The sequence below is a fragment of the Melitaea cinxia genome, chromosome 6 (assembly GCF_905220565.1).
Source record: "Melitaea cinxia chromosome 6, ilMelCinx1.1, whole genome shotgun sequence".
Lineage (NCBI taxonomy): Eukaryota > Metazoa > Arthropoda > Insecta > Lepidoptera > Nymphalidae > Melitaea > Melitaea cinxia.
The window spans coordinates 11,314,926-11,387,014 of record NC_059399.1 but is presented as its reverse complement, the minus strand read 5'-3'; the positions used below and the strand labels follow the sequence as shown (position 1 = coordinate 11,387,014).

At 34.3% G+C, this 72,089-nt stretch overlaps 5 protein-coding genes across 5 annotated transcripts; 1 reads left to right on the top strand and 4 right to left on the bottom strand.

Moving 5' to 3' along the window:
- Positions 1–7,404: 7,404 nt before the first annotated feature.
- On the bottom strand, positions 7,405–7,932 carry LOC123654735. Its single transcript, XM_045590620.1, has one exon. The coding sequence runs from the start codon at positions 7,930–7,932 to the stop codon at positions 7,405–7,407; it is 528 nt and encodes a 175-aa protein (XP_045446576.1).
- Positions 7,933–13,603: 5,671 nt separating this feature from the next.
- Positions 13,604–14,524, bottom strand: LOC123654734. Its single transcript, XM_045590619.1, has one exon. It carries the CDS (start codon positions 14,522–14,524, stop codon positions 13,604–13,606), a length of 921 nt encoding a protein of 306 aa, XP_045446575.1.
- A 15,944-nt stretch (positions 14,525–30,468) lies between these two features.
- LOC123654370 (2-oxoglutarate dehydrogenase, mitochondrial) lies at positions 30,469–57,977 on the bottom strand. The gene is made up of 23 exons (XM_045590281.1): positions 57,557–57,977; positions 56,049–56,157; positions 55,272–55,406; positions 51,909–52,059; positions 51,362–51,429; positions 43,757–43,859; positions 42,777–42,855; positions 42,350–42,526; positions 40,088–40,236; positions 39,701–39,786; positions 38,878–39,057; positions 37,818–37,998; positions 36,611–36,829; positions 35,860–36,053; positions 35,380–35,633; positions 35,140–35,252; positions 34,644–34,831; positions 34,266–34,359; positions 33,950–34,142; positions 33,580–33,717; positions 33,071–33,239; positions 32,014–32,117; positions 30,469–31,641 (listed from the first exon to the last, which is right to left on the bottom strand). Exons 2-23 carry the CDS (start codon positions 56,130–56,132, stop codon positions 31,542–31,544), a joined length of 3,159 nt encoding a protein of 1,052 aa, XP_045446237.1. The 5' UTR covers positions 56,133–56,157; positions 57,557–57,977; the 3' UTR covers positions 30,469–31,541.
- Positions 57,978–59,030: 1,053 nt separating this feature from the next.
- LOC123654371 (calcium uptake protein 1 homolog, mitochondrial-like) lies at positions 59,031–71,725 on the top strand. The gene is made up of 11 exons (XM_045590282.1): positions 59,031–59,473; positions 59,632–59,758; positions 59,891–60,050; positions 61,578–61,615; positions 62,117–62,128; positions 62,723–62,837; positions 68,888–69,048; positions 69,209–69,344; positions 69,451–69,556; positions 69,688–69,905; positions 71,240–71,725. Exons 1-11 carry the CDS (start codon positions 59,250–59,252, stop codon positions 71,392–71,394), a joined length of 1,452 nt encoding a protein of 483 aa, XP_045446238.1. The 5' UTR covers positions 59,031–59,249; the 3' UTR covers positions 71,395–71,725.
- Positions 62,887–64,080, bottom strand: LOC123654162 (carbohydrate sulfotransferase 11). The gene is made up of 3 exons (XM_045590084.1): positions 64,003–64,080; positions 63,672–63,924; positions 62,887–63,589 (listed from the first exon to the last, which is right to left on the bottom strand). Exons 1-3 carry the CDS (start codon positions 64,078–64,080, stop codon positions 62,904–62,906), a joined length of 1,017 nt encoding a protein of 338 aa, XP_045446040.1. The 3' UTR covers positions 62,887–62,903.
- Positions 71,726–72,089: the final 364 nt, after the last annotated feature.

Below are 72,089 nucleotides of genomic sequence, written 5' to 3'. Positions count from 1 at the left end.
AGAACTGTAAAAGTTGCATTGTAACAAATCTTAGTCCTAGGAAAGCGCTTGTTGTTACAAACAACTTACGTTAGGTTATCTAACTTTTCTTCTTCGGCTATACGAAGGCTTTGGTTAAAGGCAATGTATCCCCAACTCCAAGTTACCGTCTTACCGTTCATAAAATCAATGCGAAGTTTTTAACAAGTTTTGTGCTGTTTAAAAAGCCGGAAGTTTTCACGCTTGGTTCGACTGAAGATCTTTACCGAGTAGAAATCTGTATTATTACCTTCGCACACAGTAGATTTGCTTTTCTATTAACGAGGTTCAATAAAGTGTGAATTCTCATACCTATTTGCGCCTTGCTCAAAATCGATAAGAAAAAGAAGAAAAAAAGAAAGAAAAGAAAGAAAAGTCTTTCTCGTTTCTTTTCGTTCGTTCGTTACATTTCAGTAGTTTTTTCCGATAAATGATATTAATATTGTTTTTTATTGAATTACACGTATATATGACTTTTATTTTAAAAGCTAAGCTAGCAAAAAGACAATATGTTAACTATTTATTACAAAAGTAGAGCAGATTGGTGGGTATAAGCATATATCATGTGTGTATCAAATGAACTTTATAACGTACATGTTATGTAAAAGTTATAGTCTTTTACAAAAATGATTGAAAAATTAAATATACTTGTAAATCAAAGATATATATCTCCTAATCAGATCCTACCTATACCTGATTCTAAGCTATTAAGTAAACAAAGAGTATTAACTTATATAAATACTACATCACACTTATTATCACCAAATTTGAATATTTAAGGACTTTAAGGTAATATTTCACTAAAGAATATAAATTAATAAAAAATTAAACTGTGAAGTTTTATACGCTAGTTGAAAAAGTTTCTAATCAAATTTAATTTGCTCCTTTAACTACAGTAAATTTCATTTGCGACTTCATTAAGCAAGGCCATCCCGGAGGGTTTCAGTAATAACCTCAAAGAACATTAAATCAAAATCGAAGCAAATGATAAAGAAAGATCGAGAACGCCTTTTGTGACTTAAGCTTTGTCATCAGTTTTACTTAATCAAGTATAACTACTTCCCTATAGTAAAAGCATTATTGTTATAACAAATAAATATTGCAGTAAAATATATTTTCCTCGTACTCATAACTTCAAAATACGAATCTCTTTACTATGAATTCGATATACAATAATCTATCTGTCACTGGTTGTGTCTGTTCAATTTAAACAGAAATAAAAGGACAACAAAAAATTTCACAGGTAGAGTAAAACAGATGTTTTACAAGTTAAGAAATTAAAAAAAAAAAGTTAAGTGTGTGTAGTAAATCTTTGTACAAAATCGTATTTAATACTGATTGATACTATGATTTTTTTCGTACGCAATTTCGAATCATACATGACCGGTACAATTTTAAAAATTCTTCGGATCGATTCAGGTTACACATTATTCAATATACATGTATAATTAAGTAAAAAATAATTTGTCAAGTATCTGTGAAATACGTGAAATATATATTATATATTTTTTTTTAATAAATTTCGGTCTAAGTCTATTAAAATTGGAAGTCATATGAATACTACTGGCTATATTATCAACGGTGTCAAATACAAAAACTTAGGCAAGCATTCAATGGATTTAATAACATCAGTGAAATTTTTAACAAAGCGAATCGAAGGCAACAGTTACCCAGCAATATGCAGTAAACTAACACTTTATCCTGCGTGCCGGCAGCTGCTCCGCTGCAATTTTAATCCCACTTTAGAGCAAGTAGCTACAAGCTTTGAACGCAACAATGATGGCGAATATAAAACCTCTATTGGTAACACAAAGATACACATTTTACAACATATAAAGTAACTAAATCTCCTAAATAAATGTATATATTTTGACTTTAAATAAAATCCTGCAAATTAAAAGTATTATGTTACTCAAATATCAAGCGAATGACGGCAGAAATAAAAAGAAGATTTAATTAAAATAACTATTAATTTAAAAAATTTAAAACTACCTACGCAAACAATCCAACCAAAATAAAAACTAACTACATTTCATGCACATTTCAACACCTTACATCATTTTTGAAAAGAGCTCTTTTCAAGGAATAAGTAAGAAACTCTTCAAAATAACCTCCACAAGTAAACTCGTTTACACCGGAAAAAAATCGAAATCGATCAATCCATGCGAGAGCTACGATACCGCAGACAGATACACAGACATGCATTCGCGTCAAATTTATAACATCCCTCTTCTTCTGTCGGAGGTTAACAAATGTCAAATGGAGTCAGCTGATCACATACTACACTTTATTCCTCTCTTTTTAATTCAATTAAAGCGATACATAAATAAAATCACGGGGCATGTGTTTAACATCGGATTGTCGTCTTTACTATATATGAATCATAATGAAAGTTGAAAAACGAACCCTGAATGTTTATTTTTTTTAACACATAACTGAATTATCTAAAGCGCATGCTGTAACTACCTTTAAGAATAATTATAAATATATTTCATACGAAATAAAGTAACTCATTGTAATTTTTTTAACATATAATTCTGATGGTGGTACTTATTAAAATATCTAATGTCATTGAGATGCCTCATGGAACCTAGACATACCTCTAAGCTAACGACGTGTTACCCTCGTGCTAACCACGGGTCCTTGATGTATTTACAACCATGAGATACCGTTGGGATGCCTTGTGGAACCGTGGTAGACACGTATACACCACAGATCTACTAAAACCTTCAATATTTATGAATAACCTAGATATTATGACACAGTTATGAGTGTACTACTCATAAAATCTACCCATATTTATTTACAAGAAACGTGCATGAGAGATTTCTTTTAGTAATTATTATTATTATTTTTTTGTAGCTTTCTATTCAACGAAAATGATATTCAACGAAAAAATTATATTAACCTTTATTTTTAGACCCAGATTATAATTTATTTATACCTAAGTGTTGCTTAAAAATAAATAATTAAAGAAATAATCAAGTGTATTTTTCTTGCAAAATATGTCTAAAATGTTTTTCTGTCATATCAGAAGTAGAATTTTTAGAAGTTTGGTTGTATATTATCTATTTATTAATACGTGAAGCAAAAACTTTGTACCCCTTTTTACGAAAATTGCGCGGATAGAGGAGTGTGAAATTTTGCACACTTATAGTTTACTAGCGACCCGCCACGGCTTCGCACGGGTACAATGCTGATACTAAATATACTACAGAAAGTCTTCATTTATAGTGTGAAGCTAGCTTATAGCGTGGTTATTAACATAATAACAACAACATTCAAATATGCGCCGTTAGATTACACTTTGTTACAGAATGCGTTGAAGAAATAAAGGTTCACTGCTCGTTCCCCGTAGGTGATAGCGTGATAATATGTAGCCTATATGTTGACCCGACTTCTTAATAATATTCGTGCCAAATTTGGAGTAAATCCATGCAGTACTTTTTGAGTTTATCCCGGACATACATACAGACAAACAGACAAACAGACAAACAGACAAACAGACAAAAATTCTAAAAATTATATTTTTGGCTTCGATATCGATTGTAGATCACATCCCAAGTATTCTTTTAAAAAAATATTCAGTGAACAGTTCTGACTTTCCTACCATTTTATTATATGTATAGATATAGAGAAGGATTTTTTTTTAATTATATATAAAAATATATAAAATAAATAAAAAAACGTCACACATACTACCATGTATTTGAAACACGCATATTATATACTCTTTTACTATATTTGTTAATTGTGAAAGTCTGTAGTCTGTAGAAATTTTTTAAAAAAAGGTTCTTTATGTTCATTATTTTTTTTTTTTTTTTATATTTAAATCTTTAATTATGGTCGAATGTCGACCTCTAAGAGACCACTAGTATAAATAATTATCCCAGCGTTTACGGAAATTCTGTATCGTAAAATTGGATATTAGTTTATATTACCGAAATTACCTAAAAATGGCTTAAGAATGATATGAATGAGGTTTCTTAACTTCTTTCTTACGCTTCATGGAAGAGTGTTTTTTAGACGACTTTTCCATGAAGCGTAATTAAGAGCGAGCTTTGCCAGCAGTCTGGTAGTTCTAACGCACGAAAGGTGAACCATAAATGTGGTACAAAGAGGTCGTGAATTGTTGTGATTTAATGTTTTATACACTACTTTAGTCCCTCTATGTAAATATTATCAATTTCTACGCAGGCGGAGCCGCGGGCGATTGCTACTAAATATTCATAAATGTGGAAAGAGAGACGTTAACATGACATACACAAGTCATGTTAACGTTTCTCACACTCAAAACTAATCCAAACATATCCGCGACCCCTTGTCACTTCTAAATGTTTTATAAACTTGAAAGCTATTTTTACTCTTAGTAAAAAACTAATATATCAGTAAAATTATAAACTAACTACACATAAATAGAATGCATTTCATTAAATTTAATAATAGAAAATTTATTAAAAATAGTCACCGTATTGTACATATATAAGTTAACCTGTAAGCCATTGTATAAACTCTCTCGCTATAAAGTCCAGAGTACAATAGCAGATAAAGAATATAAAAGCGGTCGTAAGACATTTCAATCCCACTGTTCTATTCGAAATTACCCTTTTTCTACGCAAATTAAATAATTAAAATTTAACTCGCGAGTAACAAAAAGTGAGACATAAAAATCTTTTAGAGAGATCGCCTTTCGATATACACGAGACACACTTGTGGTTATAATTTATTCATCGCTCGGTATCTCGGATGGGAGGCAGGGCGGCGAAGGTGAATTTACTGCAAGGACCGCTTTTAAATTTTAAAGAACAGCTCGAGAACAAAGGACTGTCGGACTTTATCAGACGGTAAAGAGAGTAAAATGTGTCCATTGCACAAGCGCATAGAACATACTTTATAGCTTTCAACGACACCGCAGCCACCTGTACAGTCTCTGTAGTAGCGTTTAAGTCGGTTCAGGTGATATTTATTTGTAGTTTATTTTCATCACACTAATATATTTTGATGTGGTCTATCGATTTTATAAATAACGTTAATCGTTACATAAATGTTAGGCGCGTACATATATACATCATGCTTGTTAATAAAATCAACAGCTCTTGTGTAATGGTGGGTGTAGGAGCAAAAAAGCGGCAGTCGCGGGTTCGATTCTCGTCTGGAATGGATATTTGTATTTGTTCAAATATTTCTTTCCGTCTGTCCCTGTGGGTCTGCCCACAGTGACTACGTTAAGCTCTCGATCCCGTTTTTTATCATAAACACCATCGTTACTCATAGCATATATATCCGCAAACCCGCAGTGGAGCAGCGAGGTGGCTCCGACATTTATAATACATTATTATTCTCAGAATATAAGCAATTATATTATTCTTAGAATAATAACGCTTGAATTTTTACTTTGATTTTTGCGTTTTGCAGTGGAAGTTTTGTATTATTTTAAATTTTAAAAGTTAATAATTTTAAATTTATATACGAGTATGTATAAAAAATTTATTAACGATAAAACTGCCTATTATAATGTATTTACAATACTTGGTGTAGGTACAGTAAAGTATTTTTCATTCTTGTAATCCACAAGATAAGCTGATCTTAGACATTCATCTTAATAGAAAATTTAACATGTTATACATACCTATATGTATCACTAATGAACTAAGTGAACTAATAATAGCAGGAATCGAAAAACCCAAATCAATTAGGAACCTCTAAGAACGGTTGCTGAACCTTTTTATTTCACACGAAGAAATGTACGTTATTTCTCTATCCAATAACACAAAAGATTTCACAACGATAAAAAAAATCTATATTGTTTTTTTATTGCTATATTAAGATGCTTAACACGTACAAAGCGGGAATATAACACAATTCTTTCCATTGGTATCGACAGTAAAGTCGTTTAGCTTCAAACCACCATAGCAACTCTAATTAGAAGAGCTGTAAAAACTTGGAAGGTACGGAATCTTATTGTGAAAGTAGCAAAACACTTGTTAGTAAAACTACTTTTGTTACACTTTTATCTGACTTTTCTTTTTCCGCAGTTTCCTTGTAATGGTTGACAAGACTTTTAAATGCACGGTATTGGTAACCGATCTGTTGTGATGGATTGTATAAACACCTCTAGTTGCTCAGTTAATTATTATAATAGTGAAGCGAGATTAAAACTCAGAACTACAGAAGACTAAATTTTCACATTTTTTTTATACTTCACAAGTACCAAAGTCATTACCAAATTCATCACAACCAATTTCATCTTGACGAATATTTCGAAAATGTTTTTAAACCATTATATATCACGAATACGTCCGAATATTTATTCTCTTCCAAAAACATATTTTGTATTGCTTAGAAGTCAAACCAGTGACCAGAAGGAATAAATAAGACATTTTTGTAACAAGAATCACTTACTAAACATTAAAACACAGAAATAAAGATCAGACCGAGTAGTAGAAAACTAGTGCTCGTTATGTGGTCGTATTTAAATTTGATCAACATATGGAGTTAGATGGTATGGTGGTAGTGGTGGTTATGATGAGATTACTCACTACACTATATCTTATGATTATAATTCAGAAGGGGTGTGTAGTAATTTTCGGTGTAGGTACCTTTATGCAAGCCGGGTCGTCGTACACAAAAAAGAAAGTCCAATTACAGCACTAAGAGACAGTTTAATACACAACACAATAGATTAGAGTACATTGAACGACACACTAACAATTCACACTTATTACACTTAAATATTAAATAATTAGCAAGCGAAGACATAGATCGTAAACGAGACGTAAGCAAGTATATATACAATTTTTATGTCGGTTGATTCGAAAAACAATTGATCGGTAATGAAGTTAATAATAGGCCGAGTCCATTTACATTGTACGATATTTAAATTTATCAATATTATAATTTTTATTTTTATTTTCTACTTTAATGAAATAATTTTTATATATACATTTATATATACAGGTATGAGTGTGTGCGTGTTTGTGTGTGTGTGTGTGTGTGTGAGTGTGTGTGACATATATATTATTTATGTAAATGATGAAGGGTTCTCCACATCACTCCCCCCCGGAGACCGTTACTACGGGCGAAAATAGTCCGGGAAAGTTACTTTGCGCCCAGAGCGCGTTGTCTTTTTACTTTCCTGTGGGATGCTGGTTGCCTCTGGTGGCTCAGGACGAGTCGAATGATGGTACGCAAGGTTGGAATTAGGCATAGGGTAGGCGTTTGGGGTAGGAGATGGGTCAACCATTGTATAAGCCGGCTTAAGGCGGTCTATGGAAACGGTGACTATCTTGCCGTTCATTAATATCTTAAAGGTCTTATCACCTCTTTCCACAACGGTGTAAGGACCTGAGTAAGGGGGTTGTAAGGATGTTCGTACCGAGTCATCCCTTAAAAATATTTGTTCTGAGGATTGTAGGCCTTTGTGAACAAATGAACAAATATTTTACCACTCGTGTGACGAGCGGCTGGAGAAGGTTTCAGCTTGGCTGTGATGTTATGAAGGCGGGTTGCGAAATCCGAAATATCGGTGGAGTCTGGAGGGGTCGTCTGAAAAAATTCTCCTGGTAAACGCAACGGCTCACCATATACTAACTCAGCCGATGAGGATTGTAAATCTTCTTTGTACGAGCTTCTAATACCAAGAAGTATCAAAGGCAATGAGTCAACCCAATTAGGGTCAGCATGACACATAATTGCTGCCTTAAGCTGGCGGTGAAAACGCTCAACCATACCATTACACGCTGGATGATAAGCGGTAGTGCGACGATGTTTAAATCCTATCACTTTTCCCAGGTATTGGAAAAGTGTGGATTCAAATTGACGCCCGCGGTCGGTGACAACATCAGTTGGACATCCAAATCTGGACATCCACGATATTAGCGCCTTTCCAACAGTTTCAGCGGTCATGTCCGCCATTGGTGTTACTTCTGGCCAGCGTGTGAAGCGGTCTACCACTGTCAAGCAGTATCGTTTGCCTTGTGATATTGGAAGAGGGCCAATAATATCAACGTGAATGAAGGCAAATCTGGCTCGAGGTAGACTGAATGTACCAGTGGGCGAAGATATATGGCGACTTACCTTACAGCGCTGACAGGCTAAGCATTGTCGTGCCCATAGTCGACAATCCTTACGTACTCCATACAAAGCGCTCAGCGATCAATATAGCCGTGGCATTGGCACCCGGGTGGCTGAGATTGTGAAGTCTGTCGAAGAGCGGTTTTCGTAAGGCCTTAGTAATAAAAGGTCTGGGTGATGAGGTACTGACATCACAGTACACTTCCAATTCGCTGTTGGGAAGTTTTACTTTAGCCAAGCGAAGTGAAGATTCACCGTTTAATAGGTGTGACAGCTCTTTATCGGAAGCCTGAAACTTAACCAGTGTCTCCATATCGATTGCTATATGCAATTCGTCAACACGAGACAATGTATCGGCGACAATGTTGTCTTTGCCCGATATGTGTCGAATGTCGGTCGTGAATTGCGATATATAATCTAAATGGCGATATTGACGAGGCGAACAGTTATCTTTTCGATCGCGAAAAGCGTGAATAAGTGGTTTGTGGTCTGTAAAAACCACGAAATGTCTTGCTTCTAACATGTACCTAAAGTATCTAATGCTCTCGTATATGGCCAGTAGCTCGCGGTCATATGGCGAATACTTTTGTTGAGAAGGGCTTAAGTTTTTCGAAAAAAACGCAAGGGGTTGCCAGGAGCCGTCTTTAAATTGCTGTAAAACTGCGCCCAGAGCTGAAGAAGATGCGTCTGTTACCAGAGCAAGCTGAGCATTGCAATCAGGATGAGCAAGTAGCGCGGCGTTTGACAAGCTTTCCTTGCATCGTTCGAAAGCCAGTAGTGTTTCGCCAGAAAGATTAATTGGATGAGACGATTTTACAGAACCACTTAGCAGAGCGTTCAGAGGTGCCTGAATTTGAGCGGCGTGAGGTAAAAATCGCCGATAAAAATTTACCATTCCTAGGAATCTACGAAGTTGACGCACTGTTGTAGGTATAGGAAACTCTTTAATTGCCTGAACTTTAGTATTTAAAGGTTTAGCACCTGCGGCAGAAATGTTGTATCCGAGAAATGTAACCTCGTTGGCTCCGAAAATACACTTCGAAGTGTTAACGAGGATACCATATTCCTTCATCCTGGTAAAAAGTTGATGAAGGTGAGTCTCGTGTTCTGCCTCGTCTCTACTAAATACTAAAAAGTCATCTATGTAGCAGTAACAAAAGTCTAGACCTCTCGTCATCTCATCCACGAATCTTTGAAATGTCTGACCGGCATTTCTCAGACCAAAAGTCATAAATGGAAACTCGTAAAGTCCGAACGGTGTTGTGATGGCAGTCTTAGGAATGTCCTCCTTACAAACAGGTATTTGATTATAAGCACGTTCTAGATCAATGGTCGAGAATATTTTACACCCAGAAATAGCGTGAGCGAAATCGTGAATATGCTTAATGGGATACCGGTCGGGTATCGTCCGTGCATTGAGCATTCTGTAGTCGCCACAAGGTCGCCAATCGCTATCCTTCTTGGGAGCGAGGTGTAAAGGCGAGGCCCAAGGGCTTTTAGATGGGCGTGCGGTTCCATTATTCAACATGAGCTCGAATTTTTCTTTGGCTATCTTTAATTTGTCGGGAGCTAATCTGCGTGGAGTACAAAAAATAGGTGGACCAGGTGTAGTTTTGATAAAGTGTACGGTGTTATGCTTTATTTCAATGGGTACACCTGAAGGGCGTGTAATTTCTGGAAACTTGTTTAAAATACTGTGGTACCTGCTGTCACCTGATTTTACTTTAACAGAACATAAATTAAAAGTATAAGCGTGAGCAGCAGGAATAGATAAAGAAGTTACATTGTCAATTAAGCGTTGATTACGACAGTCCACAATTAAATTAAAATGTTTTAAAAAATCTACTTCTTCCAAAAAATCTACTATCTTGTTGGGGCTGAGCTGCAGGCTACCAACGGGGTCGCAGGTGGCGGATGGCGAGTGGCCACCAGATATGGTGGTTAGCTGCGAATATATGAAATTAGCAGTCCCCGACCAAGCAGCGACAGGGGCTATCAGGGTGTAGTGGTGAGTCTGGTGGGACAGGCTTACTTAAAAAATGCTACATATACCCAATGACAACCCTTGTGACGTGGCGAGTAAGTGCCGCCATTAAATAAGCACACCCCCCCTGGATCTGGGCAGCAGCGGAAACAGTACTGGCAGAAAGCCGAGGTGAAAGTCATCAGAAGGGTCTCTGACTAGATATGCAGGGGCGCAAACGCGGCCTGGTTACTGCGATACGGAAGGCAAGGGGAAACTACCGTATTATTTGTCCCAAGATTTTGCCGTCATGGAAAGTACAGAAATGGAAACGGCCCTGAGTCCCCGGCAGGCCTTGAATGGCCACAGGGTGCTAAGAATCCCCGGGTGTGCTTTTAAAATGGGAACATGGAACGTTAGAAGTATATACGAGGATGGAAAGACGTACAACACAATACAAGAAATGGAAAGAATGTCACTGGATATATTAGGCGTTAGTGAGATGAGATGGAAGGGGAAAGGAGAAACGGGTTGGGGAAAACATAAGATTTATTTTTCGGGAAATTACGATACGCACCACTGGAATGGAGTTGGTTTCATTGTAACGAAAGAGATGGCAAAACACGTTATTAATTTTACCCCTTTGACTGATAGGGTGGCTCTACTAAAGTTAAATGGCCATCCATTCAATTTAAACATTATCCAAGTATATGCGCCCACAGTCGAAAGCTCTGATGACGCTATAGAGTCGTTCTACTCTGACATCATGGAATGTCTGAAGCTTACTAAAAATCATGACATCAATATAATTATGGGAGACATGAATGCAAAGGTTGGACAGAGACCTAAAAACGACGTTGTGGGGTCATTTGGACTGGGAAGTGGAAACGAGCGGGGCGACCGCCTGGTTGACTTTTGTCTGGAACACAACTATGTGATCACAAACACTTTCTTTCAATTACCACCGCGCCGCTTGTACACATGGAAGTCACCTATGGATAAACCGGGACATATAGTGCGCAACCAGATTGATTACATTATGGTAAATAAGAGATTTCGTAACAGCTTTACATCTGTGAAAACGTACCCGGGAGCAGACGTGGGTTCAGACCATAATCCAGTGGTGGGGGTCTTAAGAATTAAACTCAAAAAAGTTAAAAAATCAATGCATCAAAAATTGGATATGCGATTACTACAACAAGAAAATATAAAAGATACTTTATCAAGGGAAATAGATAATGTTTTTAGTGACGTATCTATGCATGGGGAAGATATAAATCAAAATTGGGAAGAGATAAAGGGAAAGATAGTAAGTTTGGAAGAGAAATATTTAAAACCCCCCCGGATGGATATTAAAAAGAACTGGATGACAGCCGAAATACTAGACTTATTTGAAGAACGACGGGTGATGAAACAGTTGGACGAAAAAAGATATATAGAGTTAAATAAGGAAATAAATGCAAAGATACAAAAGGCAAAAGAGAGTTGGTTACATGTGAAATGCGAAGAAATTGAATCTTTGGCGGAAAAGCATGACACCTTTAATATGTTTAAGAAAATAAACGAAATTATACAACCTTTAACAAAACGGACCGCTGTAGCGCTGATTAATGATAATGGGGATCTAATACACAAAATTCAAGACAAAATTAATCAATGGGAATTATATATAGAGAGACTTTTCGCGGATAACAGAAGTGACAATATTGTTATAGAGGTGCCGGAGGAATATTTAGAGATATTAGAGTCAGAAGTAAGAAATGCGATAAAAACTTCAAAGATAAACAAAGCTACAGGCCCTGATGCTGTCTACACAGATGTTATAAAGATTATGTCCAACAAATCGTCCCTAGTCCTCAAAAATCTATTCAACATGGTCTACAAAACTGGTGTTTTCCCCAATGATTGGTTGAGATCTACTTTTATCACTATACCCAAAAAACTAAACGCAAAACGGTGTGAAGACCACAGAACAATTAGTTTAATGAGCCACGTTCTTAAGATCTTTTTAAAGGTTATACACGCTCGTATTTACCGGAAATGCGAAGAACATATATCAGAAACGCAATTTGGTTTTAGAAATGGCTTAGGTACCAGAGATGCACAGTACTGTCTAAACGTTTTAGTTCAGAGATGTCTTGACATGAATAAAAAAGTGTACTTATGCTTTATTGATTACGAAAAGGCGTTTGATAGAGTACGACATGAACAGCTAATTGAGATTCTCGAACATACTGGTATCGACAAGCATGACCTTAGAGTGATTGCTAATCTGTACTGGGCTCAAAAAGCAGTGGTTAAGGTGGAAGATCAACTATCCACAGAAACTAAAATCAAGCGTGGCATTCGACAAGGGTGTATTTTATCACCCTTACTATTTAATCTCTATGCCGAAAGAATCATGGCCGAGTCCCTCTATGAAACCGATGAAGGTATAGTGATAAATGGAGAAGTCGTGAACAATGTTCGATATGCTGATGATACGATTCTTATTGCGGAGAATATTGTAGGACTACAAAAGTTGCTGGATCTTGTAAACGTGGCGAGCAACAAATACGGACTAAAAATAAACACGAAAAAGACCAATTTTATGATAGTATCCAAGACCCCAGTGATAAATGAACATCTATTCCTGGAAGATAACCAAATTGAACGCGTAGAAAAATTTAAATACCTAGGTAGCTACATAAATGAACAATGGAGTAGCGAACAGGAAATTCGAGTCCGTATAGAAAAAGCCCGTAGTGCCTTTATGAAGCTGAAAAAGATTTTGTGCTATAAACGCTTTAGCCTAAAACTCCGCATGAGACTCGTGCGCTGTTGTGTATTCAGTGTTCTACTTTATGGGGTTGAAAGTTGGACCTTGACCTCGGCATTATGTTCAAAACTAGAAGCTTTTGAAATGTGGATATACAGACGTATGCTCCGAATATCCTGGACCATGAAAATAACAAATGTTGAGGTTCTGCGCCGAATGAATAAAAGGTTGGAGATAATGAGGATTGTGAAGGAAAGGAAGCTGCAGTATTTTGGTCACATAATGAGAGGACACAGATATCGGATTCTTCAGCTTGTGATTGAAGGAAAAATCGAGGGAAAACGCCGACCAGGCAGAAGGAAAATATCCTGGCTGAAGAACCTCCGTGAATGGTTTAATCTAAGTACTCGCTCTCTCTTCCGTGCTGCAGCTTCGAAGATTAAGATAGCCATGATGGTCGCCAACCTTCGTAGAGAAGAGGCACCGTAAGAAGAAGAAGAAGAAGAAAAAATCTACACCTATGATGGCTTTACACACATCGGCAACAATAAACCGCCATTGAAAATTTCTTCGTAAACCTAGGTTTAAAACTAATTCACAATAACCATAAGTGTCTATTAAAGATCCATTAGCAGCACTCAGTTGTAGATCGGTCCTCTTGCGCCTTTCACGCAGTGCAGATCGTGGGTACACACAAAGGTCACTTCCTGTGTCCACGAGGAAGCGGGTTCTTGTGTTACGATCGGTGACAAATAGACGACCAGTAGAAGAAGGGCAGCCGTTTGTCGTCATTAGCGACCGCCTTTGGAGTTTTCCGGCTTATTAAAATCGCATGGCTGCATGCATCGATGCGCTTTTGAGCCGTACTTCGAATGGTACCAGCATATAGGGTACCGCCGGTAGCTGGAGTTTGACCGTGATCTTTGTCGCGAAGATGATCGGTTTCGCTGCTGTGGTCTGGAACGGTAGTTATCGGCTTTCCTGTTATGATTAGGTCTGCCTTGAGTATGCTTCTCCAATCTCAAGGCTAAGCGTTCCACCATCTGCTTTAGTTCTGCGATCTCGCTATGCTGGCAAGGCTGCGCAGAACTTGATGACGTAGATGCGACATTAAATGGTGTAGTAAGCTCGTGAATACGATCCGCTAAGTCCGCGAGTTGTTCCAGAGAGTGACTTGGCTGGGATACTAGCACAGTTTGGAGGTTGATGGGCAACTGGTTAGTCCAGATCTGCTTAATAAGGTCGTCAGTGGCAGAGGTGCCAGCCAAATCTTGAAGATGGCGGAGAAACTGCGACGGTTTCCTGTCGCCTAGCTTCTCTTGGTTTAACAATTGTTTGACCTTGAGTTCGCGGGAGGCCGAAAGACGTCGAAGAATTTCATTCTTGATCTTGTCGTAACGATTTGTGACTGGCGGATTCATTATGATATCTTTTACTGACTTCGCATGTGCAATATCTAAGTTGTTGATTACAGTGGCAAATTTAATTAAATCATCAGTGACATTGTAGCTTTCATATTGGTTTTCTAGAAGTGCAAACCAAAGTTCAGGATCCTCAGATGCAAATTGAGGAACTTTAAAATTAATTTTATTCGTGTCATGCGATATGTCGTGTCGGCCGCTCTTAAGATGACTCTTTTTTGTTCGACGCATAGTGACATGTTCACTTTTTCTAGATGTGACGGTACCTGCAGAATCGCTATCACTACTCATCTTTGTGTTCTACGGGGTCACCAGTTATGGAGTTAGATGGTATGGTTGTAGTGGTGGTTATGATGAGATTACTCACTACACTATATCTTATGATTATAATTCAGAAGGGGTGTGTAGTAGTTTTCGGTGTAGGTACCTTTATGCAAGCCGGGTCGTCGTACACAAAAAAGAAAGTCCAATTACAGCACTAAGAGACAGTTTAATACACAACACAATAGATTAGAGTACATTGAACGACACACTAACAATTCACACTTATTACACTTAAATATTAAATAATTAGCAAGCGAAGACATAGATCGTAAACGAGACGTAAGCAAGTATATATACAATTTTTATGTCGGTAGATTCGAAAAACAATTGATCGGTAATGAAGTTAATAATAGGCCGAGTCCATTTACATTGTACGATATTTAAATTTATCAATATTATAATTTTTATTTTTATTTTCTACTTTAATGAAATAATTTTTATATATACATTTATATATACAGGTATGAGTGTGTGCGTGTTTGTGTGTGTGTGTGAGTGTGTGTGACCTATATATTATTTATGTAAATGATGAAGGGTTCTCCACAAACACCTTAAAAGTAGTTTTTGAGTTATTCCGAATAATGAGTATTTGACTTTTCATTTCATTACTTGTTGATGTGAATTGAAGTCGTTTTTTTTTTCGTTTACGAGCAAATAATTTTTAAACATACTACGCAGGGTGTTTTAAAAATTTATTTTCATTAAGTAAGCTTCGAGTCTTTTTAGTACGTCTTTTTTTTTTATTATATAGATGTTTTTGATTGTTTATTTATGGCTTGCGAAAGCCAGAAGAGACTTTTAGTTAACTCTTGCAGAGATTCCGAAACATAAGAGTTTGATTAACCAAATACGGTTAAGGTAATATACTATCCATCACAATACTGTCAATATGAGTAGAGTATTTGTTATTCGCAATATAGGTTTCCACAGAACTGTTTTATCTTAATTAAAATCATGATTTTTTGCATTATAAAAATTTTTTTTATAATTTTTTTCTGTTAATTGTTGTATTATACCACAGCCGCATTAAATTAATAACACATTAAATTTAAAAGTATAGAATTGAAATAATTGCGTAAAGTACTGATTAACTTACTTATGAAAATAAAATAAACGACCTTATATTTGACTTTTATACAAAGTATTTTTTGTCAAAACGTTTAAAAGCTTAAACTCAAAGTGAATATTTTATCATTATTTCAGCCTACGGCAACAGATAAAGTTATTTTTCGGTTCTTAACAACCATGACTTTGAAACAAGAGACAATTTTTTTTTAATAATAATGAAATATAGCAACGTTAAAGTGACATTTGATACAATAAACATAACTTTTTGTTAAGCTTAACTTTAAGTTTAGCATACTGTGCTTGATGTTTGCTTTTTTTTAATTCACAACAACGAGACAAACAAAGTTACTATATTTTTATATTGTTAAATTTTGATACCTGGGTGACTAAGCTTAGCTCGGTATTTTTAGTACATCGTGTTTTTTGGAAATCATATTTAAATACACATTAAATGTTTATAAAATATGAATAATATTTTTTTACCGACAATAATAAATAAAATAATTACATTTACTCGCAAACGAAAAAAACCGACTTCAATTACATCGACAAGTAATACAACGTAGGTAGACGAAAAAATAGTCAAGTAAATACGCGTTATCAAAGATTACTTAAAAATTTGTAATCAAGTCTCAATGAAATTTAAATGTGACCACATAATAAATATCAGCTTTCGATTAAATTAAAAATCATCAAAATCGGTACACCCAGTAAAAAGTTATACGGTATAATACAACGTAGGTCGACGAAAAAATTGTCAAGTAAAAACGCATTATTTGATATAACTCAAAAAGTTGTTGTTAGATCTCAAATAAATTTAAATGGAACCAAATGACACACACTACCTTTCATCTCGAGAAGGAATCGTACCTGGAACCGCCGGTTTTCAGTCAATACGCGCTAAACTACAGAACGTCCGTCTATCTCTACTTTAAAGACCTAATACTACAGATGTATTAGCTACATTTACTTTTATAATTTATAAAACATTATAAAACATGCCGAGGCACAAGTTTCTTTTTATAGTATTATAGTACCAAAATAAATTATTTTTATTGTTACGTGGAACAAATATTTAATAATTTTATTGGAAGTTGGTAACAGTAACTCGGTAAAAGTTTACTCCATTATACTCGTAACTGACAAACCTCCAATTTGAGAATTATCTTAAAACGACTGCTGAATTATTCAAACGTTGAATTTTTGACGAAGATCCTCAGTCCATGTTATTTGCAAACGAATTTATGGAAATACGACTCACTCAATACCTCTAATACGAAGTCATGAATTTCAATCGCTTTTAATGTATCTTGTTTAATATACTTACTACAGAAAGGTCCAATACGTCAATACAAAATTTAAATTTTAATATTTTTAACAATTTAACGAAACAAAAAAATGTTTATTTTTTAATGTTTGTTTTAATATTAAAATATACACGGTATATGTACCAAAATAACATTTTTTACAATTTTTGTCTGTTTGTCTGTTTGTTCCAGCTAATCTCTGAAACGGCTGGACCGATTTTGACAAGACTTTCGCCAGCCGATAGCTGATATAGTAAGGAGTAACTTAAGCTACTTTTATTTTAGGATTTTATTTATTTTATAACTATACTAACTGAACAATAACTTTTTTGTTAAATTACACGCGGACAAAGTCGCGGGTACAGCTAGTTAAACACTATAATAATTTATTAATATAATGGTCGATGTCTTTAAATGATTAAAAGCTGACTTTATAAGTATAGACAGAAGAAGAAATAAGTACAGAACCATAACATAGATTTGCAACGCACCAATATTGCCGTAGGCCATTAAATTGTCACGAATTCTAAAATTTCCAAAAGACTCGTAATCTTTAAGAAATTTCCAATAAGTAGCCAAAAGCCCAGAAGGCAATAACAACTTAAACCATCTTTTGATAAGAGTATCCAACGTTGTTATATTAGTTTTATCTCCTCGCTTCGACGACATTGAAAGCAATTCGATTAAGACTCGCTAAGAAAATATTTACCATTTTCATTTGACATTGCATGTATAAAATAATAAATATTTTTACGAATAAATTGTCTAAAAGTTTTTAAAACGGTAACAGTAACTCAATTCCGACCTATTGGTTTCAGGAAAAACCCCTATGAAACCAATACTCGATGAAAATCGACATTCAATGACTAAAAACAATAGGCCTATTCGCCACGATTGGACGCTTCAGATAATGAAATATGAGCAGCAAAAATACATATCCGTGATGTGTCTACAAAAGCAATTTTAATTAAACACGACGAGTCTAAAATGTCTTGTAAAGGTTTTAACCAAATTGTTTTTAATAGTACGAGTGTAGTATAATGAATTAATAAAAATATTAACATAAATAACGTTTTTCTTATTTACATATTGTCACTCTTTAAAAGTCAGTCAAACAATGGCAGTCCTTTGTAAACTTTACAGCAATTAATGAGATAACCCTGTAAATTTGGCTCTTTTGTTACAAAAGTACCTACCTATATGATAAATGTCATACACAGACCTAAATCCGCTTGAAGCATTTGTATTCATATCGTTACGCAATTATGCTAAACCTTCGAAATGTTTTATATTTTATAATTCGTGAAATTAAAATTAACTAAAAATAAAGTCACTGTTTTGCTCAGTACGCTACTACAGTTTTCTGTAAAATTAAAAAATGATATCAACTCTTACATTGAAAGGCTAGAATAAATTACTACTTGGAACGTAATTAAATCAGATACTTTATGAAAGTCGCACTGCCTGACCTGATTAATATACGCATTGCTGAAGTGGGAGGGACAAGAAGCATGAAATTTTTATACACCAGACTCTCCCATTACAAATTGTAGGTATTTCTTATCAGTCACTATTTATTCCATTTTCGTTTCTTATGTATATTTTTATTTATTACAGAGCAATATGTATTTCAAATCTTATGAGTTTATGCGTTAATAAAACCTCAAACTACGCAAAATTTTTGTTACAACATGTCGTTGATCATTCTATGAAACACGGCAGACAAATAATATAGATCTAGAGTTAGATCACGTTACACTATTAAGCACAATTAATGCTAAAACTTCATTATTATATGCCAAACCGTAACGAAGCGGCATAGCGGATTAAGCTCGATCCTTCTCCTAGATGGAGAAAGATGCCTATGTCCAGAAGTGGGATATTACAGACTGAATCAATTAATTATTTTAACATCCATATCTACAACTCTGCTCTGTATATTGAGTACACCGCTTAACGTGACGTGAAATCTTTTGTAAGAAATTTACCATGTGACTTCATTAAGAAATAATTCATCAAAAAAATGTATTTTCTTAGTTCTAAGGAATCGTATACATAAGGTTAGCAAAAAATATATATATATACTTCTTATATTAAAGCTGTTTTAAAAAAAATTAGAATTGCTTAAATCAGAATACGTATGTATTTTGCCTCTTGTAACTCACTCCAGGTAAATGTGTTATTTTTCAAAGTGCTTCTTACTCGAAGGCTATTTTATGATATTTTTATCACCACCATAATTTTTAGATATTACGTCAAGATAAACCCACCAACAGCAAGAACACAATTTTTTTTAAATATCAGTTTATTTCATGTACTTAATTCCATAAACTGTTTCAATAACATGCTGCAACAACTGACAATCTGAAGAGAAGAACTACCAAGAAATATTTTAAGTCACCTATAATTGCGATAAATAACGTGCGCTGTATCAGGTAAATCAAAAGATTAAGTAAAAATAAAGACTGAGGAACTGACGGTTTAATACCTGACGTACATAGAAAAACATATTCTGAAAGATGTCCGTTAAACTGTAAAGGCTACCTCCGCTTACGGAGATAGAGACTACGTAACAGAAAAATAACTTTAACAGCGATTCCAATCTTTGTCGACCGCATCAAATGCCTTCCGATAATCGAAATATACTCCGTCAAGCTGTGACTAAGGATTCTGGTCAGTGTGTCATTTTTTTGAAAGAACCAGCTTATATATCATATATATTGACACTCTATAGGCGTCACACAACTAATAGTAGATCTCTTCTTCTATGTAAAAAAAAAGTTAGATCAACCACCCTGCTCTAATTTGAGTTGACGGTCAAAAAACATCTAAGGTATATGTTGTTTGTTTGTCGTATAAGATATCTGTGAAGTGAAAATTTAAATTACGTGCAAATTTTAGATTAATTTATTGAACAAAATTATGATTTTTTATTTTCAAAATGTACATACATAAGTGTTAAATATATGTATTGAAATAAAATGAAAATATAATAAGTCGCAATGTGCACGTCGCTATGCTATATTTACACCTTCATGACGCTCGTATCGTATTATTTTCAACATAGAGGATTAATAGGTACGCTTCAATGCGTTCACAAAGGCCTGCGTAGTCTTTTTATAAAACTTTTATAACCACTATACGTTATTGTGCAATGATTTAAACTTTGTACTATCTATACATCTATACGTATAAATAAAAATGATATATGTCTGTCTGTGATTTCAAAATAACTGTGTTTTTTTTCAAATACGTATAGTTATTTATGTACACGATAGACACACAACGAACGATTTTAGAATTTTTGTCTGTCTGCTTGTCCGGGCTAATCTCCGAAACGGCTGAACCGATTTTATGAGACTTTCACTGACAGTGACATTCAATTCAGTGTTTATGGAGATTCTACTCTTAAATAGGTGTGTCAGAAGCTCCATCATTTTAGTATTGAGAAAAAAAAAGTATAAAATTTATTTTTTGTCTAATGATTGAATACGTGTTTCGTACGTTTGTAGATATCTTACCCGTACAAGGATGAAATATAAGATAAAAAAATTAGATAAATTCGTTATTTTTAATGACAAATCCTTAAAAATTTGTTTTAAGGTTTTGTCATCAAAAATAAATAAATACATATATCAGTATTTAAGGAAATTCTAGCCTTAAAAGGCATGAATTAGGGAAGATTTTATAGAAGTCCGTTCGATTCTTTTAATATTAGAGATATAAAACTTTGTAAATAAGTAAAAATGTGTTTCAGGCTTATTGAAAAATTTACGGGGGTCGTCTAAGGGGTATAAGAAAAGTTGATACGATAATGTAGGTTGATAATAATTAGTATACAGATTAATGAGAAAGTGCTCCATTTCGGGAGTCAAAGTATAAAACTTTATATTTAGGCTTTTGACGTTAAATTTATTAACACGTATTTCGGTAAATTTGAAATTCAATTTCTAAGCGAACGAAACCGCGGGTAACAGCTAGTGCGATAATAAAAATAGACTATCCTCAGTAGCGGTCTGTCTTTTTTTCAATATATAATGAAATACGCATATGTAGATATCTTTTTAATAAATAATTGTGTTTGCAGGCAAACGAAGAAAAACCGAATTCAATTAAATCGACAAGTAATACAACGTAGGTAAACGAAAAAATAGTCAAGTAAATACACATTATCAAAGATTACTCCAAAAGTTGTAATCAGATCTCGATGAAATTCAAATGTGACCACATGATAAACATCGGCTTTCGATTAAATTAAAAATCATTAAAATCGGTACACCCAGTAAAAAGTTATGCGGATTTTCGAGAGTTTCATCTCTCCTGGATCTCCTGGATCGGGGATTGGGTCGGCAACGCGCTTGCGATGCTTCTGGTGTTGCAGGTGTCTGTAAGCTACGGTAATCGCTTACCATCAGGTGAGCCGTACGCTTGTTTGCCGACCTAGTGACATAAAAAAAAAAACATCAGATCCTGGTTTCCTTATCATGGTACCAAACTAGGGATATCTCCGGGGAAACAGGGATATCTAAGAATTATCAAAATCGGTTCATAAACGACGGAGTTATCCCCCAACATACATAAAAATATATATATTTATACGGTTGAATTGAGTAACCTCCTTCTTTTTTGAAGTCTGTTAAAAATAAGAAACAGGAAAGATCTTAATTATACTCTATGCTACATTAAAATAGTATGAGATAAAATAAAAAATAAAAAGTAACAAATGAATTTTAATTGGTTATAGTAATTTATAGATAATTGTTGTAAAATTGTCATAGTTTTAAATTATTAAAACGATAGCAAGTTCTTTTGAAAAATATAAGTATTCACAATTAAACGAAAAAAATAAGTCGAAATATGTGTCATGATTTCATTGCTCGTTTTTATTTAAGAAAGTTTCCTCAATTGCGATAACAAGCGAAACATAAACAAAACACAAAAATAACGACGACAAAAGATCCACAAAGTGGGGATTTAGTAACATAAGAAAAACTCATCTCAACTCACTCATCGCCAGACAGCAAGGCACACAGAATTTGTCTCACCATTACAAAGTATTAAAGAGCTCGGAAGGTTTTAGAAAACAAAGGACTTAGCCTCGGGAGGAACAACAAAGTACTCTGATACCTCTGTGGATTGTTGTGTTCACGGATGACAGTGTAGTTTAAAGGGAAATCTCTTTGTGAGATAACGCTTCATAGCAGCGAGTCATTAATAATAATCTTTCTAATAATAACTTAAGAAATAGACGCAACCAATACATTTATGAATAATTATAAAACTTTCAAAAACACTGTTACAATTTTTAAATTGAAATAAGTGTTTACTTGAGCTACAACTTTGCGTTTTTTAACCAACATAAAAAAAATGATAAAGTTCTGATTCTGTGAGATTTGAGTACTAGGTATTTTTATCTTCTGTAAAAGGATTGTGTTTGCTTGCAAACGAAAATAACCGACTTCAATTACATTAACAATTAGTACAACGTAAGTAGACGAAAAGACAGTCTAGTAAATACGCATTATTAAAAATAACTCTAAAAGTATCGTCAGATGTTGATTAAATTTAGATAAGACCTCATGACAAGCATCAGCTTTCAATCAAATAAAGAATCATCAAAATTGATACATCCAGTCAAAAGAGGTAACATAAAAAATATAACCGAATCGAGAACATCCTCCTTTTTTGAAGTTGTTTAAAAAGGGGCGCTTAGACTGGAAAAGATGACGTCGAAGAAGAAAGAACAATATTTTTTTCGTGACACTTCTAATTATTATTTTTGTTTTTGAATTAATTGGTCAGCAATCTGGTGAGTCGTTCTATTTTTATTTCTACTTGGAATGTCAAATGCTTTCTGATAAAAATTACAATTTTCAATTATTCATACACAATAAATATATTTTTCTATTTGACACTATTGAATAAATTAACACATTTTTAACTATATTGTTTAACATTTACAGTTTTCGGACGAGTATATTATTTGGTAAATTTTCACTAATTAGTGTGAGCACCACGCTCAATGTAGGTACTTTAGCGTTTTCTTGGTGATTGGAATGCAAGACGCTGTGGCTTATAGTTGTCACAGCAGATTATTGAGCCCTGTGTCGATGTCGTCTTGAGTTCGCGCGACGCTCTGCGATGCGATGTCAGTCGTGATACGAAGTGTCCCTCGCTATGTCTAACCAAGAGTAGTATAAGCGCCTTGTTGTACTGCTTTGCTATTTTTGACTAATGTTACGATATCTTGAATGGTGTCTCTCGGTGATCAATTTTACCGAAACCACAGCCGAGTATTGTTGAGCGTTCCGTAAGTCATTATGATGGTGCTTCTATCAGCAACTTTTACAAGTTGTTAATAAAAATGCGAATTGAATTTAATTATCGACACCAATTTACTGTTATTATAATTAGTTCTAATAAATACAAACTATTTACGTAGGGGAGCGAGGGGCTTGTTGTAACAGGGGTAAGTAGTAACAGGCTCTTTTACTAGGATCTTAAACTTTATCAACGCATTTCTTTGACTCAATTTAACCTATCGTCCGCGCTGCATCATGTTGCCATAGCCAGTATCCCGCCAGTCGGCGCAGTGAGCGAAATTGTGCACGCGCATCATTTTTGCCGGGTAATATGAAATTGTACTGTCGTAAAATTTTGGTTTGCATTCTTAATACTTTCTATATCTTATTTACATACAAATTTATCTATCTTTGATAATGTGTAACAGTTTTTAAGGTTACTAAATTGTTTAAATAGTTATGTTAGGGTTAGTTGTAACAAAAACCCGGGGCTAGTTGTAACAAAATTCCAGGCTTGATGTAACGTGTTACAATATGCCCCAAGTTATGTTCTTCTAGAATGAGGGTGTATAAAAGAAAGTCAGAGCGGGCAACACAAAGCCAAGAAGTGTACGAGTTAGCGGCAGCTGAAGTTTTAGAAAAAAAAATGCAGTATTCGGTAAGCTAGTCAGACTTTCGGATTATGTCACGTCTCTCTTTATAGATACATATTGTCTAGTATGTAGTGAAGCTTATACAGATTCAAATAAAGAAGATTGGGTAGAGTGTATCATTTGTAAGATGTGGGCACATGTAGGATGTGTTACAGGAGACACTATTTCTTTTATTTGTATTAATTGTTGCTCAGATGAAGACTGAATTTAATTATAATGAAACCTACCAAATGTTGATTCTTATATAAGTACAATACTTTGTTAGATAGATGTTAAAAAGAGATAATTACGAAGCATACCTTAGATATAAATAATTTAATTACTTACTGTGATATAAAAGTGCAATGATGATTATAAGTAGTGTTTAAGTACATAAAACAGCTAATTATTTAATTTTTAGGCATTGATTACTTAAAAGTCTATTTGAGTTGATTTTTGATAAGAATTACATAATACCTTCTTTAAAAAGGTGTCAATTTTGTTAAAAATAAACAAAGAATAAATAATTACAGGTATTAGTGTCGTTTTTTTTTTTTTGTCGTTACTACTTGCCCCGGTAGATGTTACAACTTGCCCCAAGCACGAGGTAAGTTGTAACACCGCACTTCTTCTAGAAAATAATTGATTGTAAAATAATGACTAATAGTTATGGTATTATTTTTACTTTATTGGGTAGAGGAAGAGTTACAGCATCCATCCATCTTTATTTAGTAGCAATATAATCAATAGATTTCAAGATATATTAGTTTTGATGAAAAATGTTACAACAAGCCCCTCGCTCCCCTACGGCTATCATTAAAATAACGTAAAATGGGTCCTGACTAAGTGGATGATGTAACGAATCAAACATTCTCTCAATACTTAGTATGAGTAGAAAGAATCTAGTCGCCCTTTGTACCTTATGATACTCTGTTTAAATCTATATTTATTATCTCTCTTTTGGTGTACAATAAAGTGTATTGTATTGTCATCATTACAGCCTATACAGTCCACTGCTGGACATAGGCCTCCACAAGCCCACGCCAAAAATAACGTGAACTCATGTGTTTTGCCCATAGTCACCACGCTGGGCAGGCGGGTTGGTGACCGCAGTACTGGCTTTGTCGCACCGAAGACGCTGCTGCCCGTCTTCGGCCTGTGTATTTCAAAGCCAGCAGTTGGATGGTTATCCCGCCATCGGTCGGCTTCTTAAGTTCCAAGGTGGCAGTGGAACCTTGTTATCCCTTAGTCGCCTCTTACGACACCCACGGGAAGAGAGGGGGTGGCTAAATTCTTTAGTGCCGAAGCCACACAGCAGTATTGTATTGTATTGTAGAAAGAATCTCGTCACAGGTTTTCATACATAATAAATAACGCAAAAGAGAAACATTTAGTAAGTATTGTATATGATCAGTGGGAAGATCTTCGTAGGTGATATGGACATTTAAATATCCTTGCCAGTAAATTCGTAAGTATACAAGTACTGTAAGAGATTTTAAGCTATTCAAGGAATAAAGAGGACAAAACGATCTATAAATATAGCCCACATAATTATCAGAGCTTAGAAATTATTATCAAAGCCCGCACTTTAGAAAAGAATAGCGTACAAAACGTGGCATTAATTCAGACCGGCGTGAATCTTTGAAGTGTCGCCCGTATGATGTGGAAAACGCACTTCGAACTGATACGATCTTTAATCTTCGCACCTTTTCGCGTGGTCCGCCTAGTCTTTTATAAATAGATGTTAAGATCGCTTTGTGCGATGAAATGAGACTAGCGAAAGATAATAATCTTGAAATGGCCTCAAGTGTGCGCTGAGCCGCGGGCCCGTCGAGGCTGTAGATCTATTGCACTTTTCACTATGTGGAACAGTCTGTTTGTGTTTATTTATAAGATCCTAAATAATTTATTTCATTCACGAATCGTTTCTAAATATACTTTTGCCCGCCTCTGGATGTAATTTACTCTCTCAACGAAAAGTACTGGAAGCGCTTATTCTTAAACCTCTACATTTTTACAACGATTGCATTAATATGCTATAAAATGCAAACTTATACAGAATACACGGCAAACTATAAATTAAATATGTTGGAGTCTACGTTTTGAATGTAAAATAATTGTGTTTGCTCGCAAACGAAAAAAAACCGACTTCAATTACATCGACGAGTAATACAACGTAGATCGACGAAAGAATAGTCAAGTAACTACGCGTTATCAAAGATTACATGACAAACATCAGCTTTCGATTAAATTAAAAATTATTAAAATCGGTACACCCAGTATAACGTTATTGCGGATTTTCAAGAGTTTCCCTCGATTTCTCTGAGATCCCATCATCAGGTCCTGATTTCCTTATCATGATACTAAAATAGGGATATCTTCTTTTCAACAAAAAAAGAATTATCAAAATCGGTACACCCAGTAAAAAGTAATTGCGGATTTTCGAGAGTTTCCCTCGATTTCTCTGGGATCCCATCATCAGATCCTGGTTTCCTTATCATGGAACTAAACTAGGGATATCTCCTTTCCAACAAAAAAAGAATTGTCAAAATCGGTACATCCAGTAGAAAGTTATGCGGTATAATACAACGTAGGTCGACGAAAAAAGCGTCAAGTAAAAACGCATTATTTGATATAACTCGAAAAGTAGTCGTTAGATCTCAAATAAATTTAAATGGGACCAATTGACACACACCACCTTTCGATTAAAAAGAAATTTGTCGAAATCGGTCCACACGGTCAAAAGTTCTGATGTAACATACTTAAAAAAAAAATACAGTCGAATTGAGAACCTCCTCCTTTTTTGGAAGTCGGTTAATGATAGCAAAATAAAGTGAAAATCGCTTGACAAATTAGGCTGTTTTTTATTGTCAGAAAGCTATTAACTATAAGAAGCCTATTGAATATGAAGGCTGATAAATTCTTAATTTTTTTTACAATAAATATTACCACGTTTCCATAATAATATAATTGTGTTTGCTCGCAAACGAAAAAAAAACCGACTTCAATTACATCGACGAGTAATACAATGTAGATCGACGAAAAAATAGTCAAGTAACTACGCGTTATCAAAGATTACTCAAAAAGTAGTTATCAGATCTCGATAAAATTTATATGTGACCACATGATAAACATCAGCTTTCGATTAAATTAAAAATTATCAAAATCGGTACACCCAATAAAAAGTTATTGCGGATTTTCAAGAATTTCCATCAATTTCTCTGGGATCCCATCATCAGATCCTGGTTTCCTTATCATGATACCAAACTAGGGATATCTCCTTTCCAACAAAAAAAGAATTATCAAAATCGGTACATCCAATAGAAAGTTATGCGGTATAATACAACGTAGGTCGACGAAAAAAGCGTTAAGTAAAAACACATTATTAGATATAACTCGAATAGTAGTTGTTAGATCTCAAATAAATTTAAATGGGACCAATTGGCACACACCACCTTTCGATTAAAACAAAATTTGTCGAAATCGGTCCACCCGGTCAAAAGTTCTGATGTAACATACAAAAAAAAAAAAAAAAAAAAAAAAAATACAGTCGAATTGAGAACCTCCTCCTTTTTTGGAAGTCGGTTAAAAATAGTATCACAGCCATCGAGATTATAAACAAGCTACTATAGAGCGCTAAGTATCTATAAACTGCAAGCAATAGTTGGAAGGAGTGAGATGTGCAGTTTTGGATTTTCCAAATTTAATTATCTTATTTTGTGCTGTTTTAGTTAAAAGCTTGAGTAAGTCGTATTGAGTAGTCGTTATGTTAAATTAATAACTCTGATTGAAAAATGGTAAAAGATAAAATTTTCAAAATCACGATTCCATGAACCTAAAAATAACCAGACAAAATAGTTTTATTTTTGAAGAATATACAGTCGATTTTAATGTTCAGAAAAATACAATCAAAGCAAATGATTTATCTTTGCTAGGTATATAATTATAACAAAAATAATTAAAAATATTGTTAGAATCATCAAAATAATTTAATTCTAGTAAACGACGTGTAATGCATACCACGCTCTACTACGAAAGATGTTGACCAGATGTTCGGGACCCTCTTTTGCCGACCAACGCTGACACGCAACACGAGAGAATAAAAGTTCTTGTGCAGAAGCTTGGGTCCCTTCTTTTTAAACTCTTATAAATTCAATGCAATAAAGCCTGTGTCTCCTGTGACAAGTGATACGAGTTGAAAATTATCATTTTACATAAGAATAATAACAAGGTTTCGAAAATTTCTTGTTTGTATACTAAGAGCTCAAGCGAGTAAAGGGAGTAAGGTCCTCCTCTTTACTCCCTTGGACTTATATTTGCAAACCTATTTGACGGGATGACTGAAGTAAAACGTCTTTAACTCCATCTATATATACATAGCCTGGCCATAAATACTGTTACAATTAAAAATAAACAAAATAATACATTTGAAACTGGATCTGTCATTTTTATATGATTGTTTATTTTGTTTTTTTATTTTTGCGCCAATACATTGTAAAATATTTTATGATATTAAAATAGAGTGGGATGATAAAGAGAATCGTATCGTTGTGATTGCATTACACAAAGTAGATATGTAGCCAAATACAATATTTAAAACTCTCCATACGCTTGGTATTAGTCAAATGTTTTTGTGCCGGGCTATTGAAAGGTACAATGAAACCTCCTCTGTTCGTGACAGAAAAAGATCTTGCCTTTCACGTGGTGTTCGTACGAAAAAGGTCTGATCAGAGCAATAAGGGAAAGAATTCGAAGATATCCTGTCCGAAAACAAGATTTTATCTCAGGAAATGAAGATAGCACCTAAAACCATGTTGCGTATTTTAAAAGATGATTTAGGACTTGTAGCCTGTAAGAGACTTCAGTGGTGGTTTGGTGGGGTGGTAGCTATGAAGGAGTGACTGAGCCATATTTTTGGGAAAAGGGTATCAAAACATCGGCACAAGGGTATCAAGATACCATTCTTGGGAAGGTAGTGAAGCCCATTAACAATACCATGTTCAATAACCAAGAAGCCGCCGCTGCCTCGGCACCGGGTCATAAAGCTCAATCTTGGTTAGAAAGGCCAAGGTTCCGGACTTCATCAGAGCTGAAGACTTGCCGTCATCTAGTCCCGATCTTAATCCGCTGGATTATGATTTATGGTCAATTTTAGAGAGTATGGCATGCTCTAAATGCCATGACAATTTAGACTGACACAAACAATCTAAAACAATCCATTTGACGCCGCGTTGGCGCAACGGTCACAGCTATGGTCTGAGCCTGTTGCGCTGGCGGTTGCGGGTTCGATCCCCGCACATGACAAACATTTGTATTGGCCATACAGGTGTTTGCCGTGATCTGGGTGTTTGTGCAGTCCTTGTGGGTCTCCCCACCGTGTCTTGGAGAGCACGTTAAGCCGTCGGTCCCCGTTGTTATCATGTACACCTGATAGCGATCGTTACTCATAGTAGGGAATATATCCGCCAACCCGCATTGGAGCAGCATTGTGGATTAAGCTCTGATCCTTCTTCTACATGGGGAAAGAGGCCTATGCCCAGTAGTGGGATATTACAGGCTGAAGCGTAGAAAACAATCCATACGATTGGCAGGGAAGAATTTTCCAATGGAAAGAGTACATACTTCTATTGATAACTAGCCTCGACGATTAAAGGACTGTATTGCAGCCAAGGAAACCACTTTGAAAAAGCTTTATATATTTTTTAGTTTTATTGTATTAAACTAACACACCGTAATAATAAGAAATGTTACGTGCAATAGAAAATGTTTTTTTCTTTGTAACAATATTTAGGGCAGACTATGTATGTATGTATTAAGAATTCAAATTATGGGAGAGAAAAACAAAATGTGTGCTCGCTCCTCTCTCTTGCTCTACAGTAATATACAAAACTTAACTTTCTCTCTTTCTAACTTCACTAACTGATATCTCCCTCTCAACTTCAGTTCGCCTCACCCGATTACTTTTCGTGACGCTCTCATCACGCATTCACCAGCTTACTTAAAGTTATACTTTATAAACACATATATACGTATATTTTTTTCATCAATATAAGTAGATTATTATAATACCTACTTGAATTCAAATAGATAGTTCAATTAAAATACATAGCGTATTTTATATTCTATCATTCGTTTTCCAAAATAAAACACAAATGTGTACACTAAGGAAACAGGCAAGGTATTGTCATATGTCATCGTACTTTGTAAAGAAATTAATACCGGTAAAAAATATCGGTTCCGAAACAACCTTATTTAAGATATCGTTATTCCACAAATAACGTTGTCTGCCGAAACAAACGAAGCCGTTGAAGAACGTTGCCAAATTCCTCTCTTTCGTAAGTATAAGACGTCGGTAAAATAAGTTCGCAACGTGCTGTTTTCATAAATAAATCTGTTAATATACACGTGGTATATTTCTTAACTGTATGGTAAAAAAAAATAATTGAAAACCTCACATTACCAACCATCAATATGTACGTAAGCATAAAATTAAGGTATGCAACTTAGCACCTAGTTGTTCATACCATAATCTGTCTCCCATTCTAAGAGATCAACGCAAAGAGATCCTTTTATTGATTATATGGGTAAGTAAAAAAACAATGTTTACTGAATATATATTTATTGTAAAGTAACTAGATCAAAGTAAAATAGCATAAATTGCTCAGGTGTCCTGCCAAACCTGTACCTGTCATACAACATTCTTGATTCCCTATCATTCTTTCCCCATCAAACCTGAACCAGTTCAAAAATATTAGATCAAAATTATATTAACAATAGTAGTGGATATAATACATGCGAGTTACAGCTTTTGGATCGAATTACAAACAACAATAAACATTAGATATTACTACAGACAGTTTTAAACTGTTCATAGTAGTCTACGTACATGTAACATCGAGATAACAATACGCGTAGCGTAGATTTGGTGTTGTTCCTTACATGTGGCCGCGAGCGGCGGTAACTTCAAAACTAAGACTATGCGATTGTTAACGGTCGCAAAATATATTAAAATCACTAACAAGTTGCATGTGCCGCTTTAACACGTACTACGGAATCACGGCTAGTCGATTTTAATTAAAATTTACTACTAATAATATCTCATTGAATATCTTATGACAAGTGCTGATAGTTTATACTAATCAAGGTGATGAAATACTTTTAAATACTAATTTAAATAGGTTTTATAGTTAAGTTAATACTCGAAAAAGATGAAGAAAAAAAATCGTAAACATAGGGTTGTCTCTCAGCTTCATTTCTAGTCTTGGGACTAATGATAGAAACTGTTAACCCGTTAGCGATAAGAAATAACACATTTTAATAAATAAACTAAACGGATTTATTTACAATTCAAGCTTTACTCAAGCACAATTACTAAGAGGGACATAATGACATATTATTGTAACATTTAAAATAAATAATGTCCACTAACCGTATATTATGCTACATTGAATAAATAAATTAGAATTTATCTAAATATTCTAACTAATCGTAAGGAGAATTGTTTTAGAATACTGACATTTACAGCGAAAATTAATTCAAAATAACCGTAACAGCATTTCTTCAAATGTTAAGCAAGTCTATTAATTACATTTTTGTAGTTTTGGTTGCGTAAAAACTATTTTTACGGACGACAGCGTTACATAAAAAAAAATATTTCGATTTAGATATGATTCGTTTATAATACGCAGAACTCGTCCAGAAGATTTTTTAATTCCTTGTTGTGAGCCGCCTTCGAACCGGTAGCGGGCGAAGCGGCAGTCGCCCTTCCATTGTAACTGTAACAAATAACTTTATAAGTTAAAATCATAAATGACAATTCACATTAAGAGATAAACACATAGCTTGCAGTTTTTAAACATTGCGATTAAAGCTTTTGTGCAAAACGTAACGATAAAAGAGACGACAACCAATTATAATAACGAAGTAACCACAAACGAAAAATGCACATATTGTAATAGGAGGTGATAATAAGATTTCATCGAATCCTATCAGCCGCTTTGTCAAAATTGAATAACAAAAATATATATACTCCCATACCGTTGTATTATATCGACAAATACAAATACGACAATCACGTTGAAGTACAATATCAAAACTAAATAAAAGCATTGGTTTACAGCAGTTACTTAGGTGGATTAGAATCTCACCTAATAGTGCGTGGTACGGTTTCAGTTTGTGGTTCCGATTCAGTCTTAGGGCCCTCAGCGCCCCCGAAAAGTTGACTAAACCAACCGCCCGATTGTGAACGAGACTTAGGCCTGCAACCAATGGCCAGAGGTTATGGACGAGATGTTAGCGATCATTATGTAATTTGAAAATGAAAACAACCAATTCCAATACAACCAATCGATTTAAATATATAAAAGAGATAAATGAGAAACACTAACGCACAACTGCAAGCTATGTAGTAACCTAAACTAAAGAAATGTATCTTGTATAGACATACAAGTGGAGTATTTGACTGATTTTTTTTGTATCTATTTTAGTCATATTTTGTGGTATGTATGATTATTCCCTCTTTCAATGCCTCTAGCTTGTATACACTCCTATACACAATTGTCGAATTATAATTAAAAAAGTGGATAAAATGCACCTTTCATTTTTATTGAAACATTTTTTTATTTCAGTGCATCTAAATTTATTCACGATATATTGTACGATTGAGCTTAAAAAATATACTATAAAATATAAAACCGTGTACTAAACTACGTTATAAAAGCGTTTACAACCCACCACACATTAAATCACATTTATGATTCATAGTAATACCAATTACGATTTGTTTCCAAATATTATCAAGAAATAATAAGTGTAATCACATATTGCTAACGATGTTACGCGTAATCTGTCAGTATATTTTAATAGAGCAGGTAAGCGTCAAGGGGAACGTTTGTACATAAGCAATATACTAAACTTATAAAATTGTACTGATTATACTTACTATTAAAATAACATCCATTTTATAGATTCAAATATACATTAAATTTTTCTCAACTTTTAGTACTGTTGATCATTACTCATGATAAGTTGTATTTATTTATTAAATATTTGAAAAACCAACAGCACAATTAGCAAAACACAGCTTTAATACATAACGACAGTTCACTAATGTCGGTCTTCACATATGTATAAACCAACCCTTCTATATGGAACAGGATACTACTTGCCAAAGCAAGTAGTAGTCTATTGCGAAGCCAATCCAACTGACCTGATCTGCTTCTGGTTCTGCAGCAGCGTGCGGAAGCGAGGCTCGATGTAGCTCCAGGAGCCCATGTTCTTGTGCTCCTCCTGGCTCCACACCAGCTGAGCGTTCGGGTACTTGGCGATCTCCTGCTTGATCAGGTCGTACGGGAATGGAGAGATCTGCTCCAGTCTGCCGACACATAGCACACAGATATATATTTATTACACCATCTTTACTACTGCTACGAACTGAAAAGTCTTATCAGTTATCGATTTATAGTGAATGATTTTTAAAATATTAAGTCTTTCATTCAACCTTAGAAAAATATTTGTATCGGAATACCAGTAAGGAAGTTCATTTAATATAAAAGATCCTGCTATGACTAATAGGTTTTATGTAGTAATAATAAATACCAAACTATCTGATACGTGTACCAAACGTTATATTTACAACGAAACGAAGTGTCATCGTTGTAGATATTTTTGAAACCTTTGTGGCAATCATTATTAACGTACATATAATTACAAACCTGACAATAGCGATGTCCTTCTCGAGTCCGCGGTCGCGTCTTTCCTTGAGCAGGTCGTAGTACACACGGCCAGTACAGAAGGCTACCTTGCGAACGTTATTTGGATTTTCAGCCGCTGGACCTTCTTCTGGGATCAATCTGTATAAAATATGTAACCATCATTACACTCAAACACCACAAAAAATTTATAATTTCTTGCTTAATAATGCTATATCTTTACACATTAAATCTACTGAACCCTTTAAGACGAATCATAACGTTAGATATTTGCTGTACCCCGCGGCTTTAACAATGTTAATTTGAGGAAAAACTCGAAAGTAATGAATCGAAAGCGACAAAAGTAAAGTCGCGGGGCACGGCCAGTTCGTACCTCTTGAAGACGGTCCCCTCGACCATGTCGTCGAAGGAGGACTTGCACTCGGGGTGGCGCAGCAGCGACTTGGGCGTCATGAGGATGAGCGGCTTGCGGAAGGGCAGCGCGATCTGGCGCCGCAGGATGTGGAACAGCGACGCGGGCGTCGAGCAGTTCGCCACCACCCAGTTGCAGTCGTGCAGCTGCCGCACTGCGGACGGCGGGCGTTACGTTGCACCACAGGCCTCGCTTCATACTACTCGGTGCGTAAGTGCGCTGAGTAGTATGCTAGCTTTAATTCATGTTGCATTGCAAAAAATTAATTCCTCTTTACCTTCATAATCGGGACTCTCTGGTGGCATGTAGTCGGGGTCGTCAGCGCTCATTTGCAGGAATCTTTCCAAGCGTGCCGAAGAGTGTTCAGGTCCCTAGAAATGTTTGAAGTAGTACCGTACCATAAGCACAAATACATATCATATCTATTTAATTAAAAACGAATCGCAAAATGTGCTGCTAAGCAAAAAACTTGGGAATAGATGGGGCAATTCGATTGACTTAAATTATTTTTTTTTTTCTGAACGAAATATAGAAATTACACTTTAAGTGGGGAAATTTCAGAAAGCGTAATGAGTATTTTTGAACTTTCGTTCTTGTCGTCAACTTGTACAATAATAAATATATTTAATGGGAATACAATGCAAGTAAAACTCACCATGCCCTCCATTCCGTGTGGTTGTAACAGCACAATACCAGACTGTCGCACCCACTTGGCCTGTCCACTCGAGATGAACTGGTCGATGATGCACTGCGCTACATTGTTGAAGTCACCAAATTGAGCCTCCCAAAGCACGAGTGCATTAGGGTTTGTCACAGAGTAACCCACTTCAAAACCAAGTACACCTGATGAAAAAAAATATTTCTTTATATTAAATGTACTTCTTCAATAATACAAGGAAACCACTTGTATGTACATATATGTTACCCTAGTTATAAAAAAAAAATTAAAAAAAAACATTCCTTCTATATTAATCCAGTCGAATTTCATAAAATAAGAATAATGTAAATCGCCAGAAGTTTTAAATAAGTGGACATACTAACAAAAAAAATATACAAAATTATACATCTCAAAACATAATTGCCATTTTCTTAAGTTACTTCAAAAAATCCATATTAGCTACTTTACAAACAATTATAAAATATATAGTTACCGTATTCCGACAAGGAGCTGTTACAAACAGTATATGGAGCTTGATCGGGGTAGAGATGAGCCAATGGGCAGTATGTAGCCTTGTCAACCTTTTGGTGATGGAGGACATGGTGCCTATTGAAAGAAATATTATTTTATTTTTGTATATACATACACTTCTTTTTACATAACTTTTTCATGGCTGTGACTTACATAATAACGTTGTCATTGATGTCAAGTAATAACACATAGTAATGTTCACCTGTGTGAGAAAGTGCCTCTCTCAACATCCTCTCCCGAAAGGCGGACATGGATACCCTCCTTCAGCAATGATCCGAAAGCCATAGCCTCAGCTAAAGCCCAGTCTACGGTTCGATTCTCGACCATTTCCATACGAGCCTTGAGGATACGTAACAATCCCTTGTGAATCTCGAACTCAGCTGCGTTAGGTGGCGGCGATGAAAAACGCTTGCCGATATGAACGAGAGTCTCTTCGACTACGCCAGTTGGAGACATCTATAAAAGGATTGATATTTATTTTAGATCTATCAATTATAAATTTATTTATTTAGATATGTAGTCGAATGTCTCTTAATTACTACTTATAATAGAAGAAGATAAAAAAGAACGTAATATAAGAAAATATGTAATTAAATTGAAAATTATTTCATATTATTTCCATAAATTATTGATTGAAATTGATAGTTATTATAGCCACTGGAAAGAGTTATTTTAATTTTACCTTGAGTGGGTCCTTGCCTTCAAAGAAGCCAGACCAGGGAGAGTCAAGCCAGTCCTTGTACTTGATGTGAGTTTCTTGCTTGGCTTGGTTGTAAGCATCCTCACAGATCTTTTCGTATTTATCTTTAACGTCTTTCACTTCTTCCGCCGTGACAACGCCTTCAGCGATCAATCGATCGGCATATATTTCGAGAACTGTAAAAAAATAACGACAATTCGTTTATTATTAATCACATTTTATTTGAATATTTAATTGTTAACAGTTAAACCAGTATTAAGTCACACAAAATGGGTTCGAACATTTTTGTATGGAGCCTGGCATATCTAGACACCGCAAGACAATGGAGTGTTCACATACGCGTAATAACTCGATTTTCAATGATAGCCTTTGGACTCTTATGGCGATCATTACTTCTAAATATCTCGGAAACCTGACACTTTAGGATACCATGTTATATGACATTTTTTGTTTGTATAAGTGTCCGCTATCCAATTATATCGTGCTTCTATCTCTATCTTATTATCTATCTTCTATCCACTTTTATCGTGCTCGGAAATTTCTAGCTGCTAGCTGGCTAGATATGCCACAAAGGTTCGTACCCCTTTTGTTATAAATTATACACAGAACATTCATCATTTAAAGAAAAATATTATTAGAATGATGATCATTATTTAAAGAAAAATATTATTAATTTTTAAATTTAATAATATATTTTATCTAAGCATCACGACACGAGAGGAGAACGGCTCACCGGGCTTGGTCTTCCTGATCTTCTGGTACATGAGCGGCTGCGTGAACATGGGCTCGTCGACCTCGTTGTGCCCGTTGCGGCGGTAGCTCACGATGTCGATGACGACGTCCTTGTGGAAGGTGGCGCGCCACTCGGCCGCCACGTTGCACACGTGCATCACCGCCTCCGGGTTGTCGCCGTTCACGTGGAAGATGGGCGCGTTCACCACGCGCGCCACGTCTGCGGACGGGGCCGGTCAGAGCTGGTCTATCTCTACCACTATGTTCTATCTCTATCACTATGTTCTATCTCTACCACTATGTCCTATCTCTACCACTATGTTCTATCTCTATCACTATGTTCTATCTCTACTGTTGTTTCCAAAACAACTCATCTATATACATATAATAAAATGGTAGGAAAGTCAAAACTGTACATTGAATATTTTTTTTAAAAATACTTGGGGTGTGATCTACAATCGATACCGAAGCCAAAAATATACTTTTTAGAATTTTTGTCTGTTTGTCTGTATTTATGTCCGGGATAAACTCAAAAAGTACTGCGTGGATTTACTTCAAATTTGGCACGAATATTATTGAGAAGTCGGGTCAACATATAGGCTACATATTATCACGCTATCACCTACGAGGAACGAGCAGTGAACCTTTATTTCTTCAACACATTCTGTAACAACGTGTAATCTAACGACGCATATTTGAATATTGTTTTTATTATGTTAATAACCACGCTATAAGCTAGCTTCACACTATAAATGAAGACTTTCTGTAGTATATTTAGTATCAGCATTACACCCGTGCGAAGCCGGGGCGGGTCGCTAGTTATTTATATTTAAATACTCACACACTTTCCTAAAATTACCGCGGGTGAAAACGCGGGGCACAGCTAGTCTTAATATATATACAAAGCATTCCCCACAAGTCTATTAGAAAAAGCATGTACGCCAGCTGAACAGTACAAAGATGTTTATACGTTTCAGGGTTCAAATCATTCGAAGCAAATACCAAAGTTAATGCATCGCATTATTATTGGTGATCTATGAGAAACATTTTGAAATACTTATGGGACAGAGAATCTTTAATATCTTCTAATCTTTTGTTACAAAAAAAATAAGTATTGAGTAACAAAATAAAACTGCAATTTCATAATTTAAAAAAAAAAACGATTTTATAACCAGGATGTTCACCACAGCGTTTCGAAGGTAACAAACCTGTGCAGTACGCAGACGACCTCGAGTGTCGCGGGTCGGTGGTGAAGCCGATCTGGTTGTTGACCACGATGTGGATGGTCCCGTGCGTGGTGTACGCGGGCAGGTCCGACAGGTGCATCGTCTCGAAAACCACGCCCTGCCCGGCGAAGGCGGCGTCTCCGTGGAGTAGGATCGACATCACCTGCAATGTTATAAAAAGTATACTAATATTATTTTTCCATAATTTAATTATTGTCAACCTTTTTTTTATATTCGTATTTATACTCTTTGTTTTATTATTGTGTTGTTATCATCTTTGTATACAGATTAGTTGCATTTATGTTTTCGATATCTGAACTCAAAGTCTGATTGTGTAACAATAAACTATTTTTGGGAAAGACACTGTGTGGCCTGAAACACAGCTTTTTAAGATATCACGAGCCACAGAGCTTCTAGATAATGTAAACTACCTACTTTGAACAAAATAAAAACTATTTTTTTTTTATATATTATACAAGTGTATGGCATTTTGTACTCGGCGAGATGCTCAAGTAGTTATACGCACGTTTTAAGACTAGGGAATTTAATATCAATACTTCTAATAAAGATATGTCAGTTGTTTCATTTCAAGTCATAATTTATTTCGTAATTCCTCACCCAGTATTTGGAAATCGAGGCATCAAAAACATGAATCTGCTTTATAACTAATTTACATCTATTGGAAATAAAATTTATGACTACAGTATACTACACGCATAGTTTGATAAGAGTTAAGACAATTCGACTGTCCCGACGTACAGTATCGAAACTGAAAATTTTCTATTTTTTTATTGCATGAAAAAACTACTTTTTATGTATATTTTTTTTAAAGAAAAAAGAGAAAATGCTATAAAATACACATAAAATCACATTTTTCATGAGCTTATACTCAATATCAATACTTAACAAATCATTCAGCGTAAAAAATATACAGTGCCTTTTTTCAATTTCGATATTATATGTAGGAACAGTTGAATTATATTAGTCTAAATAACGAGTCATCGAGAAAATTTGATAAAAAGCATTAAAATACTTTGTTTACCTTCTTGCCCTCATTGTCTCCTCTGTAGAACTGTTCAGCTCGAGTCTTGCCCTGCACAACGGGGTCCACCGCCTCCAAGTGAGACGGGTTAGCGCAAACAGCCAATCTGATGTTCTTGTTCGTTACTCGGTTCAGACGCTCGATGTATGTACCCAAGTGATACTTTACGTCTCCAGAACCCTACAAATATTATATAAACATCACGATCACGATTTATCCTGTAACATTTTACAACTGGTCGTAGGCCTCTTTTTCCATATAGGGGAAGGATTAAAGCTTAATCCACCTCGCTGCTTCATGGCTGGTTGGGGGATATATTCTCTACTATGAGTAACGATTGCTATCAGGTGTATATGACAACAACCAAGACCAAGTGCTTAACGTGCTCTGCAAGGCAAGGTGAGGAGACCCACAAGGACAGACATCCAAACCAGAAACAGATGTTTGTACAAATATCCATCCCGAGCAGGAATCGAACCCGCAAACCGTCGGTGTTTAGACACCTATACTGTAACCGCCTCACTACATCAGAGCGATTGTTATAACAATAGCAGATATACGTATAGACAGCACAATTAATATCGATGCAGATATAATCTGAGTGACAGTAATACAGTAGTTGTTGTCTAAGCGACATCAGTTGAAACCGCAGACTAACAACATTGCAATGAGGAGAAAGATGACTGAATTGTTAAATTGTTGTAAGCCATGGCTTCGTTTCAAATGAGTCTTCTGATAACGCTATTGGTACTACTTTGAAAGTAATTTACTAAAACAAACTAACAAATATAATTATATGTATATATAAATCAAAGAATCTTACATCATCTTCGGCTTCCAGACCAGCAAACTGAGTGAACAGTTGATGAAGAGGCTTACGACAAACGTTGGCCAAAACATTCAAACGACCTGAGACAAAATATTACATTGGATTTAAGACAAACAAATTTTAAACAAAATTAAGTATCAAATAATGATTTTAAAAAGTATACATTTCGTTAACTTACACTTCTATTTTATTCTTCTGAAATTTCAAAAAAAATTTGGTTGTTATATTTTTTCTTCAAGCCAAAAATAACGATACCTAAGTGCTTGATTTAAAAATAAATAAAACTAAATTGCATTATACATAATTATGACATATCAAGGTATTTATAGGCTATATAATTTTATGTTACAACGCATATAATATATTTAGCAATATTAGTACCTCTGTGAGGCATTCCCATGATGATAGACTCGACGCCGAGTCTTGTGGACGTGTCGATGACTTGTTTCATAGCAGGAATCAAGATCTCGCAGCCCTCTAGACCGAAACGCTTCTCCGACGACCATTTCTTAGCTAGGAAGTTCTCGAATCTGTCACATAAAAAACATTGATTTAAGACTTGAAAAATAATTTCTTTATTTGACGGGTTTTTGTGGGTTTTTCATCATAGCTGTTTTTGAGGTATCTCTAATAATGTTTATCATACTATAATCAGTAGAATTCGTTTTTTTTTTGTTCTTTGTTTGAGAACAATCACAAATATTAAGTAAATAATAAAGTCGATTCACTCAAACCATTTCTACTTGATTGATTTGTAATTTTTATATATATTTACAGAATTCGCGATGTATTGCCCAGTTTTAAAAATTGTATGATATTGTTGTCTTCCGTTGTTTTGTTTTTTTTTTTTAGATATAGCTACATATTTTTACTTCTTTTTTATATTTTTTACTATTTTAGCACGGGGTTCTCGACCTGCTATTACAACTTAATTGACGTTTGCGAAATTTACCTTCGTATTCTAACGACATTGTAGCCATTTTTTTACTGTCTAAAAACTGGGATAAAACGAAATTTTCTAAAAATGGGTCCCTATCTAGATTTATTAATCTCCCCCGAAATTCCCTGTATACTAAATTTCATGAAAATCGTTGGAGCCGTTTCCGAGATTGAGATTCTATATATATATATATATATATATATATAAGAATTTCTCGTTTAAAAATATAAGATAAAATAAAATTCGCGGATGAAGGAGTATGAAATTTTGCAAACTTATAGTTTATATAGAGGATTGTAGAATGCTATTTTTTTTTTTTATTATGCATAAAAATTTACTTGCTGTGAAATAATATCTGATGTAAAAATTATTAAATTCACGGACCTATATTGCTGGGTGATAAGTTTTTTGATATGCAATTAAAAATATCCCTATATTATATAATGTGTACAATAACGATTCCAAAATACCTACTTGAATAAAGATTTTTATATATTGATTTCAAATAAATTACGCTACATCTCAGCTGCTTAATAAAAAATTATAATAATATTCAATCTGAAGAGTTCTTATTTACATCTAGAAACTTCAATTATCTATTTTAAATCTTGGTCTCTTAAGGGGTCGACTTAGATACGATAACTCTGAACGATAACTATTATTCACAGTTATCATATCAATCAAAGCAATGTTATTAAAATAAAACATTACCTCAGACATGTGTTACTCTAGATAAGCAATCTTGAACAATTGGATAAAAGCAAAGCATTATAGAATTTGTTTTTATCGCTTTCTTTTATTTTCCAACAAAAATAAATACATAATTTTTTTTTAATCTAATAACTACAACTGATATCATTGTTTCTTATTAACATTTTTTTTATTTTACTATAAAGGTGCCAAACAAGCATAAGGTTTGCCTGATGGTAACCAGATACCTTAGCCTATGGACGCCTGCAACACTAGGAGCATTGCAAGTGTGTAGCCGATCCTATACCTGACCCTCCCCCGAATCTCTGGCTACCTTAATTAAGACAGGACCACAATATAGCAGTACCTTAACTTTCCCATTTTCCCTTTAGCCTTCCCATAGGGTTGCTCCAAAATTCGAGTAAGATATTTCATTCTGGGGGAATTGGGGATAGGGTTGGCAACGCGCTTGCGATGCTTCTAGTTTGCAAACATCTGTAAGCTATGGTGATCGCTTACCATCAGGTGAGCCGTACGCTTGTTTGCCAATCTTAATGTAATTCTTGTTATGTATAATAAATCTCGCCCGTACCATCATTAAACGTGTATTTATACAATTTGTCATATAGTGCTGAAGGGTGTCAATAGATATGACTAGACCAAAAAACGGCAAAAATAAAATCTTAATCATCACAAAATGGGGAAAGTTTGTAAAGATGGTAGGTATAGTAAGAGTTATCGATGATGGATTCGAGGAGAAATTATTAAACTGATTGAAGTAATTAGGATTGAATGTACATAATTTATATGTGTACTGAATCATACTAACACATTGTATCGTACTGAAAGTAGCAGCATGATTTAAATGAAAATTTCTCTTACTGAGAAATACTAAGCTAAAAATATATATAAAAATCTGGTCCACTGCGGGTAGGCGGGTACATACACATTCAGACTCTCATCTTATTATAGAGTTACATGTTTATATGTTCTGTCCATCTAGTGTAACTTACCCAGTAGATCGAGTAAGGCGAGCCAGTATCAACCTCTTCTGGTCAGGACTCATCTTCGTCACGTTGGGGGGTTCCATGCGCTGTCTGATCCAGTTACATTGTTCCAGAGAATTTATGAACATAAACTCAATTCCGATATTATTACAGTACGCCTGTTCGAGACGATTAAGAATTTCCCTAAAATGAAATAAAAATATAATTTATTGACAAGTTATTTATTTTTATTATTAATAACTATAGTCCCAACCTGTTTAATTATTCAAGGTTATGACTGTTACAAAAACAAATTAAAAATGATACTTAAGAAAATAATAATCGTACTCGGTTATTGTAAACAAATCACGAGTTTTTCGATAATAAGACTCAACTATGTTAAGCTGAATAAATTGTAATTAATGTTTTATTGGTGTGACTAAAATATTTTTACCTTAGAGGCAAAGCCTTTTCCTTTTCTCCAATAAAAGTGGTAGAGGGTAATTTGAATACCCTGTCCATATCAGCTTCATCTAAAAACAAAGTGTTTTATAAGAAAGGGATTGTTCGGAAAAAGTTAAAAACTCAAGAATTAATGATTATAAAACCATTACAATAATATAAATAAATTCTATAATAAAATATACAAATTTACATTTAGAAACAGAGAAGACAAGCACAGATAAAAGCGAATTGCAATGATAGTATCATTTCCCTTTACTAGCACTTAAAGTCAATGACAAAAAAATATATAAACACATCTTGTAGTTTAATAACTACACAATTACCCTATAAGGTCCCAGACCAGTAAAAGCATCAAACCATAGTTTACAATTCCGGACTTTAACAAATATTTACATAGAATTATGACAATGATGTTAATTATACAAGATAAATGATATTCAATCTATACATTCTAGTCGTTCAAATTATTTTATACTTCTAAGGTATCTAAGTATGTAAGGTGCGTGTCGAATATAACATTGGCTACAATCCAGCGCCGAAGATATAAATTTATCGTTCAAGGTCACCTCAATCTTTTCTTTCACTCCAAAAATGTAAGATGGATATACGTATAAAATACACATGTATAATAAATATTTACACTCTTATCGTAGACATATAAACATGCATATAATATTGTACACTATAGACGTTACTCATGCGATCATGCACATTATCAACGTTCTGATATTCAAGACACTGTGACCATGCAGTTATGGAAAAGTGAGAGTAACGTGCGAGCCGAGGACTTGTGCTTTACGATACTTGGTCTTTGTAGTTATGGCTCAGTTTTGTATACAACGAACTAAAATATAAAAATGCAAATTAAACGTAAAATACAAAAGAAAATTAATATTTCGTTCTACTACGTCGCCATAACTACCCATCCAGCTATGTCGAGCGGCCAGGGTATGCGGGCTGTCTCCTTACCAAACCTGTAGCTGTTGTGAATGACCTCCCGAGGATTTTTACCAGCCAAATTGTAGTTTGCTATTTCCAACGGGTCGAGTTTCGCTATATGGTGTCCTCGGATCTGTTTTAGTTTTTAACTTGTTAAGTAGGCCAGAATAGAACAGCGTAACTTTGGTTAGGTATTAGAAATAAGAAATAAGAAGCGTTAAGTAATATAAATAGCATCATAAAATAATATATAACCAATATAACACTACATAAATAAAACTATATTTGAGGATTGAACTTCGGTCCTAAGTGTCGACATTCGTTTAAAATAACAAGTAAAAATTTTCTGTCCTTAAAAGTTAAAAATCTTAACTGCTAAGCACATTTTTCGATGTAAAGTGGTACATTGCAAAAAACTTTTACTACCAAAATCTGTAAAGGAAATGACTTTTGAATTGAAATAATAAAATATGAGATATAACATGACAAAATAAACAAAACTAATCTTATAAATAATTTTACTAACAATAAGATGTGTCTAGCTTCGAGCGTCTACAGTATGATTAAAATGAGTTCTGATTAATGAGAAAATAATCGTAATAAGATTAAGGTTACAGAACTAGTATTAATAAATTGTAACAATATATAATACAATATACATTTTTATGTTTTAGTAAATTATGTACTATTTACACTAAATAGTAATTATACGTCAAATAAAACAAGTAAAGGAAATATTACACATGATCGTAAATAATATCATAATTAATAACTCTTAACGATTGACTAATTGTGTAATAACAAGTGTCTGCCCTTATATTATCAGTGTTTATAGTAACAACTATATCTAGGTAACGTAAACATAGCTTCCACGTTTCAACGTCAAATACGTACTCCTAAAAATTAAATTTTCATACATTTATTTTCTTTTCTAGTAAAGGAATATGATCGCTGATGGCATAATATGCACAAAAACTAATATATTTAGCTACTCTGCTAAGTATTTTATATCTAAAAGCATAGACCACACAAGATACAAAACTTTTAGTAAGGACCGAATGTCAAAAAGCTAGTCTCAAATTAGATGTAATTTAATCATTTATTTGTTTAATAGTTGTATATAACATATTTATATGCTCGAAACTTAATTTCGTAAAATATAAGTAATAAGTAAGTATATTAAAAGGTTTTAATAATTCAATTGAGACCTATTTTTTACTAATCGTTATTGGCAATTTTGCACGACGCAAAAATATTTGGTACATTGCCAACATTGACCCGAAGTAAATATCAAAAGGTAGTAAACAAATTTATTTCCGAGTATACATACATACACCAAAATTTCTATGGCCAATTAAAATCCAATCACCAAAATATAATAAATCACCAAAGTAAAAACAAACTTTCAAATCACTACATTCCCAAAAATTAACAAAAATAATATTGAAATAAAGAAACATTCCATTCGCTAATACTTCGGCGGAAAAGATTTGTTTAAGCTAACAGTTACCCATAGCAATTTTATAACTTGTGCAGATAATTCATATTACATAGTTAGAGCAGCAAATTACTACATAGTTTTAATGCATCTACTGATACCACCCATAGATTATATATATATATATATTGCATTGGATATTCAATGAATTAGTGCAAAATAAATAGTTTAGACTCTTTTGGGCCTCATATTTCTTAAGTGAATTAAAATAATATATAAACATATTTAATCAGAAAAGCGAGTTTTAGTTACAATATTGCCAATGTGCTAGATAAAGATAATATATCCATAAATATATATCGCTGTTTTCAATCTATCTGCTGTTTTCGATACTAGCGATAGAATTTTGACAAAATCTATATTTTAGACTTTTGTCAAAAAATTTTCTTTAGTAGGAAAAATCACAGCAAGTTTGTAGAAAACAATAGTTATTAAGCAGCACTTGCCCTTTGTCTTTCATCAGAGCAGAGCGAGATTTGTATTATGAAATTGACAAACATTTAACAGTTGTTTATTTTTTATTACAATATTGATAGACAAAGTTACAATACACTCCTGTTTATTTTAGAAGACACCCGTAATCAGTTTAATAGATGCGGAAATTTGCTCTCGCTCTACCCTAGCGTGTCTGGAAGAAACATTGCCATCGACCGAATTCGTTAGACTAAAATTAAAAACTGTACAAAAGTGACATAAATATTCACATTAGTGACAAAACTCGGTCATTTTATCCAACCTAATTAGCATCTCGAGGAACGAATTTGTCGATCGCTAGGCCACTTCTCTCTCCCGAAATCCGGTGCTAAGCAAATACCCCAAGCGCAATACGAATGACCCATACCGAATCGTACGTGTTGCCTAATGACCGCTTCGCTGGCGAAGGCCCGCAGGCCTCCGTGCCAGTGCCCACTGGACACCGGGTCTCCGGTCGAGATGCCCAGAGGATCGAGACGAGCCACGAGGTGCCCACGAGACTATTGGTCAGATAAACTCTTTTCAAAACTATTCACTAGCCCGACTTCTTTTTTTTTTCTTGTTATAAGTCCGCCAGCGCAGTTTGCAGTGACCCTGCTTTCTGGTCCAGGCATTGTGGGTTCGATTCAAGCCACCGAGTCTGGGTGTAATATATGTATTTATTTTTATCAAAAAAAATGTAGGTATATCAATAAGACCTATAAATATGCATTAAGTTACCTATCTTAGAAACAAACGACAGTCTGTATTATATGTTAAAGATATTTATTTATTTATTCAACGACGCGTTAGTGCAGTGTTCGCTGGATATTAATAACTGTCACAGATTCGATCCCTGCTCGTGGTAAACCTTTTCATAAGCCATACAAAATATTGTCGTTATTTGAGTCTCCACTTTGTTTCCGGATCTCCAACAAAATATATTACTCTGGGCCGAACACTCAAACGTGTTTCTTTACAATCCCAATTTAACACTACCGATTCAATTTTAAGCGAGCATATTGATAATCTTCTAATTACATACATATAATATAATAACAATAAATTAACTGTTAATATTACTAACTTAAAATTTAATATCGTAAGGTTACATGACATTTCATATATTCTTCATAGAAAAAAAAAATCTTATGCCTACTACGCTACCTGACAATCCACAAAAATAATTATGGTTCAAAATCTTTTCAAACACGATTTAACATTTTGATAGTTAAAAGAAGTTTTATTATACTCTAATATGAATTATAATACTTCTTTAACTATCAAATGAGACGATCATTGAGAGACTGTTAGATCAATTTCCTATCTTATCACTCACCTGTACACTAACACGTAAAATAAAAAATTTAAGGTGAACAAAACGTTATTGATACTAACTCTTAGCTTCCATATATAAAATCTACCTTAACATAATTAAAAAAAAAAAAAACATAAAATTGTTATAATATTCTTAAATTTTAATGATAAATAAAAACTTAATGTATCTACTTAATTTACTACACTGTACATAATAAATTTAATACAATAACAATTATTTATATAATCGACTAAGCCCAAAATTACTAGATTAAAAGTACTATAATTTTTTTTTTTTTTTTTTTGGTTGTGTTGTATAAAAGTAGTAACATTGAGACTAGCAATTTATTTTAATATCGGTCAGATTAGTTTATTGATATATGTTTAGAAAGTGTTAATGCGGTTAATTTTATAGATTATAAATAAACCTGCTTATCACTATAATTTTTAAACAGACACAACGTCCACAACACTACTGCAACCAACATGTTAAAAGAGCTGCAAATATTGTCACAACATGCAAAATACAATTTACAGTGAACCTATGGATATTAGTAAGCAAAAAGGCACATAGGTATACATTATTAAGTAATTATTTAAAATGTGAAACACATTTTATAATTTAAAACAATCACTGTTTGCCATACAACTAAATGATAACAAAAAAACATTGCAAAATACTATGCTTAGGTGAGATGTGTGTTTGACTATTCATAGTAAACAGTTGGCGTAACTATAATAAAGATGTTATATTAAAATTAATAATTTTAGATAACCACATTAGAGCTACATTTTATTTATATGTAACAGTAATTATTAAGCTACGATTAAAACATTTAATATAATCCGTTTATTTTTGTGGGCTATGAAGTAATATTACAAAAAAAGGGCCAAAATTATCTTATGCTAAATTAAGTCACGCCAACCTTAAAAGCAACGACATACAAATGTGAATGTTACAGGTATCGGCATAGATATTGAGTGCTAAAGTAGTAATTAGTACAAAGTTACAGCTACCCTGTAGCAGCGTAAAGGAACCAAACGCGAAAGGCGCACGAGTGACGCGAAATGAGACTGACCAATCATTGTACAATACGATTACCGCGTACTTCTGTCACCAAAGAGACCCAAAACTCGATTCCGCGCAAGGGGTTTTCCCATAAAGTACGTTCGCATATAAAGGGGCGCGGCAGCTTAATGACGAGATATGACAATGGGAAGATTTTTGATATACCTTTAAACTATAAAAGAAATCATATTATTGTTCCGTATGCTATTTTTAATCAACAAAGCATTTACAGGGAGAACCTAGCTTTTTAACGTAATATTTGTTAGAAACTTAGAAAATCCGCTAAAAGTGTGACGTGACAAAGGAAGAAGTCCGAAACGGTGAAATTCAACGTGACATATTTAATGAACCCCCAAGTTGATGGTCAGCGCTCAACATCCGTGCCGATAGCAATCGTCAACGGGTCCGTTATCGTACCGAAATTGAAATATTTCCTCATGATGAGCTCGGAGCTAGGAGCGCGCATGCCCAGTTCGGGAAGGTTCGCCGTAGTGATGCCGAGCGGGTCCACGTCGGCCGCCAGGTGCCCGCGAGCCTGCCGCACCCCCATCACCGTTAGGGGTCGTCCATTAATCACTTGATGTTTTTTTTTTTTTGAAAATTTTAATCCCTCTAAACCCCTGGCCCGCTCTTTAATACCCAAAAGTCACGTCTATTTTTTGTGAAAAGTAAATTGAAATTTTCAAAATATTGTCTCTAAATACATATAATATAATCTGATTAATTTGTAAAAAATTAAGCATCGTGTTTTTTTTTTTTTTTGTTTAGAAATCGCGCGTCCATCGAAAATAAATACGCGTGATATTTCGTGATATTTTTCTACCTCCTTCCCCCCACTTTGGAACCTCAAGTGATTAATAGACGATATCTTAATCTAACCCGAAAACCCAAAACCCATGAAACGACAATACACACACTTATCCGCTATCACACAACCCTCGGAAATGGGTTTGCCAAAGTATCTATAGTCTAAGATCCGACTTAGGCAATATATGTGGTTAAATACAACGATCCAGTACGTATGCATGATATATGCATGAAATCGCATCTAGACAACGTTAGTTAATTAATCTATACAAATAAATAAAACTGGAGTGTCTGTTTGTAATATTAAAATAACCTTTTAAAGTTTATTTGCAATTTTTGTGTCTGTCTGTCTATCTGTTTGTTTGTTTGTTCCGGCTAATCTCTGGATCGGCTGGACCGATTTTTAAGGGACTTAAACTGGCAGATAGCTGATGTGATAAGCAGTAAATGAGGCTACTTTTATTTTAGAAATTTATTATATAACTGTGCGAACTGAACAATAATTTTTTTGCTACGACGGACGAAGTCGCGGGCACAGCTAGTTGAGTAAAAAAATTAAGAAGGTAAGTTAATTTGACATAAACCATCCTTTTATTGTAAATTATAACTGTGCTTACGAGCTCATTGGACGGTTACATATTGTCATTAAGCACATGAGGGTTTACATAGTTCTTAAGACGGATCTTGTACTATTGCTATCTCATAAATTACTTTAAATACTAACCCATATTTTTTTAATTTTGTATATTAAAATTGGTAGTGTAAATTTGATATAAAAAAAAATCTCCAATGAAAATTCAGATGAAAGACATCACAAGTTACAAGTAGTAAAAATTGCAAAAAAGGATTGTACAATATTTTAAAAACTGAGGTAGGACACAGCAGGAATTCCCTGTTCAAAATATGGAGCAGCCCGACTGAGGTAGTACCTCGACCTTATGGAATATCACAGCTAAATGATACTGTTTTCAAGCAGTATTGTGTTCCTGTTGGGGAGTGAAGTGACCAGAGCTCCTGGGAGGGGGTGGGGATTGGGTCGGCAACGCGCTTGCGGCGCTTCTGGGGTTGCATGCGTCTATAAGCTACGGTAATCTCATACCACCGGGTGAGCCGTACGCTTGTTTGCCGATCTAATGAAATAAAAATTAAAAAATTATTGTTTACGACATACGAGTATAATACTATGCTCGTCGTCAAGAACAATCCCAAGTTTGTAGCAAACAAATAAAGCTTTATCTGCTATCTGAAAGAGATTCGTAAACAGATTCCGGTTTCTAACAGATAAGTGTGGTAAAGTCATTTAAAAAAAACTACTGGTGTTTTCATCTCTAAAAATAAAATTATCGCATTTGCATTTCCAAGTTACATCATTTTTATATTTAATGACCTCCACACCAATTTCCATATCAATCTGATAGTTACTATTACACTAATATTATTACTATACTAAATCAAATTAACTACTCCCACTAAAACAACATTGTCAAAAATGTGTAAGCAACGAAAAAACATAATATAAGTGTGCTCTCAGTACCAAACTACGTGGAGTTGCGAAAATTTTTTACAAATTAATTAAAGAATTGCAGTACTGTTCTTTGAACTGTTACTATTCTAAACATAATCATTTCTGTTTTTACAGTAGACCCTCAAAGAAAAAGGGTCGGTTCGAAAGAATATCTACAATATCTTCAAAAGTAGGTACTTGACCTGGCTTTATGAAATAAAAACTAAATTAAAGAATATTTACTGCCACATAAAACAATTATAATTTTTTTTCTTTTTTTTTTGATAATTTTAACCCCAGTGAGCATGCATGTGACAAACTTAGTCAATCACGCTACGTGAAATAAAAGAAGCTCTAATAGAGGAATGACAGAATAGTCCGCAGCATCGTATCAAAAACCTAGTAGGAAGTATGACAAATAGCATAACAGTTGTATTGCGAGCTCACGGAGCAAACACAATGAACTAAAAGTGCGTGAAAAAGGCACATCTGTAACCAATCTACATTTACGAAAATACTGGAAAAGGTACGCAGTTTTATTTATTAGATATTTGTTAAAAATGAAATGGTTGAACTAATTTATTTATTTAAGCACCATAAAATATTCTTTCATTTAGTATTTATTTCATAAAGCTTTTAAGATATTGAACATTCTCTAACCGACCTTTTTTATTTGCGTTCCATTTTTTTTTTAATAATTTATAAAGGATACACAACAATCGCAAAGAAATTAAACAAACTTAACTAATATGACGTGAAATAACATAAATAATATGGAAAAATAAATGATACACTTAATGTTATCTCCTATTTTCTTTACAACATACCAACGCTTTTGTTATTGAACTATACTAACTGAATATTACTAATCGATTTAACTAACTCGAGGTTCATTCATGAACTTGTTATAATTATGAGATACACCACATAAAAAATCGCAAACAATAAAAAATAAAATTACAAATAGGCAATTGGAAAATTGTTCACCTGGTAACTCCTGATGATAGCCTGGACAGCGAGGTGATCGTCGATGATTTTTTCATTTATAGGGGAGCCTGTTATAACAGAAAATAAACTATGTCATAGCCTAAATACATCTTTACGCAAATACAAATATATTTACTATAAGTTGCAAATTCCAAATACTCGCTAAATATGTATCATGTATCGCTGTAAAATTACGAAATAAATTTGTTACTGAAATTTATCTTTTTGACTAATTTCCAAAGGAAAGTTAATTAATAGCTGATAATTCGCATCGTCTTATCTATTACTAGCTGACCCCGCAAACGTTGCTTTGCCATATATGTTATTAACCCGCTTAATCCCCCCCCCCCACCCTTATAACTTAGGGATATGAAAAATAGATGTTAGCCGATTCTCAGACCTACCCGATATGCCCAAAAATTTTTATTAAAATCGGTCGAGCCGTTTCGGAGGAGTTCAATGTTTAACACCATGACACGAGAATTTTATATATTAGATTTATTTACATCAACACGTATTATGCGACAACATGCAATGCATAACTTACCGGCAGTGATAGATGGCATACCACCGGACGCTGGGACAAGTGACGTAAGCGGCACTTCATTCTTAGAATAAGGAGCTAGATTCGGTGGAGCCGTGTACGCAACGCCGGGCTGGGCGCCGTTAGTCGCATTGCGGAAGAATGCGTCCCACGACTACAACAATTCAAATTCAAAATTCAAATAGCTATAGAGAAATAATGACAAAACACTTTTATACTTAAAAACTATTTTAAAGCAAAATCTCCAAAGATCTTCCAAGGTAATTTACATTTATAATTATATCTGTAATTGTCTACAGTTCTACATTTTGCACATTAAATATTTTATAAAATGGTATTTGGTTTTTTTCTCCTTTGAGATGAAATTGACTGAAACAATGATTTAATTAAAAATTGCAAATTTAACATTAGCCGATGCCTTCAGCTCGTTGGCTCCCGTTCATATACGTAACAGCCTTAAAAATTAGAATATATCGAAATTTAATTATTTTATTTACCTTTTACAACAAAAACGCGAAAGTTGTGAATATAATGTATCTCGTGACCTCAACTTTATCAATTGAGTACGCATTGAATTAGGACAAATGCAAGGGTAAATTCTATGGATAAAGTGAGGATGTGAATACAACCTTACATAAAAACAATAACTAATACATTTTTGAAGGCTGTATAAGCATATTTTACACCACTCATTATAGCCTAAGATCCCGCTGCATAATCAGTATGTTCATCATATACTTAATCAAATCAAACTCAAATTTAAACATACATTTGCAGGCACTTTTTGACTCGCACCTTTTATCGATGATTCATAAAGGATTGAAATAATTAGTTTGTTTATCAACGTGATGAACGTAACGATTTTGCAGCGGGATCATAGGCTATTATAACGTATTATATTAAGATATATTCAGCAATATAACCCAATGCAGTTTTCTAGTGAGTTACCTGTCATTAACTCTCTGCCATAAGTTCATAACTTGAATATAATCAAAAACAATAAAAAAGTATGTGTCAGCTCCGACGCACGACTGGAGTTTACTCCTTCAGATCGACTGTCTAAATAGGCACAAAAATGCTTACTAGTCTAAGAAAAAGATTAATACCATTATTTCAGCCTAATATAGTCTACTGCTAAGCATAGGCCTCCACAAGTTGGCGCCAAAAATGGCGTAAACTCATGTGTTTTGCCCATAGTCACAACGCTGGGCAGGCGGGTTGGTTACCGCAGGGCTAGCTTTGTCGCACTGAAGACGCTGCTGCCCGTCTTTGCCATCTATCGATCGAGCGATGGAGTTATTAGAAAGGTGTGTATGTGGCTCTTCCTGACAGGCCTGAGAGTCTGTCTGGGTACGGGCCTCGAGGTTGCCCTCTTTACCCGGGCTTTCATCACCGGGGCTTCGCCTCCGGGATCACCTTATTTCGGCCCTATTGGGCCAGGGTTTTATTGCCCTTGGGTTCTTTGCCTTACTATTATTTTTTCTTCTTCCGTCCGTAGGTCAGTCCTCATCTTGGTCTTGGTCTCTTCCTTATTAGAAATAGAATAGTTACTAGAAAACGTCGTCATCTATTGGGTTTCGATAGACGACGAAGTTTTCTTAGTAGTTTGTCTTACCGATAGATGGCGTTACGAGAAACGTAATGAGGTCATTCGTTTAGTACATTTTAGTCCTCATATTTTTTTCATACTGGGGGGCCTTATATGAAAATCGATTCTTAAGGACTAAACTCCAAAATAAATGTTTCTTTATACGGCTTTTATTATTTTATTTGTCACTCTTATATCTATTGATACCTATTACAATTCCTCATGAGAAACAATAAATATTATATAACAGCTTAGTTTTCATGGATAAAATGTATATAAACACATTTTGACTGGAACTGTTTGTCGAGATGAAACCGGTTTTAAAGTAGATTTGTGTAATTCAAGTGTTAAACAGACCGAATTAGAGCTCGCCTTCAAATTGACCTTGCACGCATTACGAATTTCACGTGAAGAACACCTTGACGATTAAAATGATGATTTGCAGAATAGCGACATTTAAATTAAAGCCTTTACGCTACTTGAAACTAAAAGCATTGTAGTTGTTACAAGTCTAAAGTAAAACCGCGATTTCACGATTGAAAATCATTTTTGTATCATGTAATCATATTTGTAAGTCATCAGCAATATTATCATAAGTAGAATCGCACTTGCAATGACATTTTTATTTTAGATAGTACACATATTTATATTACATTTTCAAATATTGTAGTGTATTCGCGTTAAAAAAGTAAGTGACTCATATTTGTCTACCTGCTTAGCAACGGCCCTTTACCAATTAGATCAAAGTAAAATGAAGTGAATTTCTTCACATTAACCAATTCAAGTAAGTCCTTTAGACACGTGTTTAGTCAATTTCATTTAAATTACCTTATCTTTTCATAAAATTAATAAATAATTCAAAGCAGAACTACAAATCGAATAAATACTCTAACCACGTGGTTAGTGAAGAGCACACTGACACGTGGTTAGCGGAAACTCTCGGAATATCGAAACATTGTGACGATAATTATCAAATTGGAATTGGAAATACTGTGTCATAAAAGACTTCTTTTTTTAATGTTAATGATTAATTTTCACCTCAGTGTATGTCTTTACTTTGCTGTCACTGGTGAGTCACTACTTTCTTGACATGGATATACTATAGTTACAAACACCTATTGCAAACAAAATTGGGCAGTTTTGTGTCGCAACTCTTATATTTGTCAATTAATCAAAATGATTATGGAACTAACAATTAAATATTTTTATACTAATTAAAGAGATTGCCAAAAACAAATAACATTAGATTCGTGTTTTCATTTATTCACTCAATGTTAGTTAAGTATATAACCTACACATCAAAATTTATAATGCTACCAAACTTTTATCATTCTACATTTGATTACGAAAAAAAATTTTTTTTGGTTAATCTTATACCTAAAGTAACAAAATAGTTACCATAATTAAATACTTTTTGAGAGCTGAATAACTCTCTTTTAGCCTAACTATAACTAGCTTTTAAAATTATGTTCAGAACAAATAATACAAGAGGTAGGATACGGTAGGGAAGATCCTACTTAAGCTTTGAAACAGCCTGACTTGAGTAGTATTTCAACCTCTCGGAAGATCAAATCATAAGTAATGAACTTAAGTAGTGTTGTATTCCTGAGGTGAGTAAGGTAGCCAGAGCTCTTGGTAGAGAGAATAGGGTTGGCAACCCGCTTTTAATATATCTGGTCTTGAATGCTTCCATGAGCTATGGTATTTAATAAACATCAGCCGAACCATATGCTAGCCAACACCAACCTTGTGGTAATCAAACAATAGAATTTACTCACAGCATGTACAGAATTTGGATCTGTTAGCCAGGCATTGTACATTGTCTCCACATATGCAGAGCTTGATCCATTAAGGAATGGCTCCGCAGCTGTTGAACTCTTTAACCGATTGGCTGTCACTGTTACTGCAGCACTCTATTTTAAAAAAAAAGAAAATTAAAAATATTACAAGTTGACTGGACCATATAAAAAGGGATCTATTGTATGCACTAAACTAGTTCAGTTGCCTTCAATTATCCCACTGCCTTTTTTTAAAATAATTAAATCCAATTTTTAATAGCTGTTAATACTCTCCAGTTAAATATTTATTAGTGATCTATAAATTGATATGCATACACATTTCATAAAAAATACAGTTTTTAAATAACAATTGTTATTATGTTATAAAAATTATAATAATGATGATAAACTATTATTAAATATTTCTGTTGCCTTCAATTATACCACTGCCTTTTTATACACTAATAAACAATACATTAAAAATTACATTGATGGAAAACCACAGCAAACCACATATTAATAAATTTCTGTATAATAATGATTAGCCTTAATTAACATAGCAATAAAATTACTATCATTAAGCTATTTATTTCCAATATTCCTTGCACGTATCTTTACACTTGCTATCACTATCAGCTATAAATTTTCAAAACAAAAACATTTATATGTTGTTTGATATACCTATCACCTAAGCAGATAATAAATTTAAATTATTAAAACATAACATATATATATATATACATATATAATATGTATAAATTCTATATTACTTCTTACCTGTTTGTTGAGAAGCCATGATGCAAATCTTTCAGTATTACCAATTTTATTTGATGCCTTAAGTATTATCCTAGCCCGATGCATCTTTGTATCTTGTTTTTATTATATTCTGTAAATACAAACTATGTTAAAAATCATTTATGTCAAAGCGTGATTAAGATTTTTTTACTACTTATACCTTGACTACAATACTTAGGGCCTGTTTTACTGATTGTAAATAATGCTATTTGATGGATGACAGAACTGAAATTTTTTTTATTTTTTTTTTTTTTTTTTTTTTATTTATGAGATATTTCCCTATGCAAATATGTATGTAAATCCTGTAGTTTATTAATTGAGGAAAACAGGTTCTAATGGCCTTCTGCTGTTAAAGACAATCTACAGCTTATTTATAGGATAAACTTTTTCCACAACTGGCGAAACCGGTAAAATTATTATTTACTAACTTTTATGCGCAGCTTCGCTCACATTTAATTTTTTTTTAAATAAAAAGTATCCTATGTTACTTCTAATACCTCCAAGAATAAGTGTACAATATTTCATGATGATCAATTAAGTAGTTTTCACGTGTAAAAACATAACAAACAAACATACATTCACATTTATAATATTAGTAGGGATAGGGGTTTATTTAATAGTACAACTTGTGAAAATATATAAAAATAATAATTTATTAATGATGTTATTACTTGATCATTTGTATAATAAACTAAACATATTAAGGTTGGAAGGACAAGACTATACAATAGTTTTTGATAAATATTATTGAAATTAGTACAAACAAATGTTATATTTTTATAAGACATACAGTAGTGATATCAGTTTAAATAACCAAGAAAAGTAGGTCACTGACACAATCACAATGTCAAAGTAACTGGCACACTGACAAACTATTATACTTTATTTTGAGCTTGCTACATTGGACTTAATTTAGAAACAGAAAACTATAAAAGATTTTTTAAAAACCTCATCATTGGAATCATTTACATTGTTTAAATATCCAATACCCGTATAGGTATATCCTATATATATAACTAATTAATTACCTTATATATAATATAATTAATAATTACTTTAAAGAAATTATGTTATTCAAATTATTATTACTTTGTAATCAAATTTTACCTGTATTTTTACAATTGTTTAAAAATGTGTTTTTCTAACATTTATTCATTTAATGTTATAAATAAAATATCACAAACATCATAACATTTAATCATACGATACAGAATATAACAACTACGAGGAAAATCCATAAGGGTGATCAAGAAAAATTTCAAGGTTAGGTAAATATTATAATATACCTAAAATGGAAAACTTATTGCAACAAAAAGGAATAGTGTTATTCACGAAATTTGCAAATGTTATCATTTTGATTAAAACCTACCTATTTGTTATTAAATTAAAATTACTATTATCGGTAGTTACAGTACGTGCCCTCATGACTAATCCTCATCTATTCGTTTCATAATCTTATTTAAATTCTACTCCCAATAAAGTGTACATACCTTATGTAAAGCTTTTCTTCTAATAAAATTATGAATGATCGATAACAATATTCCGAAATTCAAGGTTACATAACACTCACCTTTCTATTACGTACAAAATGAAATGTAAGCACCAAGACTTCAGTTGAATTTAATGATAATTTTCAATAATTTAGAAATTTATAGAATAGCAGTTGCTGCTTTACCTTTGACACTATTTCGAATGAGGACTTTCGTTTAAAATGAATTTTGAAAAAACTCAAAAAACTGCATCAATCATCTTTTGCACTTTCGTTTCGAAATTTTTCCTCCCCCACAGATAGTACTAATCTTAAACCGACGACAGCGAGTGAGCGAGAAACCACTATACTATATTATTATGTAGTATACCGTAGTGTTGCGTCACAAGTTACGATATGTTCTACCATAGACAAAGATTGTTGAACGATCAATACTTGCTGTACTGTTTTGTCTTATTAAAGCAAATTATAATATGTTTATTACATATATATTTATTTAGACATATATCTATTACCATTCTTTTAGAAGTAAAACTTCATTACGGACGCTTGACTTGAGGAGTAAGCAGCTGAATGCATCACAAGAACGTTACGAATAGTGTGATCGGGTGAGGCGAACGGAAGTTAAGAGGGAAATGTAAGTTAGTTCACTAACTAGACTAGAAAAAGAGAGGGTTATGTTTCGTATGTATTCAATAGTGTGGTATGAAGCACACTCGTTTTTGAAGTAAAACTTTTTTACGCACTTTTGACTTCGAGAGTAAGTTGATGAATGCGTGACGAGATCGTTACGAAAAATGTGACCAGTGCGAGACGAACCGAACTTAAAAGAGATATTTAAGTAAGATGGAGCTAAAAAATTTTTACTACAGTCATGTGGTCTAAAGCTCACTCGTTTTTTATTTATGAATATCATAATTTTTTTTTATTAATAAACGCTTCGCACTCAACAGCCCCCAGTAGGATTTTCTCCTGTGTTAGGGGTCCGGAAACAAACACAATACACAAGCACAACGCCCAGACCACGACAAACATCTATATGGCCGATACAAATATCTGTCGTGAGCGGAAATCGAACCCGCGACCGCCAGCGCAACAGCTATGGCCACTACGTCAACGCATCGTCAAATCTGATATATTAAAACTTTCGATTACATTTGAATGCGTAAATAATAATGTTACATACATCAACCGAATATATATCTTTGTTTCTTCAATCTTTTTTCGTTGATTCTTTAATTTAATAGAAGAATTTAAGAAATCAGCGATATGATGGCTTTTATTGCTAATGCGCTATTCTTAGTATTTACTATATTAAACTTATCTATTATTTTGTTTCCGAAATATGTTTATTAAGCAGTGGTGACGTAGAATTAATTTGATCTCTGAGTGGTATTCTCAAAGAATATACACAGTACTCTGTTTTGTACATAATCTTAGGATCTATCATTCATATTATCAAAACGGCAATTGCAGCGGTTGTGGTCGATGTTGTTGTAGGCCTTTGTGGAACGCGCCCATTATAAAGATTTTTGGCAAACGTCAAATAGTTTTTAAATGATATTGTCACTTGTGTCAAAAAATAAAAATAATTCAGATTCAGATTCGTTCTAAAAAATATTTTACTAACATCGTAATTAATTATTATTTTATGATGCAGTTTAGCTTATAGGGATAAATATTTAACTACGAAAATGTATTCTCGACTTCTCAAAATACCCAAAGGTATAACTGTAGTAAGAAACGTGCTGAACATTGGTGAAGCTTCAAAGACCATAACACCATTTAGTATTCGTTTACAAAATTATCATAACGATAACAAAAAAGATAACTATGAACGTTTTCGGAGATATTCTAACAAGTGCATGTTATACTCAATAGCAGCTAGTGTTGTAGCATACACATCTTACAGAATTTGGTAAGTTACACTTATAAAAATATGTTACAAAGTTACGATATTTAATTGTTGAAAATACCTTTATTTGAGCGACTAAAGCTCTGTACTGTGAGAATTTGAATCCTTAGACAGTACAGATATTCTCAAAAAACAGTAAGTTTGAATAATTGTCTTTATAGGTTACGATACCAAGTTTTTCCATCAATAACAGCAGCTGAAGAAATTGTCAACACAGAATCAGAGAATGAAGGTGAAACTAGGAAAAAAAGATATAGAAAAGAAAAAATTGGCTTCAGAGATAGGAAGGTAATTTATACAATCCTATTGTACTATATTATTATTATATCTAAATTTTTATTATCTTTTTTTTTTGTTTTTTTAATATTTTTTTTTTCCTTTTTGTTTATTGTTTTTATATTCTTATTAAATTAATAACAGATAATTGAATATGAAAATCGGATGAGAGCTTATTCAACCCCAGATAAAATATTCAGATATTTTGCCACAATTAAATTGACGTATGGAGATAATACTGAAGTTTATATGACTCCCGATGACTTCTTAAGAGCTATTACTCCTGGCATGAAGCAACCTGATGGTACTTTTTCTTTTCTTTTTTTAATTTTATTATTTTGATAATGTAATGCCACAAAAAAATTACATACATAAAATCTTCTTTTATTAATACAAATGTATGTATGAAGTATTTTATTATAAACATGTTTTATTTGGGATGCTGCTGGATAGATAATTGAATATGAAAACAGAATGCGTCAATACTCCACTCCGGATAAGGTATTTCGGTATTTTGCAACTCTGCAAGCGCAACATCACGACCAGCATGAAGTATTTATGACTCCGGATGATTTTCTACGTTCCATGACACCTGGAGTCAAACAACCTGATGGTATTACTTTATGGGTTTTGACTGAAATATTTCAAGTATGATAAGGAAATGAATGTAGTAGTAGTTTATATTTACATGTCAAAATCAAAACAATACTTAATTAGGCTATTAAATAGTACAACTTTTTTGTGTCCTATCAGAAATATGTAAACAAAAATAGTGAATATGGCATAACAAATTATTAATTATACTAAATATAGCAGTACAAGCCTTAGGACTTAACTGTGGACTTTGCTAGCAGGCAACCGCCTCTCACGCGTACCCCACCGCACCCCTAATTTTCTCTCGTGCGGTTATTACCAATAGCATACTTGTTACGATTACAGAATTTATAATAGTAGTAACTATCGAATATGGTATATATATATATTTTATTTTTTTATTTTGTTTGTTTATATTTATCTCTTGCAACTAAACAGTAACCCATTCATTTGTTTATCATTCTTTAATTTATTAATTTTTGAAAAATAAATATATATATATATATATATATATATATATATATATATATATATATATATATATCAGCTATAGAGTAAAAATAATTTTTAAGAAATAATCTATTTTGTGCAAACAGTAGGTATCATTACGATTATATCACAGCGTCATGCACACAGTTAAGTTCCTCGGGTTGTATTCCAGAACCGGTCTGTTTTTGAAAACCGGGATTTTCAGAGTGGGAAATTCCGCTTGTTTCGGTACCGGGATTTCCCAGTTCTGAACCCTAATACTCAGTTTGCATCTTTAGGTTGCTTTAGTATGAATTGTATAATTAAAATAAAATTCCCGAAAGAACAATTGATATCCCGATTATTTTGGACAGACCAAAGAATCAGGTGATCCCAGTTCTTCCCGTACGAGGATATCCCGGTTCTGAACCCTATGGTATATTGATAACTAAATCTGAATCCTGAGTCTTTCACGAGAAATGAGCAAATATGATGGTGTTCTGTTTATCACTATGTCTATATTTTAGATGGCTACTTATTTCATTTATCAAACATCACTTCTATTGGCCTCATTTAAATTAGGTTTATTATAATTAAGAAGAATTTCTTTGGCTAGAAAATCTTTTCATCAAGGATGGTTATAGACTATAAGAGAATGTTATGTTGCAATGTACAAGGATATACATACGACATAAATGCGACATATTTAGGGTGGATTGTTTGCATCACATTACGATCTGCAATATTTATGTTATGATCATTTTCACAGGTTTAGGACTAGATCAGTACAGAAGATATGATCCAAAAGTAAGTAATTTTTTCATTCTATGATTAATTAATCGTCTTTCAAAAGATCTGGGAATCTTAATTAATAATAATGACTTGTTAAAAGTCAGAACGAAATACCACTTTTGATATAATATTCAACACTCAATACACTTATAAAATTCCATTTAATAAGTAATTGTCATTAAATAACCTTATTAAAAATTAATTCGCCTTTGGTATGTTAAAGTTTTAAATAAACTTTAATGAAACAGTTTTTATTAATAAGTGTTAATATTAAATATTGAACTAATAAAATTTTAAAGAAATCAAAAAAATTTTTTTGAGCATAACTAACTCAATAAGATATCGGTTATTTAATAATTTTAAAGCAATATTTAGCACTAAATGTCGTTTTATTTTGTTACATAAATGTTATAAAGTAGCTTTTTGAGTATCTTGGCTAAACTGATTCTGTTAAGTACCAGCCACCTCTCTCTGCAACACCAGCACTGTCTTTACGCCGATTTCTTGTCTTTTCAGAACATCGATGAGGTACTGTCTTTTCACCTCTTCTTCACAAATACTTACCGCTCACTGTTTTGTATATTTTATTAAATGCACAGATTTTTAATTACGCGATCCCCACTATGCTAATAGGTTCCTAGCAGGTTCCAAATATTATTATTTAATTATAATTTAATCTACCTACACTTTGTTACTGTCTATAAATGCTCAAATTTTAGTTTAGTCGCGTTTTTTGTAGTTTCTCTTAGCCTATCGCATATATTTTCAAATATGCCAATAAGTTTTGATATTTGTTGTGCTTCGAAAGTTACAAGTAGCGACATCAGCATGGTTTTGTTTCTGTTCTTATGATAGCAGCCTCTAAGTCATAAGTTCACTTCTACAAAAATGTAGAGCCATTCGTTTGTTGCCTTTATTTTTTTTTTTGTAGTGTCGGTAAAAACAGTTATGATACATAATAATAATTAATAGTTTTGACCCCTTTGAGCTGGGTATTCAATAAATAGTTTTAGCGATTATATTTATAGATTATAAATAAATAGGTAGAAAATTCATAGTATCACGCTTAGTATATTTGTATATCAGTATATTCAGAAATAAAGGTGTTAATTGTTTCAACAGACCATTAGTCAACGACTCAACTTGGATTTAGATGAGGATTCAATATTCTACAAGCTCGGTTCTTCTGGACTTATTACTTTCAGCGACTACATCTTTTTGCTAACGGTATTGTCAAGTAAGTAATTTAAATTTAATTGAATCATAGTAGTAAATGAAAAGCAACATACATAAAATATATAGTTTATTTTCTTACATAACTGCGATAAATATTTGAATCATATCCAAACATTTCGAAATCTATACCATATATTTCTAACAGTTTATCAAGCATATAAGTATTAATCTGTCCAAAATAGTACTTTAACAAAGCAAAAGTATTCTTTCCATCTCGTGACTTGTTCATTACAGTTCGAAGACGCATCCTGCGGTTTCTGACCTTTCTTCCTAATATGTGTCCAAGACCGAGTTGTTGTACGACATACGTCGAGTCTCTCGATAGTGTTTCAACTTTAGCTATAACAGTAAAATTGACAGCACAAGGAGTACAGAATTTATAATACGGTGCCCAGTGCTCGTCAAATGCAGCTGTTGTTCCCGACGTGTATTTAGTTATCAAATAAGCTACGAACTCGTAAAACGTCGGACCGAATGACTTGATTGGTCCCAATACTTTTGTCGCCGCTTCCCTGTGTTCCATCACAATTTTCCTTGCTAATTTTCTGTAATATGGAGGAGTTATATTTTCGAGTTTATCTCTGTACGCTGACAGTAACCGCACGAATGGTTCTCGTACCACCATTAACGATATAACTCCCGGTGTGTTGATCGCATCTCTTAGTTCTTCTTCGCTTGGTCTTGGAAATTTCTTCCGAGCTAATGTTAGAGGTGTATGTCTGGTTCTGGCGAGAAATTTTTTCTCGTAACCAGCTGCGAACATATCACAAAATTAATTTATATTTTATTAATATTTTCACTTTTAAAATACATGTATAACTTAAAGCATTCGTACCTAGAATATTAAAATTGTACAACCACGAAGAGCTGGCTGCTTTAAAAATATTACACCATACGAGGTTATGAGCGTGATCCACGAAGAACTCCTTGCTATTTATGTCTTTAGTTTGAATGGATCGTAACTGACAGACTTCTCGAACCTTATCAACCCGTTTCTCTAATTCGATTATTGTTGCATTATCGGGCTCAAGCCAGTCACTATTCGTTGTTTCTAATTCGTTATCGTCTCCCAAAACCGGGCCCTGCAACTGTATATTATGTTAATATTTTGTATTAAAAAAAAAGAATATATATATATAATAAAATTTATCGACTTGTTTATTTACCAGCCACTTGCTATAATTGTCAGGTTCCGTCGACCAGTCCTTCACCGTATGGTTTTTGCTGTTCTTTAATATAGTCATTCTCATAACCACAACGTAAAGGGTGGCCCAAAAAAGAAAGGTCACAGTTTTTGCACCACATCGCAAACATGGAAAAGCTTTTGTTTTTATCCGCGAACGAAGACGTTTCGAAGGGAATATCATTTCGCCGCGTCATGTGGTATCGAAAAATTTGAATAAGTTTTAAGATAAATAATTAATAAAAACAAGTACTTTTAATAAAATACTAGAACATTTTTCGCGCCACTTTTTACACGATTTGTTATTCATTCAATGTTCTCGAGAGCTGTGACGCAGCATCCACGAACGGAGCATGAGCGAAGTTAATGATTTTGCGATTTTGCCGCCAGACTACACGTTTATTTAAACGGCCGTAGCAATTTGCTGTACTCTTTGGCCGTAACACTTAAATTTATGTTAAAAGTTAAGTTTAAAAGAGATTTATACAAATTGAAGATTTATTTTTCACAAAATTTTCACGTAACCTTTTGGTCAATCTTCCTGAAAAGTAGAATAATTTTCTTAATTGTTAAAAACCATTATGTAGATAGGTAGGTAGTTCTCATTATGGAGGAATAAATCTTGAAGTTTATGGTTCCAAGACTTATTTACTAGCGATATCTCAAGGATATGACTTTAATATAAGCTTAAGTTTTGCGGGCCAGAGAAAATATTGGTAAATATTCAAATAATGTGCTGTGTGGCTACGGCACTAAAGAATTTAGCCACCCCCTCTCTTCCCGTGGGTGTCGTAAGAGGCGACTAAGGGATAACAAGGTTCCACAACCACCTTGGAACTTAAGAAGCCGATCGATGGCGGGATAACCATCCAACTGCTGGCTTTGAAATACACAGGCCGAAGACGGGCAGTAGCGTCTTCGGTGCGACAAAGCCAGTACTGCGGTCACCAACCCGCCTGCCCAGCGTGGTGACTATGGGCAAAACACATGAGTTCACGTTATTTTTGGCGTAAACTTGTGGAGGCCTATGTCCAGCAGTGGACTGTATGGGCTGTAATGATGATGATGATTCAAATAATTGCCGTTAAGGTTTTTTGAGGACAGACAAGTGACATTGCGCACAGGAAAATTATAATAATGGTTTATAATGTTTAAAAATGCTTAATAAGTGACAAGTATAATACACAAATGGCAATAAAATGGTATCACTTAAAACTTTTAACTATTAAATTTACTCTGCTATCGTCGGAGAATAGGAATCGCCTTTATTGTTCGACTTATCAGTCAAGATGACTGGCGATCAAATAAAAGGCCTACTTTTTATTAATCTGCCGTCGATTTTGGACATGTGGCTGGTCTTTTTGTACCAAAATTCACTTTGTTAAGTCGTCAACGAACTGTCCACTTGCTGACAGTTACCATATGAATATGTCTAAGCTCCTTTTAGACGCATTTTAGACGTCGACTCAAGTTAAATGTTCCTGGAGTAGTTCCTTTAATTTTAAAACTCCTAACTTGTCTGGATCACTTTTCATTCAATCGTGACGTTTTCTTTAATTTTGTCACTTTTATGCTAATATTTCTTTATTCCATACTCTTCCCTTGTTTTGAGTTTTGGCCGTTCGGTTTCTATAAAGTGATGATTTTAAGGTTTTTCAATTATATTTCAATCACTGTATTTGATTGGAATATTAGTTCTCTATATTATGTTTCCATTATTGATATTAAACAAAACTATTAAAAATATTTAAAAAACCACAAAGTATCGTTTACGTACGTACTTACCATACAAGTGAGAAATTATCTGACACAAACACGTCTGCGCAGGATGAGATCTTGACTGTTTAATTTTTTGATTGGCTACAAAACGAGCGGCAACGAGCTCATTAAGCTTCACACTAGTTCCGTAGATTTTAATGTCGCTTGTAGTTTAAATCGCCGGTGTTATTACCGCGTTAACAGACAGGAATGTGATACAAAATTCATGTCGCCTCTACTCACATAGAAATATGATTAAAAATAGGGTGGCAAGTATTTAAAAGTAAAACTTCTTTAAGCACACTAATAAGCACACTAGTAAGCAAACGGAGCAAAAGAGAGGTGCAAGTACACGTTTTCTTTCTCCCTTTCTCCCATAGCCATACGCTTCGTATATCTAAGACACAGTGCAGGTCTATTTTGCAGGCCTATTGCTAAATAAGTTTTACATCAGTCGTGTGGTCTAAAGCACACTTTTTTTTTCTTTAAGTTTTAGCAAAGTTTCATTTTGTACATACTTTGCGTATTATTTCGTTAGAAAGCATGAGTTTTGTAAAATCACCCCACAGAAAAGTGAGACTTTTCATCGCTTTGGAACTTTTTTGCAAAAATTTAGTTTCTTACCTGTCAGAATTTTCCCAAGTAGTAATCCATTAGCTATCGTTACCATTCAAAAAATCATAAATAATAAAAACTTAAAGAACTATGAATTGTAGTTGTGAGAACTAACCGTGTATATTTAAAATTACATAACAAATACCGAGCTTGTATACGTAAACTACGTTATAAAATGTGTATATAATATGATACATAGTATAATGAAGTAAACACGACTGTCTAGATTTTACATAATTTGTCACTTTCAAATGGACTAAAAAGTACGTCTTTTACATACGTCTCTGTATTTAACATTTAAGGGAAATTACGTATTTTGTTTTCCTAAAATTGCTCTAAAAATTGAGCTTAGGTAAGTTTGAAAATAGTGAATGCTTCATAATGGAGACTGCTATGAAATAATAAAAATTTAGAAGAAAAAAATTTTAAGCATTTTATTAAATAGAGTTAAGAAATCTTATTCATTGTAATGAACTATCAGAATTACTCAACCTTGTGAAGACTGGTGTTTCTAATAAGAATAGGAACATATTCTGAAGTGCACCAACGTGTTGTAATGCATTAATGTGTGAATTATTAGGTTGCTAGTAACCCACCAGGCGTGAGATCATATTGTAACAAGTATAAATGTTAACCCTATTTATAATAGTCAGGCGCTTAGAATATAATATAATAATATCTCGGTTCGTTTATCTTCGGTTATCTTCTCGGTATTCATTGCTCCCCGAAAGTTCTAGAGTGTGGTCGCGAGAGGAGAGGGACGTGTGTGTAAGGACTGCTAGCTGGCGACCGCTTAGCGAGGGTCTTTTTATCGCATTCAGCCGCGATGCAGGTCACATTTAATAAATTATTTTGGGGTCCTTGGCGTTAGCTGTCTCTGAGGGTGCCGTTATATAACCTGAGCTGTACCACGTGGCTGAAGTAGGCGGACTGTAGCAGCAAGATCCTGCTGGGACCCAATTTCTTTACCCCACTTCTTCACTCAATTACTTCGCATCAATTACTAGCAACTATCTTCTGGCTCTCCAACAAACTTCAGTAACTAGTTGCTGATAGGACAATGTGAGCTTCCTGTTCTTAGCTCTGGGCTTGGGGCTTGCCAGCGAGTACAGAGCCACATGGTGGACTTACTAAGAAGAACGCTCCGGATAAGTGACCTTAAAATCGATTCCATCTTGATACCAGGAACAAGCTCGAGCCTTACGTTCCTTTAATTTATCTCTTATAATAAATTAAATTAAAACTTCAAATATTATTGGGACGAAGTTCCTTACGGCAGGCTTGACATTTGGCTGGAAGACCGAACTGAAAAAAATGTGATACTAAAACGTAAAGGATATGACGTAATATCAGTCACACGACTGTATAATATGACGTTTGTAAAACTAAAATATTACTAGTAAACTTTTTTTTTTAAATTATTTATGTTATTTTATACTGTCGACAAAAATAAATAAAGACGTGTTTTTTTATTTCACGTAATAGTTTGAATTATTATTATTATTTTGTTTGATTTTATTATAAACTAACTATGTAATAGTAGATCTTTAATTTTTTTAATCTATTGAGTATTAGTGCGCCGCAATATAGTACGCTTACCTATCTATAGCGCCTACACATAGACACACATACACAACACTCTGTCACTGACTCTTCCTAAACAGTTTTCTTACTCATCCTTTGATCCGTAGTTTTAACTACTTTTTAAGGATTTATGGTAAAGAGTCATATATGGGGGGAAAAGGCGTATTTCCAGATGTGGGATATTACAGGCTGAAGCGTTATGACGATTTTTTTACAACAGCACCTCCAGTCGAGTCAGCTGCGTAGCAGTCTAACTGAGAGCTGTAAACGTGTATTGACAACGATTCCATATATTTCCATTGTAAATTGGCTGTCCATACAGTCAAGTTGACGTTCTACAACGTTGTTGAAGAAAGCATTCTTACACACCAACTTTTCTACAATGAATACTTGTAGATTTATATTAATTTTTATACTATATTACTTACCCCTCTCTGCCCGTGGATATCGTAAGAGGCGACTAAGGGATAATACAGTTCAACTACCACCTTGGAACTTAATAAGTCGACTGCTGGCGAGACAACCATCCAACTGCTGGCTTTGAAATACACAGGTTGAAGTTGAAGATGGGCAGCAGCGTCTTCGGTGCGACAAAGCCAGCAGAAAGTCACCAACCCGCCCGCCCAGCGTGGTGACTATGGGCAAAACACATGAGTTCACGTCATTTTTGGCGCGAACTTGTGGATATCCTATGTACAGCAGTGGACTGTATTAATCTGAAGTGATGAATATTACTTTTATTTTCTTACCTTGTACTTTAGAACAGTTTGCAAACACTACGAAATCACAAAGCGTTGTGTCAAGGAAAAGACAGTGAATCTGTAATTCACTTATCATCCGATTTTTTTTTTATCATTGAATACAATTTAAAAAAAAAAACTGATCTTATAAATAATTCTTAACAATTTCAGCATCACGACGTCATTTCGAAATCGCGTTCCGTATGTTCGACCTCAACGGTGATGGGGATGTGGATTGTGAAGAGTTTGAAAAAGTTGCGGCGCTCATTCGCCAACAAAGCAGCATTGGATCTCGGCACCGTGATCATGCCAACACTGGCAACACTTTCAAGGTAATTACTTTTTTATCATTTACTAAAATTCTATTTTCTTACTCAGATTACTTTTAATAATTAAAAAAGTATTCAATGTAGGAAGTTTGTCTTCCAAAGATTTTATTATATGTATGATGTATAAATAATTTAATTTGAAACGTTTAATTTATCTTTGTAGGGTATCAATTCGGCGTTGACTACATACTTCTTCGGTTCCAAGCTGAATGGGAAACTAACTATAGAAAAGTTTTTGGACTTTCAACAACAATTGCAAAAGGAAATTTTATCACTCGAATTTCAAAGAAAACAACCAGGTAAATATTTATAATAATAATATTATTAATATATTTAGACAGCTATAGATATTTGCTGAACTTGATAACTTTTTTAAGACTAAAATACAAATATTTAATTTTTCAGATGAAAATGGTCGAATAACTGAAGCGGACTTTGCTGAACTCCTATTGGCATACGCTGGCTATCCCGCTAAAAAGAAGGCTAGAATGCTTAAACGTGTTAAAAAAATGTAAGCCGTTGTGATATCGACACATACATCTTAAACCATCTGTATTCTATTACGATCGCCTAAAGTTTCGCGACATTTTTATTTATTGCAATTACGTAAACAAAAATTACATCTTAGTTTTTCCACTTCAGGTTCCGCGACCACGGCGTCGGTATAACGAAGGACGACTACCTCAAGTTCTTCCACTTGCTCAACAACATCAACGACGTGGACACCGCGCTGACTTTCTACCACATCGCGGGCGCCTCCATCGACCAGCCCACGCTGCGGCACGTGGCGCGCACCGTCGCGCACGTGGACCTCGACCCGCACGTCATCAACGTCGTCTTCACCATATTCGACGAGAACAGTGAGTGACGCTCTACGCACTGTAACTCTGACCCTCTACCACATCGCGGGCGCCTCCATCGACCAGCCCACGCTGCGGCACGTGGCGCGCACCGTCGCGCACGTGGACCTCGACCCGCACGTCATCAACGTCGTCTTCACCATATTCGACGAGAACAGTGAGTGACGCTCTACGCACTGTAAATCTGACCCTCTACCACATCGCGGGCGCCTCCATCGACCAGCCCACGCTGCGGCACGTGGCGCGCACCGTCGCGCACGTGGACCTCGACCCGCACGTCATCAACGTCGTCTTCACCATATTCGACGAGAACAGTGAGTGACGCTCTACGCACTGTAACTCTGACCCTCTACCACATCGCGGGCGCCTCCATCGACCAGCCCACGCTGCGGCACGTGGCGCGCACCGTCGCGCACGTGGACCTCGACCCGCACGTCATCAACGTCGTCTTCACCATATTCGACGAGAACAGTGAGTGACGCTCTACGCACTGTAACTCTGACCCTCTACCATATCGCGGGCGCCTCCATCGACCAGCCCACGCTGCGGCACGTGGCGCGCACCGTCGCGCACGTGGACCTCGACCCGCACGTCATCAACGTCGTCTTCACCATATTCGACGAAAACAGTGAGTGACGCTCTACGCACTGTAACTCTGACCCTCTACCACATCCCGGGCGCCTCCATCGACCAGCCCACGCTGCGGCACGTGGCGCGCACCGTCGCGCACGTGGACCTCGACCCGCACGTCATCAACGTCGTCTTCACCATATTCGACGAGAACAGTGAGTGACGCTCTACGTACTGTAACTCTGACCCTCTACCACATCGCGGGCGCCTCCATCGACCAGCCCACGCTGCGGCACGTGGCGCGCACCGTCGCGCACGTGGACCTCGACCCGCACGTCATCAACGTCGTCTTCACCATAGTGTGTTACCTTCTGTTTCGATATCCTTCACACAAGATCGTCCATATCGATACGGTTAATATCGTAATATTTAGTATTGCAACGATCATCTTGAACTTTGTCAAGCATGAAGGCTTCCTGTACTTTGGTGATCTCGTTAATTACAACAGTTTTAATTTTCTCAGTATTCGTTTTCTTCTCGTTTATTTGTTAATTTTCTAATTTATTAGTCTACAGCCTGGTGTCGTTTGAACAATTTTTACGATAGCTATAATGTAACCTTATGAATTACTCAATATAATAATGGTGACTTTCGTTCTAGTCCAAAATCAAAAAACGGCTACCAAAGCATGATCATATTATAACAGTTCAGTGTTTAGTAGTTATTAAGGTTTCAATTAATTTTTATGGTTTGTATAATTACAGTGGATGGACAGTTGAGCAATCGTGAATTCGTAGCCGTAATGAAGAACAGACTGCTTCGTGGACTGGAGAAACCAAAAGATACTGGTTTTGTTAAACTAATGTACTCTTTATTAAAATGCGCTAGGGATACTAAACCCGCTCTTCTTGACTTCTAACACTTTAAACATATGTTTTATAACTTTAAATATCTAAGCTTTTTGATACCTAGCGTTTCATACTTTTTCGCTTTCATGTGTTGTTAGTGCGTTTGTTATTAACTTTAAATGCGGATAAATTGCACTAACTTCAATCGTTTACTAATATAATTATTTTTCACTTAAAAATACTAAAAAATAACTTAGCAAGGTTCACCATCCTGTGTGATCTTGAATTTGTAATATGTTATAAAGTTATATAATATTGTTACAGAACAGATACTCTCTGGTCATCATAATCTTTAAATTAGAGTATAAGAATAAAAAAATATATAATTTGTTGAAACAAGAATCATTATATTACTGTTAATGTCAGAATTCGGTTACATTCAAATTGCAAAAATGTCTCTTATGGTAAACCTATTTCGATCGGATTTTGTAACTAACATACAGCCAGGAATTTGGTTGTTTTTGTAACAAGATTTTTTGATTTGAAAACAAATTCAATAAATATGACAGGTGACTACTAGGGAAAGTCTGATTGTTCCAAAATAAAAAAAGAGGTTTACTCAACTATTTTATACTTAAAAATATTTCATAGTTATATGACTAAAGACTACACAGATAGTGATTAAAAAAAGAGACACACAAATACGCAATCAACTTTAACTGTCACTTACATTTTAATGGTATATCATTGAGGCTATCTACATTTC

Coding starts and splice junctions, on each gene's coding strand:
- LOC123654735 (XM_045590620.1), bottom strand. CDS start 7,932: ATGGCGGACATGACCGCTGAAACTGTTGGAAAGGCGCTAATATCGTGG.
- LOC123654734 (XM_045590619.1), bottom strand. CDS start 14,524: ATGAGTAGTGATAGCGATTCTGCAGGTACCGTCACATCTAGAAAAAGT.
- LOC123654370 (XM_045590281.1), bottom strand. CDS start 56,132: ATGCATCGGGCTAGGATAATACTTAAGGCATCAAATAAAATTGGTAAT. Junction 36,830..37,817: donor GTCGTCTGCGTACTGCACAG/GTTTGTTACCTT, acceptor CCCCGTCCGCAG/ACGTGGCGCGCGTGGTGAAC. Junction 35,253..35,379: donor AGAGGCACTTTCTCACACAG/GTGAACATTACT, acceptor TTCTTTCAATAG/GCACCATGTCCTCCATCACC.
- LOC123654371 (XM_045590282.1), top strand. CDS start 59,250: ATGTATTCTCGACTTCTCAAAATACCCAAAGGTATAACTGTAGTAAGA. Junction 60,051..61,577: donor TGGCATGAAGCAACCTGATG/GTACTTTTTCTT, acceptor TCATTTTCACAG/GTTTAGGACTAGATCAGTAC. Junction 69,049..69,208: donor ACACTGGCAACACTTTCAAG/GTAATTACTTTT, acceptor TTATCTTTGTAG/GGTATCAATTCGGCGTTGAC.
- LOC123654162 (XM_045590084.1), bottom strand. CDS start 64,080: ATGACTATATTAAAGAACAGCAAAAACCATACGGTGAAGGACTGGTCG. Junction 63,925..64,002: donor ACAATTATAGCAAGTGGCTG/GTAAATAAACAA, acceptor CATAATATACAG/TTGCAGGGCCCGGTTTTGGG. Junction 63,590..63,671: donor GTACAATTTTAATATTCTAG/GTACGAATGCTT, acceptor ATATGTTCGCAG/CTGGTTACGAGAAAAAATTT.